Source organism: Apium graveolens, chromosome 2, assembly GCF_009905375.1.
Source record: "Apium graveolens cultivar Ventura chromosome 2, ASM990537v1, whole genome shotgun sequence".
In the NCBI taxonomy this organism is placed as follows: Eukaryota; Viridiplantae; Streptophyta; class Magnoliopsida; order Apiales; family Apiaceae; genus Apium; species Apium graveolens.
In genome coordinates, this window is record NC_133648.1 from 305091686 (window position 1) to 305163774 (window position 72089).

Consider the following 72089-nt stretch of genomic DNA (forward strand, 5'->3'; position numbering starts at 1 on the left):
AATATTTTAAAAGTAAAGAGAGGATCCCAAAACCCGTTTTTAAATTTAAATCTTTCTTCAAGAAGGAGATTTAAATATTCGCTCAAAAGATAGGGGATCTTACTCAACGATGTGTTTTATATTCGCAACGAAGTTGCTGAAAAGATATAGAAAGAAAGTTTTGACTACTTACCCAACATTCGAAAAGTAACTCATGGAACAAGTTAATCCATTAACAAGCATCGCTTGGGAAATATTGGTGAGTTTCCCCTTTCCAACTAGATACGATCTCTTTGTGGACTCCTATTAACAAGTTTCTACTTGGGAAAGGGAGACGAACTTTATGTTTCAGGGTCATGGATTTGAATCTAACTAGGAGTTGCGTAAGAGGCCGAGTGGCGCCGGTCCAACATTATTTATTAGGCCCAAATGGCCAGGAAGTTCCTGGAAGACGGTTGATTCCTTAGGAGTCCAGCGATCGGTGGATAAGTAAATCCGACTGTTGTCCCCTACATGTAGGTATAAAGTGGGGTTGTACGACTGTGACTAATCATCGTAAGTTGCACACCCTGGCGCGGTAATGCTCCGGAAAGTAGTTCACCATCCAGATTTGATATTTTCTGCAACATTATCGAAAGCACCCTAATAGAAAAGCTACGGCTGGGTGACCGATGAGTGTTGGCAGGGTCAAGCGTTCAAAATGATGTTTTGAAAATAAAGTATCTCGTAACTTCATCTTTAAATGATATCCCGAGAATTGATTTTACTTAAGGGGACAAAGCCCTTAAGAGTGTTTACAAAATGATATATATATATATATATATATATATATATACAGAATCACCTTGTAACTTCACCTATATGAATTATATTCGAAACTTTGTTTATACTTTGCACAACAGAGATTTTCAGGGATTTTACAGAAGATATATATATATATACATATATAAATATATATATACACATATATATACATATATATATATATTGAAGTACCTCGTAACTTCATCTTTTAAATATAATGAGACATTGTTTATATTATGCATAATAAAGATTTTCAGAAAAATTATGATAAAGATACTTTGCATTGTTGATCAATTATATATTATCTTGTGGGCTGTATTTTTCACTCTTACTTTATTTATTTATCACACAAAAACAGCTAAGCAAGATGGCCAGACTCAAGTGCACCCCACGCAAGACCGTGTGAAACGCTCCTTAACTACCCCGCTGAGATCATATGTTGAGTAATGAATCACACACAGGGGGTGAATGTGTTTTGGTGTTTTTCTTTTTTCTTGAAGTGTTTATGGTGATGAACAAAGTAAATTAAAACCTTGTAATGAAATGTGTTAATACTTAATTTAAACAAGAAAGAACAGTGAACACAGATCTTTCAAAACTCACTTAATTTTATAATAAAATTAAGAATGTTTTGCTACAAAATTTCTAGGCTCTTTGTGGTTAAAGAGCTTAGATTCTTCCTTGAGAGAATACAAGATTTATGATCTCAAATTGTTACTGCTAACAAAGGACCAGTGTTAACTTTATAGAATAGGTAAACACTGGTTTACACAACATGTAATAAGAAGTGCTAATCATTTGAGCAACCTGTCACTAATCTTTCCATTTCCGGCTTAGCATATCTTTCCATATTGTGTTAACTTTGATCTTCCTTTTTCAGTTAATCTTTACCCTTTATCTTGCACTCTTCAAGCTGCTTTTTGTAGACTTGTCAATCCAGCTGATTGGATCGTTTGTTGATTGATAATCTTGGATATTTAACTTGATTGTATTATGAATTTGAGTTTTATTAGAGGTCTCCAGTTAGTTGTTAGATAACTCACATCTAAATAAGTATAAAGTCTTATCGAGGTCTCACAGTTCTCTAATGATTCTTGACTTATCGAGATCTTTGAGTTCTCGAGTGACTTTGACTTATTTGAGGTCTCTGAGTTCTCGAGTGTAATCTTGACTTATCATGATCTCCATTTCTTTGCATATAGAATCAGCTTATCGATATCTCTGAGTTCTCTAATGGTATTATGACTTGTCGATAACTCAGAGTTCTCTAGTAAAGAAATGACTTGTCGATATCTCCAATCTTCATGTCTTCAAATTGGCTTGTCGATATCTCTGAGACTTCTCTATAAGCTTTCCTTGACTTCTCGATTAGTCATTCTGGAGTTCTCGAATAACATCTCTATAACACTTAATCTGTGTCTTGTAGAATTCTTGACTTAGAATTTTTTTCACAAAACAGATTTATTTAACTCCAAGCTTCTTCACACTTTCTCTGAGGCATGATCTTCATGATCTTCTTCCAGAGCTTATTATTAGGCTTGAGACTGTTTACAGAAAAATACTCCAGTCTAGTCTATTTATATTTTTACAGACTTAAATGTTACAATACAAAATACAAACTTAGATACAATATAACTTACTTAGGGTTGCGAATTTGACTTAGTCTTGTTATAGTACAGGCATGTATTGCACAACAATCTCCCCCAATTTATGAGAAGATTGTTTATCACAAATTCATGTATGTTAACAAGACTAACCCCAAGCTTTAATGGACAGATAGATTCTTTACACAAATTGACACAAATATTACATTTATACATTTGGTGATTTCTTGAGTTTAACAGTTACACATATCAGACAAATATCGTATCTCCTGTTTCTTCTCTAATGAGGTCCTTTAAGTATACAAGAATTTCAAGTTCCTCTATGATAGGTGTCCCTCTTAGAGCTTCCATAAGTTTAAGTTTGTCATGTTTTAAATAACCACTCAACAAATTAATCCTAAATCTTGAGAATTTTCCAGCTTTAACATTTAGAAATCTTCTATCCTTAGTACTCTGCTCATTCCTTTTTCCTTGAGATCCTTAGATCTTTGAATAAACATCTCTATCTCGTCATCATACTTTCTCTTTCTCTCCTCACTTTCAGCCTTGTTTCTTGCTCTTCTTTCTTCCCTTTCTATCACCCATTTAGCTAGAACAGATCTCCATACCTTAGTTGCAGTATCCTTGTCCTTAAGTAAACTTATCACTCTCTTGATTTATGTGGTTGAAAACGGTGTCCATTAAGTTGCTGCCAAGAAAAGTGAAGGACCCATCATGATAGTAAATTTTTACTTCCCTTAGTGTCACAACCCAAACTCTGACCATTTCTTCAGCTAACTGTTGAAAATAGTCTTCATCTGAGATGCACCAGTTTAGAGGAAGAAAATCACTTTGCTTGTAACGATTCCAGATGGCCCTCTCAGTAACTTGCACTTTCTTAGATTTTCTCCCAACAGACTTGTAGTGAACTTTGAGTGATGGCTTGACAGAAGGTAGGTTTGTGATTTTCTTGAGAAATGTTTGGCTTGAGGTGATTGGCATTTTTAGAAAGGTGTTAGCAGTTTGTTTGTATAAGAATTTAGGCTTTGAGGTAGGAGGTGGTTCAGTGTATGAGTTTGTTGTCTTTGAAGGTTGAGCTTGATTGGTTTGGATTTTTAGGGTTTGTTGGTGTGCTCCTGAATTAAGTTCCTTCTTTTTTCTCCTCCTTTCATCTCTCTTCTTGTCATCTCCTTTCTTCTCATCCTGCTTCTTATCCTTGCTACCAGTTGCTCTTAAAGATTGACTTGGATTTGAGCCAGAAGGTTTTTGTTCATCATGCTTCTACTCATCATCATCCTTGTCATCTTTTAGATTAAATTGAGCAGTTGGAAATATGGTGTCTGAATTCATTAGGTAACTGTCTAAGATCTTTATCATCTCCACATCCTCATGCTTCTTGCCCCTTTTGTACTTTAGATCAGACTGCAAAGTCATGATCAACCCCGTATTTGATTTGACACAGTTTTTAGGAACAAGGAGATGTTTGCGTTGTTCAGTTGTTGGACATATATAGACCACCCCTTTGTTTGGATATAGATAGGCTTCAGAAAAAGCTGTTATCTGTGCATTTTTAGCTCTTTAAATAGCTGGGTGTCCTATGGAATAACTGGATTCACTCTTTCAATCATTACATCCAGATCAGATGCTCTTAAGGTTTTAAGATTTGAAAGAGACACCTGAAGACATCTGTCCACACCACCATCATTGATATTCACAACAATTCTCTTCTCCAAGAAATTATCAATTCTCACAACCACTGCCCTAATGAAGTTGATGTTTTTGGCCAATGTTTTCTTATAGGTGATGTAGTTGTTTTGAAGAGACATCCTTAGTACTGCAAGAAGTTCACTGAATTCTTGGTCTTGATTTGGTCCTTCTGCAGCCTTTAGAAGTCTTTCTTTTCCAACATCATGAGAGACTTGAGCATGTGAAGAGCTTTGACCAACCTGAATAGGCTCTTTAGACTTAGATTTAGCATCCCTGGATTGTTGAATCCTAGCCTCAATCTCCCCCTTAGTCTTAGTGACAGGCATGAGTAGGGGAGTTGGTAATTCTGGCCTTATTTCTTCAAGTAGGGAGGGTAGTGGTATGTTGAGCTTCCCCATGATGGCCCCCAAAGCAACAGAATTCTGCATTTGGAGATGCTTGTGAGAGTCCACCGGGGTTTTGATATCTGTCTGTTGACTCTTCACTAGAGAAGTCTGTAAGTCATATGTCATAGGCCTATTTGTATATTCGAGGATTCAACTCAACTCAAATAAGAATATAATAAGTAAATAGTGGATCGACCGTCAGAGAGATCTCGCAAAGTAATATCTGTCAAAGGATTCAGAAACAAGGTTCATCTACAGACTTGAGGAGTTAATTCACTGGAAGAAGTTCAAGAAGTTGATCATGCCTCAGTGATATAAATCAAGATCGTGGATTTAATCAAGTGACAGAGATCTCGTCAGAGTATCATTAATTACAAGGATTTAATCTGAAGAAAATCAAAGTGTCAAAGTCAAGACATGAAGAAACGTCACGGAAGTTAGTCACTCATGAACCAGACAGTACATCGAGTGTCAACATTGAAGTGGTGGAATTGATTCATAATTTTCAGTGATTTTCAGAAGATCTGCAGAAGGATGGGTGCTGTTGAAGACTAGAATTAATTCTCTATTAATTAATTAAGTCATCTAATTTAATTAAGAAAATAAATTATATCTGCGAAGAATAATTTATTTATTAATTGAATTAATTGATTAATTAATTCTGAATTAATTTTAGGAATTTTCAGAATTTAAATTGGATTAAAATCTGCATTAAATCAGCAAGACAATTGAAAATGAACTAGCATGACAATCAGGATTGTCATACCGATTGTCATGCTAGGCCATTTTCAATAGTCTCACCGAAAGTTACACTAGGAGGAGGATTGTCTTGCTAGTTCATTCTGATTGTCATGCTAGTTCATTCAGATTGTCTTGCTAGTTCAATCCATTGTCCTACCGATTGTCTTGCTGAGCTCAGGATTGTCTTGCCAATTCAATTCTATTCTGTTGATTAAAAAGAAGCAGACAAGCAGCAGTTTATTTTTATCAATCCAATACACATCAAACAGAAGTCAACACCCAAGAACAAAAAGAAAAAGAAGCAGAACAATATTTCATTTTCTCTGCAAACTTCAAGATCAAATTTCTAGATTGCAAAGTTAAATCCAATCAACTAGAATTATTTATCTTGTTCTTGTGTAACAATCTAGCGGATTAAAATCCCTAGAACTTAATCTCAAATCGCGTTTAGCATTTGATTCTAATTGTTGCAAAAATAGAAAAAGTTCATGTCGAATTTATTCTAAATTTGTGATAATTAATTTGAGATTAATTCCTTGTAATCGATACAGTTGTTGTAACACCTTTCAAGTTTAATAATATTTTTATTTAACTTGAATTTTGTTTCACATTTTTTATTCCGCATTTAATTCGATTATTCGGTACTGTTTGTATTCAACCCCCCCTTCTACAAACTCATTGGGACCTAACAATTGGTATCAGAGCCTTCTGATTAACGAACAAATCAAGATCCTAGACTTTTGTGATTTTTCAACTCCTTGAATTTTTATTTATTCAAAAATTCATAATGACTTCACATAAAGTTGGAACCGTTAAAATTCCACAATTTGATAAAGAGAATTATATCATGTGGAAGAAGAAGATGCTATTATTTTTACAAGTTGCAAATCCCAAATATTCAAACTTGTTAAAGAAGGGTATAAAAACTCCGATGGTTATTGAACCGGAGGTAATAATAGATGGTGTGGTGACTACTGAAGCTAGAACCTATCCAAAAGAGCCTGAAGATTTTACTCCTGCTGAGAAGGAAGAAGCCTCCTTGGATGCCAGCCTTCAATTAATATTAATTGATTCCCTTGATCCCTTGATGAACAGACATGTGATGAACTGTAAAAATTCCAAAAACATGTGGGAAACTATTGAGGTGATTAATGAAGGCACAGAGGAAGTTAGGGAGAACAAGTTGGAAATCCTAACCTCTGAATATGAACATTTCAAATCAAATCCAGGAGAAGGAATTACTGAAGTGTTTGAGAGGTACAATGCGTTGATCAACAACCTGAACATCAATGGAAAGTATTATTCAATCAGGGAGGTCAACAAAAAGTTCCTTTTAACACTGCCAGCTCATCTTGAACATAGAATCACTGCCATTAGAGAAGCTAGAGATCTGAGTGAGATTTCTTTGGACAGGCTCTATGGAGTGTTAAAAACCTATGAGTTGGAGCAGATTCAACAGAAGGAAGTCTACGGGAAGGATAGAATGGTCAGCACATCTACTGCACTTGTAGCTGAAGGTCAACAACAACAACAATCTCAACAGTTAGAAAGAATGGTACAGTTTTCCAAGGGTGAGGAAAATGAGTTAGTAGCAGAATATGATCCTCCTACTATTTAAACTTTGAACCAATACCTGTTGTCCTTTGCTCAACAAGATATTATCTCTAGGTAAAACTTTCGAGACTATAGACCCAAGAACAGGAGATGTAATTACAAAGGTTGCCCAAGGAATCAAAGAAGATATTGATTTGGCTGTCCAGGCTGCCCGTGATGCATTTGACGATGGACCATGGCCTCGCTTATCAGGAGCTGTAAGCACTCATCCTGTATCTGCCTGTTAGTAGCATTTCAGATTCAACTGAATTAGCATATGGGGAAGTTAGTATAGCTTATAAAATATGTTCAACTTGTCTTAGCCTTTGATGGGATTATTGGTAAGTACGTTTTAGTTTATATGATGGAAATGACAATATGATTGAACAAAAACATTTCATAGTATGCAAAACATCTCCAAGAATCTCTTTTTACACGTTCCCAAGTTAAACTATAAGGACTTTCTGCCAAAATAAGCCTCCATGAGACTTTTAACAAACAAGGGACTGGGAACTGGAGTATGTATCTGAAGTAATAAAATTACTAGTAACGAGGCTATCATTTTTGAATTTTTAGCTCTTGCTATAAAAAAATAGGGCTGATGAATGTAAATGGGTAAGAATGAGCAAGGAAATGTAAACTTTTCCCATATGTAACTTTTCCTAATAAAGATTTCCAAGTTCATATAGTATATTCTCTCTGAAACTCAATTTGCTTGGTTGTGGTGGTTCTCTCTTTAATATCTTTATTTCCTGTGAAGTCTTTTTATAACAAACAATAAGATGAACAATGAGCAATTCCAACTTAGAGTTAAGTGCAGTATTTTGTGTCATGTTTCTTTAAACAATAAGCTCGACTGATACATCTTGTTGTTCTAGAATGTTCAATTGTATAATGTTTATGCTGATGATCAGCAAAGGAGAAGGATTTTGATGAAACTGGCCGACTTGATTGACGCAAACGCAGAAGAGTTGGCTGCTTTGGATGCAATTGACGGAGGAAAACTATTTCATGATGGCAAGAATATTGATATTCCGGGTGCAGCAGAAACCTTCCGCTATTATGCAGGTGTAGCAGATAAAATTCATGGAGAAACATTGAAAATGTCGAGGGAGTTTCAAGCATACACTTTGCGTGAGCCCATTGGTGTTGTTGGGCACATCATTCCTTGGAACTTCCCCACTCAAATGTTTGCAATGAAAGTTGGTCCAGCATTAGCTGCTGGCTGCACCATGATCGTCAAGCCCGCCGAGCAGACACCTCTTTCAGCTTTGTACTGTGCTCATTTGACGAAGCTGGTAAGACATCCACTTAGTATCTTGCAAAAAGTAGTACTCTTTCCACTCCATTCCGAATAAAGTGTCCCATTTGCCAAATGCACAGCTAGTATACATATTTGTTCAACGATTAATTGATTAACACAAGTAAAACTTATTAGTATTGAAATTGATAGCATCATCACAAGATTGTAGATATTGTATCCTGATATAATATAATGAACACCTTTTTAAAGACAACAAAAAAGACTATTTTTGTGGCACGAAGGGATTAATACTTGCAATCTAACACAAATCAACCTAAAAAGATTTCAACTTTAATACAGGCAGGCATTCCAGATGGAGCGGTCAATGTTGTAACAGGTTACGGGCCCGTAGCTGGTGCTGCTATTAGTTCTCATATGGACATTGATAAGGTTGTTGCAAGCTCAACTTAAAAAAAAAATCTTGATTGTTATAAGTATATTCGTCTGCTTCATTAGACTAGAGACGTTGATGGTCAAATTTTGGTACATTCAACAGGTAAGTTTCACAGGATCCACAGAAGTGGGGCGTTTAGTAATGCAGGCTGCAGCAATGAGCAACTTAAAACAAGTCTCACTTGAACTAGGGGGCAAATCTCCCGTCATAATATTCGATGATGCAGAGCTTGATAAAGCGGTGGATCTAGCTCTTTTAGGAAGTCTGTATAATAAGGCAAGTAGATTCCTTTATATTGCCTATCTCAGTTTTATCACTGAAGTTATACAAAAGGACATACATGAACAGATATTTTTCGTGTTATTCCAGGGAGAAATTTGTGTGGCCGGTTCCCGTGTCTTTGTCCAGGAAGGTATTTATGTTGAATTTGTGAAGAAATTGGAAGAGAAAGTCAGATTATGGGTAGTGGGGGATCCATTTGATGTAGATTCTCAGCAAGGACCTCAAGTATGGCCATGGAATTATAAATATATTTGAACTTATATGTATCTAACAACTGCATTGCTTTGGAATATAAAAAGTAGTTGCGCAGTTTATCAGAAACCATGTTTTTATATTACTGTTGGGGCAGGTCGAGAAGAAACAATTTGAGAAAATACTTTCGTACATTGAACATGGCAAGAGGGAAGGTGCCACTTTGTTAGCTGGTGGGAAGCGCTTTGGCCAAAAGGGATTTTATATTCAGCCAACTATATTTACTGATGTTAAGGTACACACTTTTCTTTTGTTGCTTCCAACTCAGATATGATGATAAGAAATCATATTGTCAGGTCATGGTTATGCAAGTTGGGATTTGGTTTTTTTGTTTGCTCAGGATGATATGATAATCGCAAAGGAAGAAATATTCGGTCCTGTCATGTCAGTCCTGAAGTTCAAGTAAGTGTGATTTTTTTTTCTTGTATTGTATAGCTAAGCCTTTAAATGTTCATAGATATTTTGTTTGGTGAAAATACTGCAGGACCACTGGTGAGGTGATTAGAAGAGCTAATGCCACAAAATATGGTTTGGCAGCAGGTGTTATCACCAATAATTTGGACACAGCCAACACTGTATCAAGATCAATTCGAGCAGGCGTTATCTGGATAAATTGTTACTTTGCTTTTGACCGAGATTCTCCTTATGGAGGGTATAAGATGAGTGGATTTGGGAGAGATATGGGGATAGACGGACTTGATAAGTATCTTCATGCTAAAAGTGTTGCCACTCCCATATATAATAGCCCTTGGCTGTGATTCTAAGCACACGCAGCTCGCATTTAATAACTTGCATCCTGGGAAGGTAATAATAAGCACAACTGCAGAAAGCATACTTTAATAGCCAGTTTATACCATTCTCCATTTCTCCCCGTGTACTTTGTCTATGAAGGATTTTATAATATAGTCTGTTACGGAATTTGGTTCTTGCAGTACGTACTCTCATTGTGGCTAATCCGCGTAGTGTAAGACATGAGCTAAGTACCACAACTGGGAAATACATCCGATTAAATTACAAATACAAAAAACTTCTCACATACAAATTGTGCAAATTTTGCTATTTTCTCACTCGTGGCTAACATATTTAAAATTTTCAATATTATTAACCTTTTCTTTTTTCGCTAAGCTAACATAATCAATTTATCAATGATAATTGTTGTGGCAAAATGTGACACGATACTCCTAGAATCCACTTGTCAAGTCTTGCTAATCTCAACCACTGTACCCGAGCTTCCGTGATACACCTGACTGGATGTTTAAATTCGTTCGGACGAAATTTACTGAATGCCGATGAATAACGGTGGTGCAAGTCGTGCACAACCACGAAAATGATCACACGAAAATGTGTTTAATCTCAAGCATGAAGTGGTGAACGTTCCACGATCAATGACCTACATATTTTGTATTTATAGGGAATCAAGTCTGATATAATTCTCTAGAATTTTGACTCATTTCGTTGCACGATTAGCTAGAGCTACAGTCGTTTATCATCATCCTTGTTTGTTATAGGGATTTTTACTCATCCAATCACTTTAAGCGAAATTCTCGAAGAATTCTAGATTAGACATCATGATGTATTTGAATAAATATTTGAATATATATAATCTATATTTGATATATATTCTTGATTTTTACTATTTTGGAAATCAAGTTTGTTGTTCAGGCGGTGGAATTTGAAGAGTGAGATATGAATTTGTAGTGATAATTAGCTCAAAGTAAAAGACAGAAGCAATTATGAAAACTCACTTGATTTATATTAAGTCATATTAATTGTGCTAAAAATCTGTGTTCTTGAATAATAAGAACTCATCTAATTCTCTTAAGAGAATACAGAATTGCCAGATCTGTTTATTACATCTAAACAAAGGATCCGTGACATGTTTTATAGAACAACATGCACAGTTTACACGAACTGCACTAAAATATACTAACTCATTTTCTAAAGCTAATTTGTCTATTTCTATTTTAAGTGCTGCAAATTTACATATAATCTTCTAGGTCTGTGACCCTCCTTTGTCCAGTTCATCTTGACCCTTGATCTTGCACTCCTAAAACTGTATTTGTAGACTTTCCATTTCAGTGATAAAACAGTTTGTTGGCTGATAATCTTGAATCTTCAAGTTGTTTGTATTCTGTAAATTTGAGTTATTATCGAGATCTTCATTACTGTGTAGAGATGTATCATGTCGATATGTAGAATGACTTATCGATATCTCAAGTTCTCTATATGCAGTTTGACTTTTCCACGTCTCCACTTTTCTACATGGGGTTTTGCTTGTCGACATCTCTACTACACTACATGGGGTTTTGCTTGTCGACATCTCTACTACACTACATGCAGTTTTGACTTGTCGATATCTCTACTTATCTACATGCAGTTTTGACTTGTCGATATCTTCACATCTCTACATGTCTTGGACTTCTCTACAAGTTATTCTGACTTCTCGATAAACATCTCTGTACATCTTGGTATGTGACTTGTCGATGTGTGACTTAGAACATTTTTTCAAAAATAACATTATTCAATTTCAAGCTTCTACACTTCTCTTTGAGGCATGATCAGACTTGATATTCTTTCAGAGTTTATTCCTTAGCTTGATGGTTGTTCGTAGAAAAATCTCCCAGTCTAATCTTCATAACATTTTTACAGACTCAAGAAATACAACTACAAAATATAAAATGATTATCATACAACTAAATCTTAGAATTGTCAAAGTGAATTAGTCTTTTTATGTAAAGGCATGTCTTGCACCACAATCTCCCCCAATTTATGAGAAGATTACTTGTCAAAATTTATGCCTGATAACAAGACTAACCCCAAGTAAAAATTTAAAAACGAACAGATTGACAAAGTACAAGTTTTTATACATGAGAGTCATCTTGCAGTTACATTAAAAATTGAATTTACAGAATCAACTAAACTTTTCAAATCATGGTTTCTCTTTAATCAAATCCTTGAGTTTGCCAAAACACTCAAGTTCATCAAACATCTCAGTCCCCCTTAGAGCTTCCACCAGGTTCAGCCATTCATTTATTGAGTAACTGTCAAGATATTTGATTCTGTACCTTGAAAATCTACGAGTCTTGATATTTAGAAATACACCATCTGGAGAAACTCTACTCAATCCTTTAGCTTTTAACTCATTTAATCTTTTATCAAACATCTCTATCTCCTTAGCCTTTTTGATAGTATTTGCTTCCTTCTCAGCCTTCTTCCTTGCATACCTTTTGTTAGGGATTCTAGCAATAAAACGCAACAGAAAAATAAAAAAATTTGAATTCCTACCGCAGGATCTATGTATAAATACTGGATAATTATAGAGAATAGGATCATATACCTTAATAAAGCTTTCCTTATGAATGTAATGGAAGTTCTGACCTTGATGAATGTTAGGTAATGAATTACACACAGGAGGTGAATGTGTTTTAGTATTTTTAAGTTTTTCTTGAATCTTTTATGGTTATGAACAAAGTAAATCAAATCTTGTACTAAGATGTGTTAAGACTGAAATTAAACATGCAATAATGAATAACACAAATCTTTCAAAACTTACTTAATTTTATATTAAAATTAAGAATATTTTGCTACAAAATTCCTAGGCTCTTTGATGATATAGAGCTTAGCTTCAATCTTAAGAGAGTACAAGAATTCCTGATCTAATTGTTCCAACTAACAAAGGAATAATGTTAACTTTATATGATAGTTAACTACTGGTTTACACATTGTATAATAAGAGATGTTATTCATTTTAGTAAACTGTCACTTATCATTCCATTTTAGGAAAAGTATATCTTCTATTTCTGGCTTAGCATATCTTTGCATACTGTGTTAACTTTGATCTTCCTTTGTCAGTTATTCTTCACCCTTGATCTTGCACACTGTTCAAGCTGCTTTTTGTAAATTTGTCAATCCAACTGGTTGTATTGTTTGTTGATTGTTAATCTTGGATATTGAACTGGTCTGTAATTTGTACTTTGACATTTTACCTCGAGATCTCCAGTTAGGAATATAGAGAACTTGACATCTAGATAAGTATATTGGCTTATCGAGATCTCTCATTGCTCTATAGTTGATTTGACTTGTAGAGGTCTCTGAGTTCTCTATAAGAGAATTTTTCTTGTCGAGATCTCTCATCTTCATATCTTCACCTTGGCTTATCGATATCTCTGAGTTCTCTAGTGACTTGTTGACTTGTCGATAACTCAGAGTTCTCTAGTCAAATTTGACTTGTCGATAACTCAGAGTTCTCTAGTGAATTTTGGCTTGTCGATATCTCTGAGTTCTCTAGTGAAATTTGACTTATCGATAACTCATAATTCTCTAGTGAATTTTGACTTGTAGATAACTCTGAATTCTCTAGTGAAGAAATGACTTGTCGATATCTCCAATCTTTATGTCTTCAATTTAGCTTCTCGATATCTCTGAGTTCTCTAGTAGCTTTCCCAAGTTCTCTATAAGTCATTCTGGAGTTCTTGAATGACTTCTCTATAACACTAAATCTGTGACTTGTAGATATCTTGACTTAAAACATTTTTCTCAAAATAGATTTATTCAACTCCAAGCTTCTTCATAATTCTTCTGAGGCATGATCTTCTTGATCTTCTTTCAGATAGAATTCTTAGACTTGATACTGTTTACAGAAAAATACTCCAGTCTGCTCTTGATCATTTCTACAGACTTTAAATGTTACAATACAAAATGCAAACTAATATTACAATACAACTTACTTAGGGTTGTCAATTTGACTTAGTCTTGTTAAGGTGCATTCATGTCTTACACAACAATCTCCCCCAATTTGTGAGAAGATTTCTTAACACAAATTCATGTTAACAAGACTAACCCCAAATTATAATGAAATTTAAGATTAATACATAAAAATTGACACAATTACAACTTGTATACATCAGAAGATTTACAGAGTCTAAATGGTTAGAAGCATCAGGTAAAAACTATTTTTGCTTCTTCTTCTTCTCTAATGAGATCCTTTAAGTAAACAAGAATTTCAAGTTCTTCTATAATAGGTGTCCCACTTAGAGCTTCTACAAGTTCAATTATGTCTGCCTTTGGATAACCACTGTCTATTAAATCAATCCTAAATCTAGAGAATTTGCCAGCTTTGATGTTTAGAAACTTTCCATCTTTAGAGATTCTGCTCATTCCTTTTGCCTTGAGTTCTTCTGATCTTTTCATGTACATTTCAATCTCCTCATCATACCTCCTTTTTCTCTCTTCATATTCAGTCTCATTTCCTTTTCTTCTTTCCTCCCTAATAATCAACCACTCAGCCAAAACTGATCTCCATGCTCTTGTAGCAGTATCCTTATCTTTCAGCAAACTTATCTCACTCTCTTGATTTCTGTGGGAGAGAGAGAATTGTTATTCCCTAACAATACAACAAGAATTACAGAAGGGGGGTTGAATGTAATTCTGGCTTCTTTTTCAAGATTTTAAAATAGTTCTTACTTGATAATATATATGTGTTTGATTTGCAGAGTGCAGAATAAATGATTTATATGAATCAAAACACAAAGTAATAAAAACACAAGCTTTTAAAACTTTCTGGTGGATTTGAAAGTATCCACTATATATATACATATATGGTGAGAACCCTGTGAAGCTTGAATAGCTCACAGCTGCTTACAAGTAGAACAACTAAACTTTCGGAGAAATGCTACAGGATACAGTTTGAAAATGTTTCTCTGAAAATGTGTGTGCTTAGTTAGTTTCTTGCTTGTTGCTCTACTGGCTACACTTGGTTTATATATCACCAAGTTAACATGACAAAAAGACAAGATAATAAAAAGAAAACATATCTAGTCTAACTCCATGCTACTTTACTACTCTATTCCAGCATCTTTGAATATCTTCATAATGGCATGAAAATGGTAATGCTTCTTTTTTCTCAAATCCCTGCTAAACATGATGCCACATTCCATTTTCAAACACTCGACGCATGTGACTGTGTTGTCACTGTCAACAGATATTTGAATTTGATCATTCGTTGGGTATATGCTTGTCATCCATCGGGTGGCTTTGTTGATCATCCATCGGGGAGCTTTGTTGATCATCTGTCGGGTAGCTTTGTTGATCATCCGTCGGGTAGCTATTTGTCACTTGACTCCATTTCACTTATGTAGAATTACAAGACATCTCATATTTACAATTAATCAACCTATTCTGCATATCTACTAGTAGTCAACATGACTCATATGCTCCTACAGTATCTACACAAAGTTGTTTGCTGAAATGGTTTATCATCTAAGAGGTAACTTAGATTGTGCACGTCGTGATAATGAACTGTTAAGTTTACAGATCACAGACCTTGAGAAAGAGGTCAATGAATTAAGACTTGTGCACATTAATCAAGACAAATTAAAAGAACAGGTATCTTTTCTAGAGAATAGAGTTGACTGTTATAGAAAACTCGAAACTATTCTCAAAGACAAGATCACCGGTCTTGAGACTAAGGTTAGAGCCTACTTCAATTCTTGTTCGAAGGCTAAAGAGTTCTACAGTAAGCAAGCTGTTAATCAAACATCTGGAATAGGTTATGATTACAATGCTGCTATTGGAGAATTAGGCATAAACTCCCCTCCTCATGTCTGTGCTAAAGGGAGGGAAGTACCACATGTGCTTAAGGGTGTTGATGAACCCCTCTATAAAGCATCAATTGCTGAACCATTTGATGCGACCTCTTCTGTTATTCATGAAGAAATACGTGCTGAAGATCATGCTAATGAGAAGATTGTTTCCAAGTCAAGTGAGTCGAAAGTTCCAGTCAAAGTTGTGAAAGCAACTGAGACTAACTCAGACACACATGAGTTGGATAACAATAATTCCATGTCTACCATGCATAAATTGCCTGCTGTTAATCACTCTCATAAAGCATGTAGTGTTGCTAATTGTATGTCTTGTGCTTTTAATATGATGTATGCTTATTTTAATGGTAAGCATGTGTCTAATGATAAGAGTACTACTCGTCAGCATGTGAATAACAAGAAGCATGATAGGTCTAAGACTGCTAGTCCTTCTAAGGCTAGAAAGGAGACATTTGTGCCTAAGCTTAAACAGAAATTTGTTAAGGCTGTTTACAAGGTCAAATGTTCAGTCATTGAGAAAGTTGAGACAATTAAGATTAAAAATGTTGTTTTGCCTGACAAAGGACAGTTCTACAAGTATGCCGGGCCCAACCAAGTTTGGGTTCCGAAGAAGGGTTAATCCATTTGTGTTGCAGGGCATTAAACAAGTATAACCGGTAGTGTGGATTCTTGACAGTGGATCATCAAGAATTATGACCGGAGATAGAGCCCTGCTATCAAATGTGGTTGAGAAAGCTGGCCTCCTGATTACCTTTGGAGATAACAGCAAAGGTTTATCTGAGGGATATGGCTGTTTGCAAGCTGGGAATGTTATCATTGTAATTTTGTATATTGTGCTAGGTTATTATCAGGAAGCAGTATCTAACATATAGCACCAGTGACGAGACTTGAGAATATTATGACATATCAGACACCTGCTGCACATTACACTTGGAATTGTACTCTAGTAAGATGTGTACAAGTGTACTCCTGGTTGGTAAGTCAAAAGAGGAAGTCAATGCACCACAGTTCATGGACTTTGTAGCTGCAGATCTATTGGACTATGCAATTTCTTCTTCACAATCTCACTTCAGGTTGGTATGAACTAGTATACTGCTCAAACAATCGTCAAGGACATGGTATGGCACTCTAACAGAAGTTATAATTTTATATGAATAAGTAGAGTCGTCATATTAATAACTATCTTATCACTAAGCTCAATCATATTGTTTTATATGTGCAGTGGTATATTGATTATGCAACATAACAATTAGTATCTAAAGTACTTGACAAGTATCGGTCAATGATATGTTGTTAACATTATGTTGCAGATATTTGTAAGCTTTTGATATGAATGAGAATTACTTAGACTTTACCCTAAGTGATCAATGTTTTATCAAAAACTCATTCATATTGAAAAACAAAATCAAACTTCTTTCTACATTAGTGATTTCTTATTTCATGTAAAATCTTTTGAAATCACTATTGTAAATCATTTTCTCTCTATTACCATATGTTCTGTGTTACAGGTTCAGTCTCCAATGACTTTCTTTCATTGACAGTCATGAGGTTGAAAACCCACAACATCTATCCCAGACTGTAAAGACAAACACAAAAATAGAACCAACCAACACTCTCTTACCACTAAATGTAGTATGAATGAGCGTGAGGGAGATAGTGCCTAGTGCACCACATAAGGAAGGTTCTGTAGTCAACCCAGTAGCTCTGTCTCCTACATAGATGAGTAGTATTTAAACCGAGACAACTGCTAGCCCCCATACATCTTCTCAAAAAGATGTAATGGCTGAAAAGGCACAAAAACAGTTACTAGATTCATTCTCTCAACAGGGTGAGTCTATTGAATTTTGCCTGTCGGCCAAGGTATCCGATGTAGTGTCACCACTTCAAACATAAACAATTCTTGATGCACAAGGAGAGGTTACACACACAAAGGATGAGTTGACGGAAACAAGAGTTTCGACCATTTTAAGGTCAGATTCGATTGTTTAAGGTTCGTTAATGGACCAATTGCCTTTATAGGTGTTAGGAGAGGATACTGATCCAAAAGTCATATGTCAGTGGTCAGTGTCTACCTCCCCAGGCTTAAATCCCCTGGATGCATCTGCGGATAGTGGATCTGACATAGGTGCAGATCGGCAACTTGTTGACAATGATTCAGATATTACCTGATAAGTCACAAGGAAGTGTCTTCACAGACATTAGAAGGGAACTTTGATCTTTATGCTAAAATCATTGGATCATTGTTTACCTTCCCAGAATTCAAATCTGGAACCCTAAAAGGGAAACTAGCAACTTGTAGATTATGACTCAGATTTATCTGACGAGTTTAACAAGGATGGGGATTTGTGAACTCCCATTGCACCACCTGTGACCTCCTTTAAGGATGGCTAAGGTGATTTTCCTTGCAGGTACAGCTGGATTATGGAGCTATGAGAGAAGAGTGATACACTTGTGAGAATGAGTGTAAACACGAGTGGAGAGAAGAGTGAAACACATGTGAGGTACACTAAACAGAATCACACACTCACAGTGAGGTAGAAAGAGAAACTACTTGTTATTTCTTTTCCAACTAAGTGAAATATGAGAACTCCTTCAGACGACGGCATACATTCCTTCTTTAAGGGGGAGATAAAAGCTTAAGAAATAGTTTGGAGGATTCCTCAACTAAGGGGGAGAAATAGCAGGGAGGAAGAAAAAGATCCTAAAAATGTACACTACACCACACCATTGTTGTTTCTAACTACGGATCCTATTGTACGGGAGACGTGGTAAACACAAGGTGATTTCCTAGTAAGGGAAGAAGCTGTTAAGGGAGTACCATTGGTTTTTATCTGCGGATCCTATTGTACGGGAGAGGTGGTAAAACGAAGGTGATCTTCTTAATCAGTTGATTCTCATAGGGGGAGAAGCAAGAGAGATATGGGCTTTTCAACAGGAAATGTGGTTGTACAAATGAAGATGGAACTACTTGAAGATATGTTCAGTCTAGAGGAACATCTACTTGGAATCTGGAAAATGTTAAATCTCATCCAGAACTTTTCTGCTATTTACTTTGCATGTATGTTTATATCTTTTTCTTATTTGTTAGTTGAGTTATCCTCTAGATATTTGTGTGTTATTGTCTAACAAACAAATAGGGGGAGATTGTAAGTCATATGTCATAGGCCTATTTGTATATTCGAGGATTCAACTCAACTCAAATAAGAATATAATAAGTAAATAGTGGATCGACCGTCAGAGAGATCTCGCAAAGTAATATCTGTCAAAGGATTCAGAAACAAGGTTCATCTACAGACTTGAGGAGTTAATTCACTGGAAGAAGTTCAAGAAGTTGATCATGCCTCAGTGATATAAATCAAGATCGTGGATTTAATCAAGTGACAGAGATCTCGTCAGAGTATCATTAATTACAAGGATTTAATCTGAAGAAAATCAAAGTGTCAAAGTCAAGACATGAAGAAACGTCACAGAAGTTAGTCACTCATGAACCAGACAGTACATCGAGTGTCAACATTGAAGTGGTGGAATTGATTCATAATTTTCAGTGATTTTCAGAAGATCTGCAGAAGGATGGGTGCTGTTGAAGACTAGAATTAATTCTCTATTAATTAATTAAGTCATCTAATTTAATTAAGAAAATAAATTATATCTGCGAAGAATAATTTATTTATTAATTGAATTAATTGATTAATTAATTCTGAATTAATTTTAGGAATTTTCAGAATTTAAATTGGATTAAAATCTGCATTAAATCAGCAAGACAATTGAAAATGAACTAGCATGACAATCAGGATTGTCATACCGATTGTCATGCTAGGCCATTTTCAATAGTCTCACCGAAAGTTACACTAGGAGGAGGATTGTCTTGCTAGTTCATTCTGATTGTCATGCTAGTTCATTCAGATTGTCTTGCTAGTTCAATCCATTGTCCTACCGATTGTCTTGCTGAGCTCAGGATTGTCTTGCCAATTCAATTCTATTCTGTTGATTAAAAAGAAGCAGACAAGCAGCAGTTTATTTTTATCAATCCAATACACATCAAACAGAAGTCAACACCCAAGAACAAAAAGAAAAAGAAGCAGAACAATATTTCATTTTCTCTGCAGACTTCAAGATCAAATTTCTAGATTGCAAAGTTAAATCCAATCAACTAGAATTATTAATCTTGTTCTTGTGTAACAATCTAGCGGATTAAAATCCCTAGAACTTAATCTCAAATTGCGTTTAGCATTTGATTCTAATTGTTGCAAAAATAGAAAAAGTTCATGTCGAATTTATTCTAAATTTGTGATAATTAATTTGAGATTAATTCCTTGTAATCGATACAGTTGTTGTAACACCTTTCAAGTTTAATAATATTTTTATTTAACTTGAATTTTGTTTCACATTTTTTATTCCGCATTTAATTCGATTATTCGGTATTGTTTGTATTCAACCCCCCCCCCCCTTTTACAAACTCATTGGGACCTAACAAAGTCCAAGCCTGGACTTGTGCATTTAGGGAGGCATTTGAGGTCTCTAGAGAAGCAACATGTGCCTTGAGATCTTGAATATCTTGAGTAGAGGAACCTGAAGTAGAGGTAGAAGTAGATGGTCCAAATGAAGCTTTCACATGCTTCTGTATTTCATCAATGACCAAAGGGGAATGAGTGTATCTTGCAGTGTGCATTTGATCCAACTTCCACCTTGTGTCATTAGAATTTGTTATGTGATCTTGAACTACCTTATGTTGAGCTACAAAGGACTTCTTTAGCTGTGTCATACTCTTGTCCACCCCGCTTAGATCATATATTGACATTTTTTCTGAAAAGATTTTGAATTGGTTCTTGATCTCTACCTGTGAGGGGATTATCCCATCAATCTTTCTCCTCACCATTCCCATTATTTTGTCTTGATGGCCAGTTAATGTGACAGTGAGGGCCTTCCCAAAATTGTGAAAGGCCTTGATTTGAGCTTTAGTCACTTCATTTACTGCATCATAGACTTCTCGTGGAGACAAGCATATGGCATTGCTTCCTAGAATGGTGCGATACTCTTATCTAAACTGTGCCAGGAGTGTGTCCATTTCTATCTTGAATTCCTTATCCAACCAGGCATCACAGTTTACATCTCTGCTAGCTTCATCTACTATTTTGTCATGTTGGTCCTCCACATCTGTTTGATAGGATAACATGATTGCTTGATAGTCCTGATTGGACATATCTGATATGAGGAGTTGTTGAGAGATCTGTGCAAGTCCTTCTAGCTAATCAACCCTGAAATCTTCAAGAATAGGTTGAGTTGCAGCTTCTTGTAGCTAGTCAGAGACTAGATGAATTTGTTCAGAGGTTGAGGGTTCAGTTATTTGGATTGGAGAGGAGCCAGGAACACCTGTGACATGAGTCACAGTTGAACTCACAGTTTGCACTGTGGTTATGACAGGGTGTTGTTCCTCACTAGTTGTGGGAACCTCCATTTGAATTGGAGGGGTTTTGACTGTGCTACTGTCATTTGCAACAGCCTTAAACCCTTGTGTGTCTTGCACCACACTGTCACTTAAATGTGCTATACTTGCCTCTCCCATAATAGGGTCATTGGAAATTGTACTCCCAGTTTCAATTGTCAGAGCAATTTCAGCCAAGATTTTGAGGGGAGTTGTTTGTAGAACATGAACTTCCAATTGAATTGGAGAGGATTTAGATAGCTCTCCCTCAGGAGTACTACCCTCAGACCTTGCAGTCGATGAAGACCGATTTGCACATAAAGGTGCATTTGTGACCTCCATGAGGTCTTCAGTAAAAACTGTTGAATCCCCCATGGTTTTGATGGTGTCATTAAGGTCTACCCCAGCTAGTAGCCTCTAACCATCTAAATGAGGTGTCTGGGTGGTGAGCAAGGTTTCTTGAACCAAGTCACTTGAATGGGGTTGCACTTGAGAATTAGATTGAAGTTCACTATGAAAAGAAAAAATTTGAGAGATAAGTAGAGTTTGATCATGAGTATATGCAGCTCCCCCTGAGTGAATGAGGAAGCTTTAATAGATGTGCTTTCATTGTGTGTATCATCCTTATTTCTTCTTTCGTACACTAGAACTTGATCTAGTGCGGGTGCAGACTCTTTACAAGGTGCATCAGAGAGAATGCTCTTTTCAATAGAAACACCCTATTGAAAGGATGTCTCTAGAATCTGTTTTGACCCCATTTTTACAACTGCATCCTTTTGAGAGGATGCAGAGGTGTCTAGAGTGGTCAACTCAGTGTGCTTAACCTTCTTTGGTTTTCTGACCAAGGGTGACTCAGTTGGTGTTTGTTCCTCACCACTCTCATTCGGTATAGTAAGGGTTATTTTATTTCTCTTCTTTTTACTCACTTCACCCTTTTGAGAGGATGAAGTGGTTGGTTTCCTAGCTAATATTGGTTTTGAAGAAATGGTCTCAGCTTGGGAAGGCCCCTGTTGGTTTTCCCGTATTTGTACTTCTAAATATTCAGGGATCATAGTTGTACTAGATTGTGCATTTGATCTCATGTCAGGCATAGGGTAAGGTAAGTTTTAAACCTCTCCATCATGAATGGAGTGATTTTAAGAGTCACATTTACCTTATTCTTTGTAGTAAGTGAACCAAATATAATTTTGGACACTTGCTTATAATTGCCTATTTTTGTATTGTCAATACCATTCAGCAAATGTATGTTTGATACTTTATGATTTAAAGTAAATATAATAAATCTAAGAAAAAACTTTCCTTACCTCTTGCAGATTGGGGCATAGTTAGCCTGGTGGCAAGTTCTTCCAGGATCAATAGACCGACATTCAAGTGTCCGTTGTGGGCTATTGAGAACACCAGCTTCTGCACCACACTTGAGATGTTGTCATATCCTGTCTTCATGCATGTGAAGGCCCTTACTATAGAATTAAACACAAAGGACCATTCTTTCCTTAGGTTTATTCTGTTCAGAGTTGCAAGGTTGATTCTTTCACCATAGTTGATGAAATCCATGAACTCAGCTAGCTCATCCTGTCTTGGCACCTCCACTATATTTACAATTGGAAGACCCAAAACTGCATTCACATCTTGCTCATTGAACTCTATCTGTTGGCCTCCAATTGAGCAAGTTACCACTAAGGACAGAGATTTGTCATTCATAACAGTTCTCACCACAGCTGTTGTCCAGAATTCATGTAGAGCATCCAAGTATAGGATTGGGTTAGCAGTTAAGGCACCTACAAGATAAGATTCAGACAAAAAATTCTCAAACTCCTTGAAACTTTCAGGGGCTTGGTTAGCATCAGTGAAAGAGAGATAGTTGGTTCCTTGTTTAGGGATTTTAGCTCTAACAATATTGAGTGCCATTATTGTTGAGTAAGAGTGAATGGGTAAGAAAATTAGTGAGAAAGGATTTGAAATGAGAGAGAAATCGGTTTTGAATTGAAAAAGCTAGGTCACTTAGAGTTCTCGAAGGCGCAAGTATATGTGTATCGAGATGTCTGGGTATTTATAGTAAAAGTAAATGACTTGTCGAGAACTCATAAATAGACGTTTGGAGTTTGTCTATCGAAAAGTCATTTTAATAAGTGAAAAACATATCGATAAGTCATTTTGTTTTATTCTTGTAGAGAACTAAAAATAAGATTATCGAGATGTCAAATAAATACCCAGTCTGTCCAAAGTGGACTGAATTGTTTCCAATTTTTATTTGAATAAATCAAAATAAGATCAGAATAATTTTGCCAAAAGTATTTACCAAAATACTTTATTGGATTAAATTATTTCAGTTTTGAGTTATTTATAAGTCTAAAATTATGCTTGTAGAGATCTCTATGAATTAATACTTAGAGAACTCTACAATGACTTATCGATAAGTCATAATAAAGCTTATTGCAACAGGGTTTTTTTCAGTGTTGGTAGCTGATAACTTTTATTCAGTGCACTCAAAACTCTTCTATTTACACAATACAGTTTGAACAAAGTTCACTCTTCGAACAATTTCTAGTTTCTTTATATAAGAAGCATTCTGATCTCAATCTATGCATAAAACTGGTTTTTAGATCCTTCACAACCTTAATATTCAATGATCCAATGATATACGATTTAAGATTTTCTTTTGGACTTAAATTTCTTCAACTATGCTGCATGTCATTTTTACAGATTCAATACCATATATTAGTATAGTACTCAGTTTTCAGGTTACTGTTTAAGAATTTTAGTTAATTTTTCTTCATTTTCCATGGTGTATCCTTTAAAAGAGAATGTGGTGCCTCAGGACTGATATTTTTTCCTTTTGTACTTTATTCTATAAATTAGATGAACTTTGTAATTTGCAACTTGTTCTGTTTTTTTAAAACCTTTAGTTTAGATTTATGAGATTGATTTATATAGACATCTGAGATCTTTTGGGTCATTAGTTTTTTTTTTGACTGTCTGACTAGAATGTAGAGTACTTAGTGCTCAATCGTATTTGTATGATGTCCGCACTCGTGGATGGTGACAGAGTACTTGTAGACCATTTTGCCATCGTTATGCTTCATAATGGACTTATCTTTTTATGTGTATCCTATGATCCCTATCTTCATTTTCTTAGCAGTTCCATATTTGTTCTGAATGGTGCTTAACTATGTGCAGTACGCTCAATAATAATTTTCCAAATGATCGCCAAAAAAGGGAATTACATCATCAGGTATATGCAGTTGCCTTGCTTGTAGTCTATTGCACTGAACACATTCACAAGTAAGACAATTAGTTCGATTGGCATGTTGGCCTCTGCATCGCAGCGATTATTGTTGTCAATTTGAGTATTATTGATGGATGCTAAATCTTTCCAGGACGGTATGGTTTAGGGCTTTAACAACCGGTCTACGCACACTTCCTTTTATTCTGAAGTAGATTGGTGGCAGAATATAAGTACTACATGTTTGCTTCTCAATATGAGCAACTACCTATCCGTACCATAAGGCAAAACTGCAAAAGAGAAATTTAGACAAGAAATCCAATCTTTTGGACGAAAACCACATTGGTACATTGAAATAGAATATGAAAATCAATAACAGAGTGAAGTGATTGGATACAAATCTTTTCACCTCCCTGCAAATTTGATGTACCGAGCAAAGGAGTTGGACTATTTGCTTTGTGGTCGGAGAGAATTATGGGAGGTAATTACTTTTGTTATTATTCGGTAACTATGTACGTAAGCCTGTATTTACAGTATGACACATACTTAAATTTGAAGTTTCTTCTGTGCAGATGGAGACCTTGGCAGATCACATAAAATTTCACCATGGTGATACTGTAAAAAGTCCTCCGATTATCAATGTATGTGTCCTTTAAATAACCCCAAACCGTATCCTTATGTTAGCACAATGGAAACTGTAATATGTTTTCTTGTGATTTTTATTAGTTACTTGAGGTTATGGGGGAATTCACCCCAGAGCAGCAACGAGCTTTCTATCAATTTGTGACTGGTGCACAAATTGTTTTCACCCTGATGAGATCAAGACTGGAACTTACCGCCCACTCTTTCACCCTGAATAGTTGATCAATGGCAAAGAGGATGCTGCTAACAACTTTGCTCGTGGGCATTACACAAGTAATTTTTGTTACTTTGATCCCTGTTTGGACCATATCAGAAAACTTGCTGACAAAGTCACTAGGTTGGAAGGGTTTCTTGTTTTCAATGCTGTTGGAGGTGGCACTGGATCCGGGCTTGGATCCCTGCTTTTGAAGCGTCTATCTGTTGCAATTTAATACAATGCTACAGCTGATGACAATAAAATTACTAATGATTAATATTGACCTTATATGCATCAAGGTCAATAGCTGTTAGTTTGGTTTTGAATGATTCTGTAATAAAACTAGATACTTGATATTTATGTTGCTGAATATAAGTGTTTAGTTAGTTCATTGCTTAAATAGATTTATTGAATAAATATTGATGTCAAAAAAATAATTGTACATCACTTTTAATGAATAAATATTGATGTCAAAAAAATAATTGTACATCACTTTAATATATAAATACCGATGTCTCAAATGCAATTGTACATCACTTTTAGTGAAAAAAAACTGATATAAAAAGTTGATGTTAATCGCTTTTGCCTAAAAAACTGATGTCAAAGACTGACATGTTCAAGTCTAAAAGGAATATATACATCACTTTGTTTGGGATAAAACTGATGTCTAAGTGTCAACATAGACATCACCTTTTACTAAATAAATCGATGTTAAATATCTGATTTTACATCACTTAAAAGAAAATATATGATGTCTATGTGGAAAAAAATATAGCTCATTATATATTTAATATGTTGTAATAGGTGTAATCTATTTATTTAATTATTTATTTTTAACATTTTTTGTAAAAAAACAATGTATGGACATCATCTAGTTTGCCAGAAACGACTAAAGTGTGTTACATAGCTTCAAAATCCACTCGGCCTTCTGTAATGAAACGTCCAGCGATACATAATCTGGCGTCAAATCCTTGGTTTTGCAGATTGTCTACTCTCATCACCTCTTCTCTTATTTTGGCACCTCCTTCTTCATCATCCAGAAAGATGTTATTCATGGCTGCTACTGTGTTAATAGATTGATTCATATAACTAAATGATTGAACATGCTCACCTTTTAAGGAAATGACAATGACTTAACCTGATGACAAGACTCGACCGATCAAAACTAACTTAACATATTCATATTTAATAGTAAATTTAATTTAGTAAAAAGAAGATCCAACTTTTTTTTAATCAAAAGTGAATAGTCATTTTGAAATAAAGAGGATAGTAATTTAAAGTAAAAAATAGTTAAAAGCCAGAAGTCTATTTTAATTATAATAATCGTATTATTATTTTAAAGTTAATATTTTCTTGTGTATGTACAATCCATATAAATTATTTTTATTTTTATCTTTATGTTTATTATTTTGTGACGAAGAAGAGCATCTTCATAAAATGCATAGTTTTCACACAATTTTTTTGCCGTGAGTCTAAAATGGGAGTCAACATTCCCACTCCACCTAAATATTATTCCTTTAAATAACCTTTCAGAAGTGCAAGGTAGACGAGATCAACCTCATCAGAAGCCTACATATTTAATGGCACAATGTCATTATTGTCTATGTCGATGGGATCAACTAAATTGTATTTGTATTCGCACAATGTCATTGTTATTCTGTATAATCATAGCCAAGTTACTTCTTTTTTTTAATTTCCTTGATTACAGAAAAAAAGAGTGAGGAGAAGATGCATTAATCACCTCCCTCAAATTGAAAATTTCCATGTCGAAGGAAAGCTCCTTTCCAAAATCAACATCAATAAAGTGCTAGTAAAAAAACCGTATATAATACTACTATTACACGAATATACTAATATTAAATTAATTCAAAATATTATATACAAAATTAAAAATTACTTACAAAAAGCGCTTGTTAACCAAATAAATTTAAAAATTTGATTATGAAATGTTGCAAGAAAAAATAGCAAAAAAAAAAAAATATTGGAAGAAGTCCGCACCTGATAAAAATAATAAATACCCCATGACTAGGGGTGTTCATGTGTTCACCAACCAGACCAAACCGAAAGGCCGATTAATCGATAAATAAAGCCCGATATATGATTGTGTTAAAAATATTTCAAACCGAATTAAATGGATTAGATTCGGGTTTTACATTTTTTCGACCAACCCAACACAACTCGATTTAAACTATAAATTTTGTTTAATAGTTTAAAATATCTGTATATATATACATATATATATATATATATATTCTATGCAATTGTATATTATAAGTACTAACTTATAACCCTTGCGATGCACGGATCACACAGTTTTTTTTAATATTATATATATTTTTTAAAACATTTAAATAATTTTTAATTTTGTTCATTTAAAACTTTAAAATATATGACTTCATAATAATTTTATTAGTATACGTATATGTTCATAACTTTTTAGAACATTTAAATTCATTTAAAGTGATAGCATTGGTAATGAGAGAAATGTTATTATAACGAAATTATTATTTTATTGATGTTAAAAATATAATGTCTTAATTATATTGGGACCTTAAAAAATATTATTTAGCATGTTGACTACTTAATTGATTAACAGAAATTCTATAAAAGATATTTACAAAAGACAATATTACTATCGAACAATATAGCTTTATTGATAATTTTATGTGTATTTTTAAAAAAATAATATTTATGTTTTAATTAAAATTTCATTTTTAGTTCACATCAATAAGATACGAATTATACTTAATCTAATATTAATTTGATTTATCTTGGATCAGTGATTTATATTATTTTCTTTTATCTTGATGCCCAATACACCGACCAAATCAAGCTAATTATTTTTAGTTTAATTTTATTTTTTAAGTGTGGATCAATAAAATAATTTTGTTTTAGACTAAATAATTAGTATATATTATTTTGTTTTTGTTGATCGAATTGAATTTTTATTTTAGTTTTGTGTTAGTTTGAATCAATTGTATAATGTGTTTTTTTATCTTGAATAAATAAAATATATTATTTTGTTTATCCAAATTCATTTTTATAATTTTTTTAGGAGAACTGATAGTATTATTATTTTATTTTAACCCGATTCACATGACATATCAACTAAATCTTAATAATTATATTTAGTTTGCTTATTAATTTAGCCCGAAATAACAAATTAGAATAATATAAAACTCGATATGAATTAAAATATAAATTGGTAGAAGAAGTTGAATTTAATATAAATTATAATGATATAGAAATCGATATAAAATAGAATTGAAATTGGTAAAATAATAAAATAATTTAACTTTAATATCAATTATAATTAGAATTGATCGACCCAATAATTAGAATTGAAATAATTAAGTAAGGGTTGTTAAGTAATTTCAGTAAGTATCGACCGACTACCAAACTTTTAATGTTTTTTCTATTATAATATAGTATAGATAGATAGTATAGATATCATACTTTTATCGATAAATCAATGTTTATATGCATTTATTCATTTGAATTACGAAACCATCTACATTACTAAATTTGTAATTACTTATTTTAGTTTTTCTTAAATTTCCATAATGAGCAATGTTATCGTGGTCAAACTTTTCTTTATAAAATTATTTAACCTCATGAAACTGACCCAAACCAACCAAAACAGGGTAGAATTGAGTTAAAAACTTATTTTTCGCAGAATGGGTTAAAAAATTTCAAACCCACCCATGAACACCGCTGCCCACAGCCCATTATCATCTTTTAATAAGCTGTGGACCCGTGGATTGTGTGCCTGCCTAACAAGGCTTAAAGAGCATGGGTCAGGTGGTGCCGGTTTGTAGTGCATATATAGTATATACGTACGAGTGTGTGTGTTGTTATTGCAGCGAAAACCAAACACAAGTAAACTAATCTTCCCTCAGACAAACAAAAATTGCAGCTGAGATAGAAAAAATGAGTGGGGAAAGCAATGGAAAGCTAACAGAAGCTGCTACAGTGAAGAAGATGGAGTTGATTCCTGAAATCAAGTTCACCAAGCTGTTTATCAATGGACAATTTGTTGATTCCGTCTCTGGTTTGTACTCATCAAACTCTCTACTATATATTTCTTCCTTGGCTACTTCCAAATTTTTATTTCCTAGTTCCATCCCGGCTCGTTACTCTCTGGTCACTTCCTTTCATCATACTATGTAGTACATGTTTAAAGGCTCAAAACACTATTTTTAACGTTCATTTACGTTACCGTAGATCATAATCAACATTTTGCATGCGGAAGTGTGTGTATATAAATCATGTGTATAATAAATTTATGTGTTTTTCTAAGGTGTGCCTCAGGGCACATGATTACAAATTTTTATAAGTTTGGCTTGTTTTAGCCAAATTTATAAATTTTAGCGCCTAGTATATGTCGACTATACAAACTCTAAATTTATTAGTGGAAAACGCAAAAATTTGTAACTTTTAAATTATTTATAGATATTTTGTGGAGGCATAGTACCACGTTTTCTTTTCTGCCGATATCTTAACATTATATGGATGAATGAACACTCGATCCAGGTATCAATAATAGTTCTGTCACTCTGTGCCAAAACACTCCATGTTAGTGTTAAAGTCGAATTTATTGTTACTATTAATTTGTTTGTTAATAATTTCATGCAGCTTATTGTTAGTTAACATATTATTACCGACCCTCAGTCCGATCCCCCAACAAAAATGAACAATTAGATTTTGTAATTGCTCAGCAATAATTTGGTATTTTCTACAAGTCCCACAACAAGGCACAATTTATTATTATGACAGTAATAGCAGTCAGCAGACATGAAATACACATGATCTGACAAGTAACGAAATGTAATAATACAATTAATGATTCAATGTATTGCTTCAGAACTCTCAGTCTCTCACCATCCCAGATGGAGATAATTGTCATAAACTTTGAACCAATACCTGTTGTCCTTTGCTCAACAAGATATTATCTCTAGGTAAAACTTTCGAGACTATAGACCCAAGAACAGGAGATGTAATTACAAAGGTTGCCCAAGGAATCAAAGAAGATATTGATTTGGCTGTCCAGGCTGCCCGTGATGCATTTGACGATGGACCATGGCCTCGCTTATCAGGAGCTGTAAGCACTCATCCTGTATCTGCCTGTTAGTAGCATTTCAGATTCAACTGAATTAGCATATGGGGAAGTTAGTATAGCTTATAAAATATGTTCAACTTGTCTTAGCCTTTGATGGGATTATTGGTAAGTACGTTTTAGTTTATATGATGGAAATGACAATATGATTGAACAAAAACATTTCATAGTATGCAAAACATCTCCAAGAATCTCTTTTTACACGTTCCCAAGTTAAACTATAAGGACTTTCTGCCAAAATAAGCCTCCATGAGACTTTTAACAAACAAGGGACTGGGAACTGGAGTATGTATCTGAAGTAATAAAATTACTAGTAACGAGGCTATCATTTTTGAATTTTTAGCTCTTGCTATAAAAAAATAGGGCTGATGAATGTAAATGGGTAAGAATGAGCAAGGAAATGTAAACTTTTCCCATATGTAACTTTTCCTAATAAAGATTTCCAAGTTCATATAGTATATTCTCTCTGAAACTCAATTTGCTTGGTTGTGGTGGTTCTCTCTTTAATATCTTTATTTCCTGTGAAGTCTTTTTATAACAAACAATAAGATGAACAATGAGCAATTCCAACTTAGAGTTAAGTGCAGTATTTTGTGTCATGTTTCTTTAAACAATAAGCTCGACTGATACATCTTGTTGTTCTAGAATGTTCAATTGTATAATGTTTATGCTGATGATCAGCAAAGGAGAAGGATTTTGATGAAACTGGCCGACTTGATTGACGCAAACGCAGAAGAGTTGGCTGCTTTGGATGCAATTGACGGAGGAAAACTATTTCATGATGGCAAGAATATTGATATTCCGGGTGCAGCAGAAACCTTCCGCTATTATGCAGGTGTAGCAGATAAAATTCATGGAGAAACATTGAAAATGTCGAGGGAGTTTCAAGCATACACTTTGCGTGAGCCCATTGGTGTTGTTGGGCACATCATTCCTTGGAACTTCCCCACTCAAATGTTTGCAATGAAAGTTGGTCCAGCATTAGCTGCTGGCTGCACCATGATCGTCAAGCCCGCCGAGCAGACACCTCTTTCAGCTTTGTACTGTGCTCATTTGACGAAGCTGGTAAGACATCCACTTAGTATCTTGCAAAAAGTAGTACTCTTTCCACTCCATTCCGAATAAAGTGTCCCATTTGCCAAATGCACAGCTAGTATACATATTTGTTCAACGATTAATTGATTAACACAAGTAAAACTTATTAGTATTGAAATTGATAGCATCATCACAAGATTGTAGATATTGTATCCTGATATAATATAATGAACACCTTTTTAAAGACAACAAAAAAGACTATTTTTGTGGCACGAAGGGATTAATACTTGCAATCTAACACAAATCAACCTAAAAAGATTTCAACTTTAATACAGGCAGGCATTCCAGATGGAGCGGTCAATGTTGTAACAGGTTACGGGCCCGTAGCTGGTGCTGCTATTAGTTCTCATATGGACATTGATAAGGTTGTTGCAAGCTCAACTTAAAAAAAAATCTTGATTGTTATAAGTATATTCGTCTGCTTCATTAGACTAGAGACGTTGATGGTCAAATTTTGGTACATTCAACAGGTAAGTTTCACAGGATCCACAGAAGTGGGGCGTTTAGTAATGCAGGCTGCAGCAATGAGCAACTTAAAACAAGTCTCACTTGAACTAGGGGGCAAATCTCCCGTCATAATATTCGATGATGCAGAGCTTGATAAAGCGGTGGATCTAGCTCTTTTAGGAAGTCTGTATAATAAGGCAAGTAGATTCCTTTATATTGCCTATCTCAGTTTTATCACTGAAGTTATACAAAAGGACATACATGAACAGATATTTTTCGTGTTATTCCAGGGAGAAATTTGTGTGGCCGGTTCCCGTGTCTTTGTCCAGGAAGGTATTTATGTTGAATTTGTGAAGAAATTGGAAGAGAAAGTCAGATTATGGGTAGTGGGGGATCCATTTGATGTAGATTCTCAGCAAGGACCTCAAGTATGGCCATGGAATTATAAATATATTTGAACTTATATGTATCTAACAACTGCATTGCTTTGGAATATAAAAAGTAGTTGCGCAGTTTATCAGAAACCATGTTTTTATATTACTGTTGGGGCAGGTCGAGAAGAAACAATTTGAGAAAATACTTTCGTACATTGAACATGGCAAGAGGGAAGGTGCCACTTTGTTAGCTGGTGGGAAGCGCTTTGGCCAAAAGGGATTTTATATTCAGCCAACTATATTTACTGATGTTAAGGTACACACTTTTCTTTTGTTGCTTCCAACTCAGATATGATGATAAGAAATCATATTGTCAGGTCATGGTTATGCAAGTTGGGATTTGGTTTTTTTGTTTGCTCAGGATGATATGATAATCGCAAAGGAAGAAATATTCGGTCCTGTCATGTCAGTCCTGAAGTTCAAGTAAGTGTGATTTTTTTTTCTTGTATTGTATAGCTAAGCCTTTAAATGTTCATAGATATTTTGTTTGGTGAAAATACTGCAGGACCACTGGTGAGGTGATTAGAAGAGCTAATGCCACAAAATATGGTTTGGCAGCAGGTGTTATCACCAATAATTTGGACACAGCCAACACTGTATCAAGATCAATTCGAGCAGGCGTTATCTGGATAAATTGTTACTTTGCTTTTGACCGAGATTCTCCTTATGGAGGGTATAAGATGAGTGGATTTGGGAGAGATATGGGGATAGACGGACTTGATAAGTATCTTCATGCTAAAAGTGTTGCCACTCCCATATATAATAGCCCTTGGCTGTGATTCTAAGCACACGCAGCTCGCATTTAATAACTTGCATCCTGGGAAGGTAATAATAAGCACAACTGCAGAAAGCATACTTTAATAGCCAGTTTATACCATTCTCCATTTCTCCCCGTGTACTTTGTCTATGAAGGATTTTATAATATAGTCTGTTACGGAATTTGGTTCTTGCAGTACGTACTCTCATTGTGGCTAATCCGCGTAGTGTAAGACATGAGCTAAGTACCACAACTGGGAAATACATCCGATTAAATTACAAATACAAAAAACTTCTCACATACAAATTGTGCAAATTTTGCTATTTTCTCACTCGTGGCTAACATATTTAAAATTTTCAATATTATTAACCTTTTCTTTTTTCGCTAAGCTAACATAATCAATTTATCAATGATAATTGTTGTGGCAAAATGTGACACGATACTCCTAGAATCCACTTGTCAAGTCTTGCTAATCTCAACCACTGTACCCGAGCTTCCGTGATACACCTGACTGGATGTTTAAATTCGTTCGGACGAAATTTACTGAATGCCGATGAATAACGGTGGTGCAAGTCGTGCACAACCACGAAAATGATCACACGAAAATGTGTTTAATCTCAAGCATGAAGTGGTGAACGTTCCACGATCAATGACCTACATATTTTGTATTTATAGGGAATCAAGTCTGATATAATTCTCTAGAATTTTGACTCATTTCGTTGCACGATTAGCTAGAGCTACAGTCGTTTATCATCATCCTTGTTTGTTATAGGGATTTTTACTCATCCAATCACTTTAAGCGAAATTCTCGAAGAATTCTAGATTAGACATCATGATGTATTTGAATAAATATTTGAATATATATAATCTATATTTGATATATATTCTTGATTTTTACTATTTTGGAAATCAAGTTTGTTGTTCAGGCGGTGGAATTTGAAGAGTGAGATATGAATTTGTAGTGATAATTAGCTCAAAGTAAAAGACAGAAGCAATTATGAAAACTCACTTGATTTATATTAAGTCATATTAATTGTGCTAAAAATCTGTGTTCTTGAATAATAAGAACTCATCTAATTCTCTTAAGAGAATACAGAATTGCCAGATCTGTTTATTACATCTAAACAAAGGATCCGTGACATGTTTTATAGAACAACATGCACAGTTTACACGAACTGCACTAAAATATACTAACTCATTTTCTAAAGCTAATTTGTCTATTTCTATTTTAAGTGCTGCAAATTTACATATAATCTTCTAGGTCTGTGACCCTCCTTTGTCCAGTTCATCTTGACCCTTGATCTTGCACTCCTAAAACTGTATTTGTAGACTTTCCATTTCAGTGATAAAACAGTTTGTTGGCTGATAATCTTGAATCTTCAAGTTGTTTGTATTCTGTAAATTTGAGTTATTATCGAGATCTTCATTACTGTGTAGAGATGTATCATGTCGATATGTAGAATGACTTATCGATATCTCAAGTTCTCTATATGCAGTTTGACTTTTCCACGTCTCCACTTTTCTACATGGGGTTTTGCTTGTCGACATCTCTACTACACTACATGGGGTTTTGCTTGTCGACATCTCTACTACACTACATGCAGTTTTGACTTGTCGATATCTCTACTTATCTACATGCAGTTTTGACTTGTCGATATCTTCACATCTCTACATGTCTTGGACTTCTCTACAAGTTATTCTGACTTCTCGATAAACATCTCTGTACATCTTGGTATGTGACTTGTCGATGTGTGACTTAGAACATTTTTTCAAAAATAACATTATTCAATTTCAAGCTTCTACACTTCTCTTTGAGGCATGATCAGACTTGATATTCTTTCAGAGTTTATTCCTTAGCTTGATGGTTGTTCGTAGAAAAATCTCCCAGTCTAATCTTCATAACATTTTTACAGACTCAAGAAATACAACTACAAAATATAAAATGATTATCATACAACTAAATCTTAGAATTGTCAAAGTGAATTAGTCTTTTTATGTAAAGGCATGTCTTGCACCACAATCTCCCCCAATTTATGAGAAGATTACTTGTCAAAATTTATGCCTGATAACAAGACTAACCCCAAGTAAAAATTTAAAAACGAACAGATTGACAAAGTACAAGTTTTTATACATGAGAGTCATCTTGCAGTTACATTAAAAATTGAATTTACAGAATCAACTAAACTTTTCAAATCATGGTTTCTCTTTAATCAAATCCTTGAGTTTGCCAAAACACTCAAGTTCATCAAACATCTCAGTCCCCCTTAGAGCTTCCACCAGGTTCAGCCATTCATTTATTGAGTAACTGTCAAGATATTTGATTCTGTACCTTGAAAATCTACGAGTCTTGATATTTAGAAATACACCATCTGGAGAAACTCTACTCAATCCTTTAGCTTTTAACTCATTTAATCTTTTATCAAACATCTCTATCTCCTTAGCCTTTTTGATAGTATTTGCTTCCTTCTCAGCCTTCTTCCTTGCATACCTTTTGTTAGGGATTCTAGCAATAAAACGCAACAGAAAAATAAAAAAATTTGAATTCCTACCGCAGGATCTATGTATAAATACTGGATAATTATAGAGAATAGGATCATATACCTTAATAAAGCTTTCCTTATGAATGTAATGGAAGTTCTGACCTTGATGAATGTTAGGTAATGAATTACACACAGGAGGTGAATGTGTTTTAGTATTTTTAAGTTTTTCTTGAATCTTTTATGGTTATGAACAAAGTAAATCAAATCTTGTACTAAGATGTGTTAAGACTGAAATTAAACATGCAATAATGAATAACACAAATCTTTCAAAACTTACTTAATTTTATATTAAAATTAAGAATATTTTGCTACAAAATTCCTAGGCTCTTTGATGATATAGAGCTTAGCTTCAATCTTAAGAGAGTACAAGAATTCCTGATCTAATTGTTCCAACTAACAAAGGAATAATGTTAACTTTATATGATAGTTAACTACTGGTTTACACATTGTATAATAAGAGATGTTATTCATTTTAGTAAACTGTCACTTATCATTCCATTTTAGGAAAAGTATATCTTCTATTTCTGGCTTAGCATATCTTTGCATACTGTGTTAACTTTGATCTTCCTTTGTCAGTTATTCTTCACCCTTGATCTTGCACACTGTTCAAGCTGCTTTTTGTAAATTTGTCAATCCAACTGGTTGTATTGTTTGTTGATTGTTAATCTTGGATATTGAACTGGTCTGTAATTTGTACTTTGACATTTTACCTCGAGATCTCCAGTTAGGAATATAGAGAACTTGACATCTAGATAAGTATATTGGCTTATCGAGATCTCTCATTGCTCTATAGTTGATTTGACTTGTAGAGGTCTCTGAGTTCTCTATAAGAGAATTTTTCTTGTCGAGATCTCTCATCTTCATATCTTCACCTTGGCTTATCGATATCTCTGAGTTCTCTAGTGACTTGTTGACTTGTCGATAACTCAGAGTTCTCTAGTCAAATTTGACTTGTCGATAACTCAGAGTTCTCTAGTGAATTTTGGCTTGTCGATATCTCTGAGTTCTCTAGTGAAATTTGACTTATCGATAACTCATAATTCTCTAGTGAATTTTGACTTGTAGATAACTCTGAATTCTCTAGTGAAGAAATGACTTGTCGATATCTCCAATCTTTATGTCTTCAATTTAGCTTCTCGATATCTCTGAGTTCTCTAGTAGCTTTCCCAAGTTCTCTATAAGTCATTCTGGAGTTCTTGAATGACTTCTCTATAACACTAAATCTGTGACTTGTAGATATCTTGACTTAAAACATTTTTCTCAAAATAGATTTATTCAACTCCAAGCTTCTTCATAATTCTTCTGAGGCATGATCTTCTTGATCTTCTTTCAGATAGAATTCTTAGACTTGATACTGTTTACAGAAAAATACTCCAGTCTGCTCTTGATCATTTCTACAGACTTTAAATGTTACAATACAAAATGCAAACTAATATTACAATACAACTTACTTAGGGTTGTCAATTTGACTTAGTCTTGTTAAGGTGCATTCATGTCTTACACAACAATCTCCCCCAATTTGTGAGAAGATTTCTTAACACAAATTCATGTTAACAAGACTAACCCCAAATTATAATGAAATTTAAGATTAATACATAAAAATTGACACAATTACAACTTGTATACATCAGAAGATTTACAGAGTCTAAATGGTTAGAAGCATCAGGTAAAAACTATTTTTGCTTCTTCTTCTTCTCTAATGAGATCCTTTAAGTAAACAAGAATTTCAAGTTCTTCTATAATAGGTGTCCCACTTAGAGCTTCTACAAGTTCAATTATGTCTGCCTTTGGATAACCACTGTCTATTAAATCAATCCTAAATCTAGAGAATTTGCCAGCTTTGATGTTTAGAAACTTTCCATCTTTAGAGATTCTGCTCATTCCTTTTGCCTTGAGTTCTTCTGATCTTTTCATGTACATTTCAATCTCCTCATCATACCTCCTTTTTCTCTCTTCATATTCAGTCTCATTTCCTTTTCTTCTTTCCTCCCTAATAATCAACCACTCAGCCAAAACTGATCTCCATGCTCTTGTAGCAGTATCCTTATCTTTCAGCAAACTTATCTCACTCTCTTGATTTCTGTGGGAGAGAGAGAATTGTTATTCCCTAACAATACAACAAGAATTACAGAAGGGGGGTTGAATGTAATTCTGGCTTCTTTTTCAAGATTTTAAAATAGTTCTTACTTGATAATATATATGTGTTTGATTTGCAGAGTGCAGAATAAATGATTTATATGAATCAAAACACAAAGTAATAAAAACACAAGCTTTTAAAACTTTAAGGTGGATTTGAAAGTATCCACTATATATATACATATATGGTGAGAACCCTGTGAAGCTTGAATAGCTCACAGCTGCTTACAAGTAGAACAACTAAACTTTCGGAGAAATGCTACAGGATACAGTTTGAAAATGTTTCTCTGAAAATGTGTGTGCTTAGTTAGTTTCTTGCTTGTTGCTCTACTGGCTACACTTGGTTTATATATCACCAAGTTAACATGACAAAAAGACAAGATAATAAAAAGAAAACATATCTAGTCTAACTCCATGCTACTTTACTACTCTATTCCAGCATCTTTGAATATCTTCATAATGGCATGAAAATGGTAATGCTTCTTTTTTCTCAAATCCCTGCTAAACATGATGCCACATTCCATTTTCAAACACTCGACGCATGTGACTGTGTTGTCACTGTCAACAGATATTTGAATTTGATCATTCGTTGGGTATATGCTTGTCATCCATCGGGTGGCTTTGTTGATCATCCATCGGGGAGCTTTGTTGATCATCTGTCGGGTAGCTTTGTTGATCATCCGTCGGGTAGCTATTTGTCACTTGACTCCATTTCACTTATGTAGAATTACAAGACATCTCATATTTACAATTAATCAACCTATTCTGCATATCTACTAGTAGTCAACATGACTCATATGCTCCTACAGTATCTACACAAAGTTGTTTGCTCACAATCATTATCAAGATGCTCCTCTAGTCTGAGCAGATAAGTCTATTTTCTTGATTGTCTCTATTTCTTCCCAAGCCTCCTGTTGTTCTCTTCTATCTGATTTTGGAGTTGTCTGTGGAACTCAAGTTCATCAGCTTCTGAGAGATCTAGCATTTCTTGCATTTCTAATAGAGTCTCATTGCTAGAGATACTCAACGGATCCTCCAATCTGAAGAATCTTCTTACTCCCTTTTCATCCCTGAATTCCATCAGCCAATAAGGCCTCAGATGCACTCTCTTTCCTGTGAAAGGAATTGACAGAGTTTTTGGTAGTGCATCTTTGGCTCTATTACTCCCCAGCACCTCAATCTTCTTTAGAACTAATCTCCTTGCAGTCACATTGTATCCAAAGTTCTTTTTGAAAGATGAGTAGATCTTTATTAGAACAACTTGGCTTTCTAGAAGAATCCTGTGAAGTGGCTATATTATCTCTTTTCCTCCCTTATATTCGAACACCATCCTTTCAAGAAGATGTCTGTGAGCATCAATTCCTCTTACTTCTTCCAATTCATCTAAGTAGAGGTTTATGTCAGAGAACTCCTTGATGTCACAGATGTATAACAAATCTCCCTTGTTGACTATAGATTGAGTTTTGGTTAGGGTCTTGGATCTGAGAGTCACAGGCTTCACTTTCTTGCTTGCTCTAGTCTTTGTCTTCTTTGGCTTGTTGAAGATAGGAAAATTTAGCTCAGGAATTGGCAAACTATCCCAGTCTACTGGCTCATCCTTAGGAATAATGGGCTCACCATGAATGTTCCTAGTTGGATCCACCACCTTGAATTCTTCAAATACCACTGAAGGTTTTGATGTCTGAGTTGAAGTTGTAGGCTTTTTGGGAATATAGTCTTCCATTTCCTCATCACTAAAGTCCAATTTTATTTTGGAGTGGAGCTTGTATCTGAATCTTCTTTTCTGTTGTGGTTCATCTTGCACTTTTTGATCTTGAGGTTCAGCAATTACAGATGGTTGTGTAGAAATCTTAGTTATTGTCTTCACAACTTGAAGTTTGGCTAATATAGCAGCTTGCTTCTTCTTTTGTTTGAGCTTCTAAGCATCCAGAGCAGCTTACTTCTTTTCTTGCCTTATTCTTTCCTTCTCTTCCTTTTTAGCTTCCACAAACATAGGGTGTCCAGCCACCACACAAATTTCCTTACCATTTCTATAAATCTTGCCTAATCTTCTTTTGAGTGCTGAATTTACTGGATCTTTGTAAAATGCAATTGACCTAGCCAACAGCTTCTTCTCAGCTGGCCTAGGTGTCTCACACACAATATCTATAGGATCTTTGTCTAAGAACTTTGAGTAGTTCTTTTTAGGCTTCATAATTAGATCTTCTTTTGGAGATTTGATGCAAGATGTTTGGCCTTTTTCCAGATAATTCATACTCATTTCATTCACAGAAATATTCTTGACTTGAGAGTGATGAATGAATGTTTTGTCTGGCTTCTGAATTGGCCCAAACTTATGTTGAATTTCTGCATCTATCTTTCTCCATTTATCATCTAGTTCCTTCTCCACAGCTGCAACATCAAGCATCTTAGGAATTGACTTTGACTCAAGCTTAGCAGCTGCTATGTGAATCAGATCAATGTTGTCTAATACTAGTGGCTTTGGCAGAGTAATTTATGGAACAATTACTTGGCTGATTTGTACATTTATCACTTTATCCCCCTCACTAGATGGCTCTTTTTGAATGACTTGAGATAATGATTTCTCCCCCTTTTTGTTATCATCAAGTAGAGTAGAGGAAGAGGTTTGTGCTGCCACTAGCTTTTGAAGCAAGTATGTTTGTTGTGCTTGATGTAGATGAATAACTGTTAGAGAAGCTTCCATAGCAGTCATCCTTTTGTCCAAGAACTCCACCTTTGTGGCAAGATCAGAGTTCTTCCTTAGCTATCTCTTAATATCAATCATTGTTGCTTCTGGAAGTTTAGCACCCAATCTTTCAGAAATGTCCTTCTTCATTTGATCAACCTCATTTTTGATAGAAGTGACATTTTGACTGTGTTGAAAGCCTTGGATTTGTTATAACTGAAGAGAAGCAAGGTGTGCTTGTAGGAGCTTCTTGGTGCTGGCATTTGTTGTTGATTGAAGAGCAGATTGTGTCTGACTGATGAGTTGAATGAGGGTGGTCTTGAAATAATGTTCATCACATTGCTTTGAAAATGCCCAAGTTGGCATACCAGATCTGGAACTAGGGCCTACTTCTCCCCTTATGTCCAGTGATCCCTCTTCACTATCATCACCAAAGAATTCTTCTGACCCACCAGCCTCATAATCTATGTCATCACCAGCTTTAAAAGGCATAGCTGTGATGGCATCCTTTGCTCTTTGCATGGATTGAGTGGTGTGCACCAAATTCAGCATCCTTTCTGCATTTTCATTGCCCTGTCCAGCCAAAAGTTGATATGCTGGAATAGGATGAGTAAATGTCTCAGCATCCAAAGAGGTGGAATCTATAACAGCTTGACTATGCTGAGATAGTTCCTCTATGTTTGCTTCATTGACATTCATTGACTCACTAACAATGATGTCCTCCCTTATTTCTCCTGTACCTGCATTTCTCTCATGATCTCTCTGTTCTTGCATCAATGGGCTCCCCTTGGTTACCCACCTTCACACCCTCACATTCACCATCTAAGGTGGGACTCCTCTCACTCACTTTTTCCAGTCCTGAAGAAATGAACTGCATTTGTTCACTCATTTTCTCTCCTTTTTTGTGGGAGCAACCCAGACTCTCACTCAATTCACTCCCTTGCCTCAGTCCTAAGAGTGATTGCACTACCACTAAGTCTTCTGCACTTGTAAGAATTAAAGAAATTTGAAGTTGTGCAGAGACACCCGACGGATGATGAATATCCATCGGGACAGTAGTATGGCTATCTGACGGATGACTACTGCTGTTAGGCTTATCCGTCGGGATACAATCACTACTAGATGAATGATGAATATCCATCGGGATAGAAGAAATGAATGAGTTTGGAGTGGAGACTATTGTAGACTCTGTGCAGATTGATGAAAATTTAGGCACAGATATCTCAACAGACTCAGAAAGAAATAGCAAGTGAGCCAACAAATCATCTAAAAGATGATGCTCACTTGCTTGGATTTTTGGATTCTCCACAAGAGTTAAAGATGGAGAATTTGGAAGTGATGTATTGATCATGTCAACATCCAGTGAGTGTGTGGGTGAATTTGGTGTTTCAGGTGCTTCAATTGTTAAAGATTTTGGCTGTGACTCCACATTTATTGGAGCTACATCAATCTGACTTTGAGAAGGTGCAGTGACTGGGTCTTTAGCTCCAGTTTGCACTGTGTGTTCCCTGTGTATCCCCGGTTGGTTTAGATTTCTTCTTTCTGGCATACGTTTGGGGGTGAGTTAGTGTCCCTTACCCTCTTGGCCTGTGCTCTTGGCTGAGAGCTTTGTTCAATAGCACATCCTTTTAGGAGGATGCAACTAGTAATGAGATTAAGTCCTTTTTAAGCACTGTAGTTTATTGAGAAGCTGTAGTGTAGCTAGGCTGGGAAACACTTACCTCTCCAACCTTATTCTCAGGGCTTCTTTGATTTTCACCCTATCCCTCACCTTGCTTACCCTCCTTCACACTCCCCTATTTGGTTTTAGTGGATTTTGCAACTGGTTTCTTTTGAAAGAAACCAGAGGTGGCTTTCTTAGACTTGGATTTTGAAATTTGTGGTTTAGTAGCTTGGGTAGGCATCTGTTGGGTCATTGACACAGATGTCATTGCTACACGTGAAGGCAAAGAAATGTTTGAGGTTGGAAGAGTGGAGACAGTAGAACTTACCTCACTTACCTGAGGTCCCTCCATAATTGGAAAATAAAGGAGAGGCACCTCTTTGTGGTGATTTATCCTGTTGAGATCTGCAATAATCCTCCTTTCTTGAACCCAACAATTTAGCTTGTTGGTTGGGTTCTCAATTACAATGTTCTCAATGAGATGGTTAGCAAGCATCATAAAGAATCTAGTATAGTAGACACTTTTACCTCTCTTATTCAGTTCTCCTAACTTAATACCTAACTCAAACAAGACCAAGTAACTGAAATTAAAGTATTTATCAGTAACTAGCATGTAAAGCATATTAAGCATGGAAATGTTAACAGAATCAAAGTTACTAATCTTACCAGAAAATACCTTAGTTACCACATCACACAAAAAGCTCTATTCCTTTCTAAGACCTAACCTCATAATTTCACTTAACTTAGAGGTGGAAAGTGCATAGCCCATGGAATTTAGCATGTTAACTATATCTGTGTCTGTGTGTGGAACAGTAGTAGTATTATCAGGAATTCTAAAGCATGCTTTGACAATGTCACTATTAATGCAAAACTGTTTACCTTTGAGAGTGAAAGTGATGGACTTGTCAGTAGAGTTGTACACTGCAGTTGTCCATATCTCCTCTACAACCTCACAGTAGATTGTGGGAGATTCCAGCATCGCATAGTTGAGTTTGCAGCTTTTCACAAAATCCATCATTTTGTGAAACTCTCCAGAATGTTGAATCTTCTTGTTTACAAGAGCTGTGAAGTTGTTCTTTTCGTAGATATATCCAGTTTGAGACATGATTTTGACGACTGGTGCCATTGTTAGAGACTGAGTAATTTGTAGAGAAAATATTTGCTTTGAAGAAGAAAGAGAGTTAGAGCAATTGAATTGAGAATGATAAAAGAGTAGAATAAAAAAGAATTCTGCTTTTATACTATCCCAGAATTAAACTGTAAAAAATAATAAAGTGAAATAAAGTGACCAATCAAAATAGCCCAAAATAGCCGTTTAAAAATAGATAAACTGTAAAAATTTTGTCACTTATCCGTCGTGTCATGCTTACAAGCTGTAAGTATACTCGATGGATAATGTTCAGAGTTTTAACGGCTAAGATTGAGACAATTCGACGGATGAGGATAAGTCAGTTATTCGTCGAGTTATAAAATACTCCAGAAAAATAATTGATTTTTATTAACAAATAGTATTCCGACGGATGATCAAACTTGATGGATAATTTGCATCCGTCGGGATGTAAATTTTGACTTAGCCAAAATTTCATCTAAAACAGAAAAATCAATTAAGTTTCTGGCTGCACAACAACTTGTAAAAATAACTGAAATTATTCAGGAATAATTAAGCATACCTAACTCACTTACCAACCTTGAAAAGGTGGATTCATCCAGTGGCTTGGTAAATATATATGCAAGCTGGTTTTCACTTGGAACAAAATGAAGTTCCACAGTTCCATTCATTACATGTTCCCTTATGAAATGGTACTTGATGTCTATGTGCTTTGTTCTTGACTGTTACACTGGATTTTCAGTAATGGCAATTGCACTTGTGTTATCACAGAATATGGGAATTTTATCCACTTGTAGACCATAGTCTAATAATTGGTTTTTCATCCACAAGATCTGTGCACAGCAACTACCAGCAGCAATATATTCAGCTTCAGCTGTAGAAGTAGAAACTGAATTTTGCTTTTTACTGAACCAGGACACAAGCTTGTTCCCTAGAAATTGACAGGTTCTTGTTGTACTTTTTCTGTCTATTTTACAACCTGCATAATCTGCATCTGAATAACCAGTTAGATCGAAACCAAAATCTCTAGGGTACCAAATGCCAAGTTTTGGTGTTCCCTTGAGATATCTGAAAATTCTCTTAATAGCTACTAAGTGAGATTATCTAGGATCAGCCTGAAATCTAGCACAAAGACAAGTAGCAAACATTATATCTGGCCTACTAGCTGTTAAGTACAGAAGTGAGCCAACCATGCCCCTATAGCTTGAAATATCCACAGACTTTTCAGTAGTGTTTAATTCAAGCTTACTTGCAGTGGCCATGGGAGTTTTTGCAGATGTGCAATCTATTAGTTCAAACTTCTTTAAAAGATCATGAATGTATTTAGTTTGACTAATGAATATTCCATCACTAACTTGCTTAACTTGTAAACCAATAAAGTAAGTTAGTTCTCCAATCATGCTCATTTCATACTTACTTTGCATCAATTTGGCAAACTTTTTGCAAACTTTTTCATCTGTAGAGCCAAATATAATATCATCCACATAGATTTGAATAAGTATACTAGAGCCATTAACATTTCTAAAGAATAAAGTTTTATCAAAAGTACCTCTTGTGAAGTGATTTTCCAAAAGAAACTTTAATAAAGTGTCATACTAGGCTCTAGGTGCTTGCTTCAGTCCATAAAGTGCTTTCAAAAGATAGTAAACATATTCTGAAAAATTTGGGTCTTCAAAACTAGGAGGCTGACTAACATAGACTTCCTCCTCCAAATCTCCATTCAGAAAAGCACCGTTGACATCCATTTGATAGACCTTGAAATTGGCATGAGCTGCATAGGCTAAGAAGATTCTGATGGCTTCAAGTCTTGCAACAGGAGCAAAGGTTTCATCAAAATATATTCCTTCTTGTTGAAAGTAGCCCTTAGCAACCAATCTAGCTTTGTTCATGATTACTATGCCATTTTCATCCATCTTGTTTCTGAATACCCACTTGGTGTCAATTGGATTCTTTCCTTTAGGTTTGGGTACCAGCTTCCATACCTTGTTCCTCTCAAATTGGTTTAGCTCCTCCTGCATAGCTAAAATCCAATCAGGATCCAAGAAAGCTTCTTCTACCTTCTTTGGTTCTTCCTTAGATTGGAAGCTACCGTATAGACATTCTTCTTGAGTTGCTCTCCCTGTTTGAACTCTAAAAGATGCATCACCAATGATGAGCTCAAAAGGGTGATCTTTAGTCCATTTTCTTTGTTGAGGTAGATTAGCTCTAGATGAAGAGGCCTCATTATTGTCTTGATGTGTGACTGAGTTTTGATTATTAGAAACTCCCCCTGAGTTTGTGAATCTTTGATTTGAGAAAGGGGAACTTTCTGTAAGTGATGTATTCTGACTTTCAGCTTCTCTTAATGATCCGGCGGATGATGCACTTTCTGTCCCGACTGATGAAGCTGATTGTCTCCCGACGGATAGGGCAGATTGTCTCCCGACGGATGAAGCATTTTGCAACTCGACAGATATTGAAATATGTCCTTCATTAGTTGTAGATTTTTCTGCATTATCCTTATTCACTATTTCTTGATCACTTTCATCATCACTGTCATCACTAACCATCTCCACATTATCAAACTTGAGGCTTTCATGGAAATCTGCATCTTGCATTCCTTCAATCTTTTTGTCATCAAACACAACATGTATTGATTCCATAACAATGTTGGTTCTTAGATTGTAGACCCTAAATGCCTTTCCCATAACATATCCAACAAAAATTCCTTCATCTGCTTTAGCATCAAACTTCCCATGTTGATCAGTTTGATTCCTCTAGATAAAATATTTACAGCCAAAGACATGAAGAAAATTTAGAGTTGGCTTCCTGTTCTTGAACAATTGGTAGGGTGTGATACACTTTACTTGATTAATCAAAGAAATATTCTGAGTGTAGCATGCAGTATTCACAGCTTCAGTCCAAAAATATGTTGGTAACTTTGATTCTTCAAGCATTGTCCTTGCAGCTTCAATAAGAGATCTATTCTTTCTTTGCACTACTCCATTTTGTTGTGGAGTTCTTGCTGCAGAAAACTCATGCATAATCCCATTCTCTTCACAAAATGATCCCATCATAGAATTCTTGAACTCAGTTCCATTGTCACTCCTGATTCTTCTTACTTTAAAATCAGGATGATTATTGACTTGCCTTATGTGATTGATAATGATTTCACTAGCTTCATCTTTAGACTTTAGGAAATATGTCCAAGAGGACTTTGAGATATAATCCACAATTACTAGGCAAAATCTTTTCCTTGAGATGGATAACACATTGATTGGTCCAAATAAATCCATGTGTAGCAATTGCAAAGGTTCTTCAATTGTTGAATCAAGCTTCTTTCTGAATGATGCTTTAATCTGCTTTCCTTTCTGGTAGACATCACACAATTCATCCTTAGTAAAGTCCACCAGAGGAATACCTCTAACTAGTTCTTTCTTGACAAGCTCATTCATGGTCTTGAAGTTTAGATGGGACAACTTCTTGTGCCATAGCCAACTTTCATCTTGACTTGCTTTACTGAGAAGACAAGTGACAGATTTTACATTAGATGAGTTGAAGTCAGCTAGATACACATTTCCTTTTCTCACTCCAGTGAGAACCACTTTGTTGCTTCTTTTATTTATCACAACACAGGCTTCAGAATTGAAGGTTACTGAATTGCCCTTATCACAAAGCTGGCTGATACTCAACAAATTGTACTTGAGACCATCCACTAGGGCAACCTCTTCAATGATGACATTGTCTTTTGAAATCAAGCCATATCCCACAATATAACCCTTGTTGTCATCTACAAAAGTAATACTTGGGCCAGCTCTTTCCTTGAACTCTGTGAGCAGGGTAGAATCTCAAGTCATGTGGCTTGAACAACCACTATCCAGGTACCAAAGATTCTTTCTGTTTCCCTGCACACATCAAAACCAAATCAAGTTGATTTTGGTACCCAAGTTTCCTTGGGTCCTGCCTTGTTAGCTTTCTTCTTTGGTTTATTAGGTTTGATCTCATTTGACTTGGCATCACACATAGCATTCATAGGCATGGTAGGCATATCAGTCATGTTAGGAAAAGAGGGAGGCATAGACACAGGAGTAGGCATGACAAGTTTGCAATTAACAGACAGGTGATTAACACTACCACACTTAACAAAGATTTTTCTTGGTGCATATTTGTATTGTTTTTCTTTTTAGCTTCTGCTTTAACCTCAATCTTTTCTAATTTGTCATTCAATTGCTTGATGGATAGATGACCAACATTAACTTTCTTATCCTTCTTCACTTGACTTGATTCTCCTAGAACAAAATTTTTGAAAACTGATCCATATTTCTCATTCAGCTTGGCAAGCTTAGCTTTGCTCACAGGTTTACTCAGAGCCGACGGATGTGGCTCTTTGTCATTCGACAGATAATCCTTTTGATTATCCGACGGATGATTCTCATCATCCGTCGAGTCCACATCTGTCAACAATCCTTCAACCAAGTTAGATTCCAGGTTCTCCTCACTCTTTTTCCAGGATGCATCACAAAAGGACTGAATACCTTGAACTTTAGTGATTTGAGCATGGACATCTCTGGATGATTTCCATGCTTTAATCACTTCCTATTCTCGTTCAAGCTGCTTCTTTAAAATCTCTTCTTTCTTCATGGACTCAGTTAATTCATCCTTAGCAATCTTACACTCAATTCTCAATTTTTCAAATTCAATGAACTGAGACTCTAGCACATTGTTCCTCTCACTTAAAAACAAATTGTTTTCTTTAATTTTAGCATTTTCCTTAGTGGGGGACTTAAGTGTAACACGCAAGTGATATAATTTTATGGACATGTCATTGATTGTATCATTACACTCAGTTTTAGATAAATATGCTAGGTTAGTAGTGGTTACCTGATTACTTGAAGAACTTGTTTCTATTTCATCAGATTTGGCCATCAGGGCTAGGTTGACATAGCTTGTTTCTTCATCTTCATCCAATCCATCAGCTGCCCAGTCATTTTTTTGTGTAATAAAAGCCCTTTCCTTTTGCTTGAGCAACTCAAAGTATTTCTATTTATAATCAACAGGCTCAAATTTCTTCTTGCTAGAATCTGACTTTCTACACTCACTGGAAAAATGTCCAGCCAAGCCACATTTGAAACATTTGAATTTGGATTTATCCACCATGTTTCTACTTGGCTTGGCTGCTCCAAAGTTCTTTTTGAACTTGAGCTTGGAAAATCTTTTGGAAAGGAATGCTAAATATTCTTCAATATCATCCATATCGTCTTGGCTCAAATGATCTTCATTTTCAGCTACCAGCCCTTTGCCCTTGCTTTCACAGACCTTTGATGTAGATTCAATAGCTTCTACCTTCATCTTTTTCTCCTTCTCTAACTCAGCAACCAGTGCTATGGACCCTCCTTTCTTCCTTCCTTTCTCCATCCTTTCATCTTGCTCTATTTCAAGCTCATAAGTTTTTAGGATGCCATATAGTCTCTCCAAGGTGAACTCCTTGTAATTCTGAGAATTTCTCAATGAGACTGTCATTGGTTTCCACTCCTTTGGAAGATATCTAAGGAACTTGAGGTTAGAGTCTTTTATTTGATAGACTCTTCCATGCAACTTCAGAGCATTTAGTAGTTTTTGAAATCCGTTAAAAATATTAGTGAGAGATTCACTGTCTTCACAATGGAAGTGCTCATATTGCTGAATTAGCAGATGCATCGTATTTTCCCTTGCTTGCTTAGTACCATCACAAATAATCTCGATAGTGTCCCAAACCTCTTTGGTTGTTTTGCAGTTAATGATGTTATCAAACATATCACCATCAACTCCATTGAACAATATATTCATTGCATGTTGCTAACAGATGGTTCATTTCCTGTTGCAGCTCTTATTGGTACATGAGGACCTCTCTCTATGCAATCTACATAGGCCTCATCTTGGGAAAGAAGATGTAGGTGCATTTTCACCTTCCAGTGGTGATAATTGTCTTTGTCCAGAAAAGGAATTTTAACTCCAACATCCTTCTTGTTCATCTTGCTGTTTGTTGTGATCTTTACACTCTTTGTACTTCAAGAGCTTGCTCTGATACCAATTGTTATTCCCTAACAACAAACAAGAATTACATAAGGGGGGTTGAATATAATTATGGCTTCTTTTTCAAGATTTTAAAATAGTTCTTACTTGATAATATATATGTGTTTGATTTGCAGAGTGCGGAATGAATGATTTATATGAATCAGAACATAAAGCAATAAAAACACAAGATTTTAAAACTTTCTGGTGGATTTGAAAGTATCTACCAGATATATATATATATATATATATATATATATATATATATATATATCGAGTGAGAACCCTGTGAAGCTTGAATAGCTCACAGCTGCTTACAAGTAGAACAATTAAACTTACAGAGAAATGCTACAGGATACAGCTTGAAAATGTTTCTCTGAAAATGTATGTGCTTAGTTAGTTTCTTGCTTGTTGCTCTACTGGCTACACTTGGTTTATATATCACCAAGTTTACATGACAAAAAGACAAGATAATAAAATAAAACATATATAGTCTAACTCCATGCTACTTCACTACTCTATTCCAACATCTTTGAATATCTTCATAATAACATGGAAATGGTAATGCTTCTTTGTTCTCAAATCCCTGCTAAATAGGCTGCCACATTTCTTTTTCAAACACTTGACGCATGTGACTGTGTTGTCACTGTCAACAGATATTTGAATTTGATCATTTGTCGGGTATATGCTTGTCATCCGTCAGGTGGCTTTGTTGATCATTCGTCGGGTAGCTTTGTTGATCATCCGTCGGGTAGCTATTTGTCACTTGACTCCATTTCACTTATTCAGAATTACAAGACATCTCATATTTACAATTAATCAACCTATTCTGCATATCTACCAGTAGTCAATATGACTCATATACTCCTACAATATCTACACAAAGTTGTTTGCAGAAATGTGCTACAATACTTATTATTACATAAGCTACTCACTCGATGGATGTCAAATCATCATCCGTCGGGACTATATTGAATCATCCGTCGGGACTATATTTGATCATCCGTCGAGTGCTACAAAATTCACTAAGTTAAATCTACTAAGGTGTTTTGTTTAATTTATCATCAAGTTCACAACATATTCCTAACAAGATCCATTAAGCTGCAGCCTAGAAATGTGAAGGACCCATCTTCATAGTAAATTCTAACTTCCCTTAGAGATACAACCCAGACTCTAACTATTTCCTTAGCCAGTAGTTGAAAATAGTCTTCAACTGAACTACACTAGTTTAAGGGTAGGAAATTATTCTTCTTGAAACAATTCCAGATGGCCCTTTCAGTAACTTCAACTTTTTTAGTAGGCTTAGCCTTCTTAGGTTTTCTCCCAATAGACTTAAAATGAGTTTTGTGTGATGGCTTGACAGAAGGTAGGTCTGTGATTTTCTTGAGAAATGTTTGGCTTGTGGTGATTGGAATTTTTAGAAAAGAGTTAGCAGTTTGTCTGTATAGAAATTTGGGCTTAGAGGTTTGAGATGGTTTGATGATTGAGGTTGTTGTCTTTGAAGGTTGAGCTAGAGTTGTTTGGATTTTTAGGGTTGGTTGACGTGGTTCTGAGCCATCATGTTTCTTCTTGCTTCTCCTATCACTTCCTCTTTTCTTCTCATCATACTTCTTCTTTTCACCCTTGCTTCTAGCTGCTTTAGTGGATTGACTTGGATTTGAGCCCGAACGTTTTTGATCATCTTTCTTCTGCTCATCATCATCCAAACTATCCTTGTTAATTTGAGTTTTGGGCAAGCTGGCTTCAGCATTCCTTAGATATCTCCCCAACAGCTTAATCATCTCTTCATCTTCAATAGTCTTATTCTTCTTTACTTTTAACTCAGTTTCCAGAGTCATGATAAGCTTCTTGTTGGCCATGACATATTGTTTAGGGATTTGGAAGTGTTTGAAGTGTTTGGTGGTAGGACAGATGTATGCCACTCCCTTACTTGGCTGTAGGTATGCTTCAGGAAAAGCAACCACTTGAGCATTTTTCAGTTTAGCTAGCAATAGAGTGTCTTCATGGATCACCACTCTAACTTTGTTTATCATAATATCCAACTCATATGCCCTCCTGGAGATAAGATAATTGAGGGACACCTGCATACACCTGTTTACCCCAGAGTCATTTATATTGACCACTATCCTCTTCTCCTGAAAATTATCTTTAGTCACCAAGATCACCCTTAAGTAATTTATTGTCCTGTCCAAGGCCTTTTTGTAGGTGAAGAAGTTATTGTTGAGAGAAGCCCTTAGAGCCTGGAGAAATTCATCAAATTCCTTGCTCAGACTTGGTCCTTCAGCAACCCTAATGAGCCTCTCTATACTAATATCTACTTCTTGAACTAAGCTCTTTTCAGCACCTTGGACATTTTGAGTAGATAATCTTGATCTTAATAGCCTAGCCTCTATCTCCCCCTTAGTCTTGTTGGTAGGCATGAGAAGGGGAGTAGGAATTTCAGGCCTTACCGCTTCAGGAAGTGCAAGAAATGGAATATTAAGTTTACCCATGATGGCTCCCAAAGCAACTGAATTTTGCATTTGTAGGTGCTTGTGGGAGTCCACCAAGGCTTGGATGTCTGCCTGTTGACTCTTCACTAGTGTAGTGAGAGCATGCACTTGAGCTGTGAGTTGGTCATTTGAAGCTTGCAAAGTGGAGACTTGACCTTGAAGAGACTGAATTTGAAGATTTGTAGAGGTTGAGCCAGGCTGATGAGAGCTTGTAGATGACGAGGAGCCAAAAGTTACTTCCACAGCCTGTTTGATGTCATCCATAAGTAAGGAAGAAGGTTCAAATCTGCTCTGGTGAAGTTGTTCCAGTTTGACCTTTGAGTCATTTGTATTGGTGATTTGCTTCTGGACTACCTCATGAAGAGCAATGAATGATTGTTTTAGATTTTGACCTCTTTTTCAATGGCAGTCAAATCCATCATTGACATTTGATCAGCAAAATGCTAGAACTTGGAGGTAATCTGTACTTGAGATGGTATAATCTCATCCATTTTCTCCTTCACTAGCTTCCTTATCTTGTCTTCATGACCAGTCAGCTTGAGTTCTAGAGCTTTACCAAATAGGTGAAAAGTTTGTAGACCTCAGTGACTGCATCATAGACATCCTGTGGAGTCAAGACCTTGGCATTGCTTCCAATAATAGTGACATATTCATCCCTAAACCTAGCCAAGACTTGATCCATCTCCAATACAAAGTCCTGAGATAGCCATGCATCTACATTTCCATCTTGTTCTGTATCATTCACAATCTTCTCCTTCTGTATTTCAACATCTTCATTGTATGTGAGCATAATCCCTTGATAGTTTTGATTGCTCATGTCTGAATTGAGTAGATGCTGTGAGATGGTTGCTAATCCAGAAATCTGCTCAACAAGGAGATCGTCCACATATGTAGGCTGAGAGTCAGATGCTTGTAGCCATTGAGAGAGAAGATGTGGTTGTTGAGGTTGTGAGGTTGAAGGTAGGTGTGAGGAATCAGAACCACCTGTGACTGAAGTCACAGTTTTACTCACAGATTGCTCTGTGTTTATGACCAGTTGTTCCACACTTGTAGTGGGAACCTCCAATTGAATTGGAGGGGATTTGACTGGGTTACTGTCATGTGCACCAGTCTCAAACCCTTATGCTTCTTGCAAAGCGCTGTCACATGAATGTGATAAATTTGCCTCTCCCATAGCAGGGTCATTGGCAATTGTACTCCTAGCATCAACTGCTAATGCAATTTCTGCTAGGGTTTTCAGGGGAGTTGTTCCTACATAAGAAACCTTCAATTGAATTGGAGAGGACTTAGATAGCCCCCCTCAGGAGTACTACCCTCAAACCTAACAGTCTATGAAGACTGATTTGCCCATGAAGGTGCATTTGTGACATCCATAGAGTCTTCAGTAAAAACTGATGAATCCCCCATAGTTTTGATGGTGTCATCAAGGTCTACCCCAGCTAGTAGCCTCTCACCATATGATTGTAGTGTCTGGGTGGTGAGCAAGGTTTCTTGAACCAAGTCACTTGATTTAGCTTGCACTTGAGAAATAGATTCAAGTGCTGTATGGGAAGAAGAAATTTGAGAGATTAGAAGTTGTTGTTCAGAAGTGAGTGTTGGCAGCTCCCCCTAAATGGATGAGGGATCTTCAATAGATGTGCTCTCACTGTGTGTATCATCCTAATTTCTCCTACCATACACTTGAATTTCTTCAGGTGCAGGCTGTGCAGACTCTATAGAGGATGCATTAGGGTGAATGCTCTTTTCAATAGACATATCCTGTTGAGAGAATGTATCTAAAGTCTGTTTAGTCCCCATTGTTAAAACTGCATCCTTTTGGGAGGATACAGAGGAGGCTTGAGTGGTCAGCTCAGATTTCTTACTCTTCTTTATTCTCTTGACCAATGGTCACTCAGCTTCTGTTTGTTCCTCACCACTCTCATTCATAACTGTTAAAGTTATCTTCTTTCTCTTCTTTTTACTCACCTTATCCTTTTGAGAAGATGAGGTGGTTGGTTTCCTAGCTGCTAGTTGGTTTGAAGAAGTGGTTTCAGCTTGGGAAGGTCCCTGTGAGTGTTCCTGTGTTTGTACTTCCACAGGTTTAGGGACCATAGTTGTGCTAGACTGTGCATTTGATCTCATGTCAGGCATTGGGTAGGGGTAAGTCCTAAACCTCTCCGGCATGAATGGAGTGATTTCTAGACTTACATTTACCTTGTTCTTTGTAGTAATTGAACCAAATATTATTTTGGACACTTGTTTACAATTGCCTATTTTAGTGTAATCTATACCATTAAACAAATATAGACATAATGAATCTAGGAAAGAAGATTTCCTTACCTCTAGCAGACAGGGGCATGGTCATCCTGGTTGCAAGTTCTTCCAGGATCAATAGACCAACATTCAAGTGTCTGTTGTGGGCTATCGAGTACACCAGCTTCTGCACCACACTTGAAATGTTGTCATACCCTGTCTTCCTGCATGTGAAGGCCCTCACTACAGAACAAACACAAAGGACCATTCTTTCCTTATGTTTGTACTATTTTAGCTTGACAAATTGATTCTTCCACCATAGTTGATGAAGTCCATAAACTCAGTCAGTTCATCCTGGGTTGGTACCTCCACCAAGTTTGCAGTTGGAAGACCCAAAGCTATATTGACATCTTGCTCATTAAACTCTATCTGTTGGCCTCCAACTGAGCAAGTTATCACCAGAGATACAATATTGTCATTCATGATAGTCCTTACCACAACTGATGTCCACAACTCATGCAGAACATCCAAGTACAAGACTGGGTTAGCAGTTAAAGCTCCTACAAGGTAGGATTCAGACAAAAATTTTACAAACCCCTTGAAACTATCAGGGGCTTGGTTAGCATCAGTAAAATCAGGTAGTTTGTTCCTTTCTCTGGGATAGTATCTCTAACAGTATCGAGTGCCATTGATGTTTAGTGAGAGTGAATGGGTAAGAAAAATTAGTGAGAAAAGAGTGAAAACGAGAGAGAAATCGGTTTTGGATTGAAAAGCTAGGTCACTTGAGATCTCAAATATGTAAGTATGTATATGTATCGAGATGTCTGGGTATTTATAGTAAAAGAAAATGACTTGTCGAGAAGTCAAAAATAGACGTTTGGGTTATACTTATCGAGAAGTCAATTTGAAAAAGAATTACATTCGGAAATTATTTTAAATTACTCTTTTAGAGAACTAAAAATTAACTTATCGAGATGTCAAATAAATACCCAGTTTGTCCAGAATTGGACTGAATTTGATTCCAATTTTTAATTGAATGAATTCAAAATAAAATCAGAATAATTTTCCCAAAAGTATTTTACCTAAATAATTTATTGAATTAAATTATTTTAGTTCCGAGCTATATATAAGTCTAAAAGAATACTTGTACAGAACTCTGTAAGTTTACACTTATAGAGAACTCTATAATGACTTATCGATAAGTCATAATAATGCTTATCGAGAAGTTAGTAAATTGACTTATCAAGAACTCACTCGAGAAGTCTTAAAATGACTTATCGATAAGTTAGTTAGACTTATCGAGAACTCAGTTCTCTATATACTTTTGAACACTTTAATTATGCCTTGTGTTAATTTTACATATTAAAGATGTAAATTAACAACTAAGCAGTTTACTTAGAATTTGAAAAATTCCAAACTGAAATTTTTGTTTTTGAAAAATAAATATGCAGAGATTTCTGAAATATTTATAATTCATATTTCAGTAAATTTCCAATAAAATCAAATTAATTTTGATTTACTAGAAATTAATCTGCTATAAAATATTAGCTGAGTTCTTGCCTTAGGATGAAGAATTAAGCATTCCAATTTCACCTACAAGTCTAGTGAATGTTGCTTTATCCAAAGGTTTAGTAAAAATGTCAGCTAATTGTTTTTCTGTTGGAACAAATATGAGCTCAATGGTACCATTTGTAGCATGTTCTCTAATAAAATGGTACCTTACATCAATGTGCTTTATTCTAGAGTGATTAACTAGATTAGCCACTATAGATATAGCACTAGTATTATCACACATGATTGGAATCTTGTGTAACACTAGGCCATAGTCTATTAGATGATTTCTAATCGAAAGCACTTGAGCATAACAACTTCCCGCAGCTATATATTCAGCCTCTGCTGTAGAAGTTAACATAGAGTGTTGTTTCTTACTATACCATGATACAAGTCTTTGTCCAAGAAACTGACAGCTTCCACTAGTGTTCTTTCTGTCAACCCTGCATCTAGCAAAATCTGTATTTGTGTAGCCAACAACTTCAAAACCAGTTCTCTTAGGATACCATAATCCCAAGTTTGGAGTCCCCTTCAAGTATCTGAAAATCCTCTTTACAGCCATCAAATGTGATTCTTTTGGATTGGCTTGAAATCTTACACACAGACATGTAGCAAACATGATGTCTGGTCTACTTGCAGTTGAGTAAAGCAATGATCCAATCATCCCTCTATAGCTTGAAATATCTACACTTTTACCCTTTTTATCTTCATCCAACTTTGTTGCTGTAGACATAGGTATAGATGCAGGTGAACAATAAACCATACCAAACTTTTTCAATAAATCCTTGACATACTTAGTTTGACTGATGAAGATTCCATCACTTCTTTGACTGACTTGTAGTCCATGAAAGTAACTTAATTCCCCCATCATACTCATTTCATATTCACTCCGCATAAGCCTGGAGAATCTTTGGCAAAGCTTTTCATTTGTAGAACCAAAGATGATATCATCCACATAAATTTGAACTAGGATCATATCATCACCATGTTTCTTGTAAAAGAGAGTTTTTTCTATAGTCCCTCTAATAAAACCATGCTTAAGTAGGAATTCTGACAAAGTATCATACCAAGCTCTAGGTGCCTGTTTTTGTCTATATAGAGCCTTAAGTACCTTGTACACAAAATCTGGAAATTCTGGATCTTCAAAGCCAGGTGGCTGTTGAACATAAACCTCTTCTTCTAACTCACCATTTAGGAAGGAACTCTTGACATCCATTTGATACACTTTAAAATTTGAGTGTGCCGCAAATGCTAGAAAAATCCTTATTGCTTCAAGTCTTGCAACTGGAGCAAAAGTTTCATCATAATTAATTTCTTCTTCCTGTGAGTAGCCTTTAGCAACCAACCTTGCCTTATTTTTGGTAACTATACCATTTTCATCCATCTTATTCCTGAACACCCATTTTGTTCCAATTATACTTCTGTTCTTTGGTGCAGGAACTAATTCCCAAACTTTGTTCCTTTCAAACTGATTCAACTCTTCCTGCATGGAAGATATCCAATCAGGATCCATTAGAGCTTCTTCAATTTTCTTAGGCTCTACTTGAGACAGAAAGCATGCATGTAGGCACTCATTAGCAGTTGCACTTCTAGTTTCCACACCAGCAGTAGGATCACCAATAATTACTTATTTAGTGTGACTTCTATCCCACTTCCTTGTGTGAGTTTGTTGACTTGTGCCTTCATCATTTTCTTCATCATTGGTATGACTTGTAGATCTTTCTTCTCTTTCTCCCCCTGAGTTTGTGCTGTCAAATTCAGGTGTTTGAGATGGGTTTCCATTTCCATGATTTTCCTATTCAGTAGTCTCTTCATTCATCATCCGTTGTGCATTAACTTCATCTTCTCCATCAGAATCACTATCAATGTTGAGGTTTTCAAATGCAAGGGCTTCAACTTCATGATCATCAAGGCATTCCAAATATGGACACTTGTCATCATCAAAAGTCACATTTGTGCTTTCCATAATCTCTTTTTGATCAATCACATAGACCTTGTAGGTAGTTATCTCCAATGAATATCCCATAAAAATTGCTTCAAAAACTTTTGAGTCAAATTTTCCCACATATTCAGAGTTGTCTTTTAATATGTAACACTTGCTTCCAAACACATGAAGATGCTTTACAATAGGCTTTCTCTTAGACATGATTGAGTAAGGTGATTTGCCATGGTTCTTGTTAATAAGACATCTGTTTTTAGTATAGCATGCAATGTTAACAGCTTCCTCCCAGAAACTTGTTGACAACTTGGTATGTTGCAGCAGTGTTCTAGCAGCTTCAACTAATGTTCTGTTATTTCTTTCAATTACTCCATTTTGTTGAGGTGTTCTAGCAGCTGAGAATTCTTGAACAATGCCTTTGTTTTTGTAGAATTCACTCAATGTTGCATTCCTGAATTATGTTCTATTATCACTTCCCAATCTTTTTACACAATTATGACCTTCAGCCTGTTTTTCTATCTTCTTGATGTCACTACTAGAAAAATTTCCTTAGACATCGGTTATAAACCGATGTTTTTTTTTCAAACTGATGTCTTCGGATGTGTAGAGAAAGGTAGGGGTCTTTAACATCGGTTTTTAGCCGATGTTAAAGATTAACATAGACATCGGTTTTCTGAGCAACTGATGTGTAAATAGCCCTTTTTTTAATAACATGTTAAAACTAGATTGTGAAAAATGGTATTTAGAAGGTTAAAAAGCACTATAAACATATAACAGGGAAGAACTTTTAACTGATAGACATCAGATTCTTAAAAAAATGATGTCTTAAATTCTATAAGACATCGGTTGGTCTCTGAAAGCAATGTTAAAGAGGACCTTAGACATCAGTTCTCTTCCAAGATACGATGTTATATGTTTTATATCACATCGGTTTTTTTGATGTAGCGATGTCAAAGTTCTTATTTAACATCATTTTTCAATGGAACCGTTGTGCATTATAGTTAAAGACATCGGTTTATTTCAATTATTTTAATATAAACTTTTACTTTTGACATCAATTTCACTTGCACAAGTCGATGTGTTTTAACATTTTAGACATCATTTTCATTCCATAGATTCATGAGTGGAAAGTGATATAAACCATAGACAAAAGAAGCATTTAAAAAAAATAAAAAAAAATGATACTATCATTAATAATGCTAGTAATATAATTACTGTTATCAAAAAAACATATACATACATACGAAAATTAATTCTAATATCACAGAAATCGCATCTGCTTCAACTACTATAAGACTATGGTTTGGGATGCTAAAAAAGAGTTCATCATTGAGTGCAACATTGATAAATCGGAGGAGATATGTTTTTTTTAGCTTCACCTTTAACTTGAATGTGTCTGCAGATGAAGCTAAATAGGAATTAGAACACATGATTTTTTTTTTGAGAATTTTTGTTAGGTTTCTATATCATATGCATATACTGCTGACCAGCAGAGGAACACCAGATATAGCCCCATGAGTCCAAGAGTCAAAAAACCAGCACTAACCTATTATCTCCAGCAAAACCATAACGAATGTTAGAAAAAAAATACATAAGAACTAAGTGATCTTGAAAAAACAAACTAAAAGAATACACCATAAGACGACTATAGTTTACTTTTGGGTGGAGAGATACATGAGTTGGAGGAATACTAGTGTCCATATTATAAAGAAAATATTAAGTACACAAGATGGTTGTGGCATACCATATATACATTAATATGACCCCAATTATGCAAACAACATAAGTACTAGTAAAGAGTAACATCCATAAATGTGGCTGCATTTCTACACTTCCAACAGGTTAGGGCTGCTGGCCTGAGGGGTAATTAACTCAAAAAATAGTTTTGCAACAAAAGTCTCACCATCCGTCTTCATTTTGGTCTGAGTGCACACAATCATTTAGCCAATTGATGAAACTGACAATGCTTACAAGATGAATCAGTAGAAACACACTGAAAAAACAAATAAAAATCATCATAAAAAAATCTAAGAACTCTAAGAACTGTTTCAGTAGACTATTTTTGAACTGTATAAAGCACCAGACCATTGCTTGTATCGATTAAGAAAATATAGGAAATTAGACTTTATCATCTGCCAGAATATTCTACTTGATGATATTTAGCATTTTTCAGTATAAGTTTTTTAATGATCAAACTGTTTAGAAGGTATAGATGAGTACTAAATTATAAGATGTAAAGCAGAAATAGATATCAAAGTTCAAAAATGCAATTAGCCATCTTTATCACTTTCTATAAAACTGTCCAAGTTGATGATTTTCTTTAAAATGATATCTAAATATTGCATAGTTGCACATTTTGAATAAGGTTCACATGCATTTACCTTCATGTAGATGTCAACATCAGGATCTGGTTTGACATTTGCATCTTTCTCTCTTCTTGCCAGGTCTGCCAACAACTCTGGGAAAGAAAGAAAAGTGCATTATGACAAGCACTTCACGTAGAATCAAACATATCACCACGGAGCGACATAAAAAGAAAGAAGCACTAAATACTAACCAAGTTATGATCCGACCCCCTAGACCCTTGCAGAATAAGCTAATGTTTCTCTGATTGTCATTTCTCCTATATGAAGATCGTGTTGTCTAATGTAAGCAGCTAAACTTTGGGGAACAAACTCTTTCATAGTATGGCCGTTGTAAGTCACACTTCCGGAAGTCTAGCATTGCATGACATTTTTAAATTTTCTTTATCATTTTCTAAATTTAAAAGGAATAGTTAAATGCTTCGGCTAAGACTAACGTATATTTATGAAATTTACCTTAAGGGTCGGATCTAGCTTTCCATCCAAAGCAAGCATCAGTGTGGTCTTCCCTGAACTAGGAGGACCTAAAACCAGGGTCATCCTAAAATACGTTCCAGGAACAATTAGTGTTGGGAGTAAAACTTTTCTGAATATACAGCTCATGAGCACAGAATAAATTATCTGAATTTTCTAAATCAAAGCCCACCTGCAAGGCTTGAGGATGCCGCTAACTTCTTCAAGGATGGTAAGTTTTTTCTTGTTCTTTGGAAATAAATGGAAAATGTTTAACAATCCCTATGTGATGCCAAAGGAGAGAACCCATACATAACTATAAGTATAACTATGTTACAAGATCATGGAAAGACAAATACAACTATATTTATAATTGTGTTGTTACCTCCACTAAACTACGATTGAAGTTGACAAAAGAAGGCAAAGCTCTACTCCCTGAAAAAGCTTTTGCTTCAACATTCAAATTCTCAAATCTGACTTCAATAGTGGGCATCTCAACTCCAACTCTAACAGAATCAATCCAATCACAGAAAAGCAAAACCCTGGAGTTCATTTGTCAGAAATAAAAACCAGTGACAAATGTCCAAAAAAAGAAAATCATAATCATACTATTAACAATACCTATTGATATGATCCCTGAGCTTCAACAAGAACTTCTCATTATCTTCATTCGCAATCCTTACAAGCCTCTCAAGTAATTTTTTCCTCTGGTTCACTCCAATACAATCAATATAAACTTCATTTGCACCATCTAATTATAAACAACAACTGTTTTCATGGCAATGAAGGGGATACAAAGCATCCCAAGGACACTCTAAGAACTCCCTCTGCGCCTAAACAGTCAGTGCCTCATTCACGTCCTTTTATTCCTACATCATTTTACCATATAAAGTTACCATGGGCCCATATAACTGTAACAACTACATTTGTTGTAAGATGTGATAAATTTCAAGTGCTACTCAGTAAAATTGTGGAATTTAAAAAAGCCTGACTCTTTATTTGGGTAAAGGTGCTTCTTCCATAATCATGAACAACCCAAACAAGTAAATTAGAAGCAAGAAATATGAAGCTGTATACATATCTAGCCATCCAAGGGTTCGAACTGTGTCCAAACTGAGACAACCATGATCCCTTCACCAACTTAGCATAGCTTTCATATATGCTATTATGTCTTGTGCCTTCCATTTATATGCTTCCTTTTAGAGTTTAAAAATGGAACTATTTATAACTTTTGGCTACCAGTAAGGGAAAAGAAGTTGGGGATTTTGTAATTTCACAAACACTTATTCACCTGCTAGTATAAAAAAAGTTTCAACTGCATTAATTTGATTATATGATGTCTATTACATATATACAGGCACAAACTAATATATTTTGGCACAACATGCTCGACTATGAAATGAGAACTGAATGTTTATAGAGAATAGTTCAACTCAACTCAACTAAACGAATCTAATCTGTTCTAGTAATCCATTAACCAAAGATTGCCCTTAAAACGGTCATACCATTTAATGCAATTTTTTATATATGACAAAGTTACTTTTTATGTGCACAAAGAATCAGAATAAAGGCCAAATGCTCCTTAAGACAAGCAAGTACTCAAATAAAGACCACACTTTCCTCTATTTTAATACTCCTTCACCTTTTATTCATTTCTCATTTTTCATTCAAGTTGTCGTATCTTATATTATTAGGAGATTCAGAGAATCAAGTCTATGTAGCTCCAATCACCTTGTCCATAGATAGAGAGTCTTACCAGTAAAAAGCATTGTTATAATTCTTCTCATCACATTATTGAAGCATTAGAAACACAATTTCTTTATTCAAGTGATCAGACATATTTGCGTCTATTCAAAAACTGAAACCTGCATTCCCACTCCAAGAACTAAAACTTAATTAGGCTGACAAATACCCAATGTAACAAACACACACACACACAACTAAATCTTGAATTAGCACTGCACGTAATACATATACATCATCAAGAAGAAACACAGGCACATATGCGTAATCTTTATCTCCACATAGTATAATTCAAACAAACATCACTTGGATAACACAACCACATAATTCATTAAAATTACATACATAGTTCATTGTCAGTGCTGGTAAAAATTAGCCCAGACACAAACACAGAATAAAAAAAGTAGTAATGAAAGAGAGAAAACCTTTGAGAAGTAGCAGAAACAGGGATATGTGACTTGACATCCTTGGACTTGGTTGCTATACAAATACATCGGATTAGCAATCACATAATTACATATAAAAAGTTGTAAGCACGCATAATTTGAGGGAAAAGGTCAGTTACCAGGATTAATATAAAACGAATGAAGCGGAGTTCAACAAATCGAAGAGTCAGAATCAAAGCATAATTGAAAAAATTGGATTTCAAGATCTGTTAAGAAAGATGAAATAAATGAAAATTAGTACACATACTAGGTTTAGCACATATATTAATACATAGTTATTGAGAAGATCCGGGCTTAGCAAAAATCGGAACAATTACAAGCTCGATTTAAAAAATTAGGGATTAAAGTTTGGGATGGGTTCAAGAAATTAGGATTTGTAATAGTTTTAGAGACGCGAGGTGAGTGAGAGATGAGGAGAGAGAGAGATGAGGAGAGAGAGAGAGATGAGAAGAGAGAGATAAATAGAGTGATGGAGATAAAGAGAATGAAAAATGAGAGAGTAGAGGGAGAGAGAGTAGTCGATGAAAAAGGTAGAGGGAAAAGGGGTATTTGTTTGCTTAAGGAAGGGGGAAACAAAATTTTTGGTTAAGGGGGGAATTGTTTTGGTCTATTAATGGGGGAAAGAACGAAGCGGGTGTTTTTTATTTTTTTTAAAAATGATTATATACATCGTTTGGTTAAGATACTGATGTTTTACAACACCTTTAACATCAGTTTTGATGCAACCGATATTAAAACAGCTTTTAACATCAGTGACATTTCTAACCGATGTCTAAGGGGTGATGTCGTAGGAACTATTTCTAGTAGTGTATGCTCAATTATGATGTGTGGAGTCTCATCTTTAGAGTGCATGAACTCTACCCAATTGTATCTTGATAAATCATCCACCATCACAAGTGCATATTTGTTCCTTGAAATTTATAAGACATTTACCGGCCCAAACAAGTCTACGCCAATAATGGCTTTCTGCAACATTCCAAATAAGTTTCCAGAGGCCCAATAAATGTTACAAAAGATTAAAAAAAATTAACGGCAACACTTTTCTGATGTTAGTATTTTCCATGTTGCCTTAGGGTTTAAAGGCAACATTTTCTCATTTAGGGCAACACCAACAATTATGTTGCTAAAAAATGTGATTTTGCAAAAAAAATGGGCCCACATGACATGTGGATTGTCACGTGGGCAACCACGTAGCTGGACACGTGGCTTGACACGTGGAGAGGTGGGTCCTGCTGACGAGGGGCCGCATGACCGCATGGACTGCCACGTTAGCTTGTGGGACCCACATAGCCACGTCATCATGTGAGTGGGTGTTACAAAAGGCAAAAGATATAATTAGATATAGATATCTCAATCAATGCTACAAAATCAGTAACAACATTTCATAGATGGATTCTTCAGTGCACGATAGAACTTTTCTTTACCAAATAATATATTCATTCACACAATACAAGAAATTTGTAGTACAGAAAATGTGCACCATTTTTCACAAGAACTGTGCAGACATGATTATATAGTTTTCACAACAATTATATAAACAAAATTATGCACAAAGAACCCGAGCTTGAAATTTGAAACACCTACAACGTACAACTTTTAAATTATCGAAATCATATTTCTTAACAACCAACTGTTAATTCAGCATGCGGCATCATCTCTGGATTGGAGGAGTTCATACATGAGTCATTGTCTTGAACAAGATTCTCTTCAGTTCCAACATCTGAACAATCCTTTTCTCCGGAGGGGTTGGAGGGCTGTTTATTGCTTTCTTCGATAAGTAATGCTCGATCTTTCTCATTTGTAGGCTTCTGTGTTCATCTGGGTTCCTTGGGTTTTCTAGTTAATCCAAAAGCAGCAGCCTACGGATATTGGGACTCAATTAGAAACCACAAGCAAGAAAAAAGAACGCTCGATGATCAAGATAATCATGCTCGCTTTCCATCTAAAACAGATTACATGGGTAAAAAATTAAAACTAAAAATTTAAATTGTGACTCTGTGAGTTTATAGACACATTGAAACTCAAATCCAATATCAACAGCATTGAAACATATATATACTGTACAGATCATCTACATACTATAATTGTCGAAAAATACGAATTTAATTCAATAAGCACATAAACAAATACAAGCTGAAATGATCCAAACGTGCAGGGAAAGTCCAGATGACTAAGAAGAGACATCTTTGTAACACTGTATAAGCACTTAGAATTTGTCCAGTTCTCAACAAGTAGGGAGTATATTTACAGTAGAAACAGAAGGGCTCAATTTAGGTAACTAGGGAGTATAATCTAAAAGTCTAAGCAAGTCTAACATACATTTTGTCATCAAAGTTGCAGTAAAGTTGCAGAGCAAGAAAATTTCTGATATTACCAGAAAGCATACAATAATTCTAGCTGCCTGAGCCTCATATATACTAGCTAGTATTACCAGTTCTGATTTCAAGTGATGTTTAAAAGAAAGCATCAAGCTAATTAGGTTACAAACTGCCCCAAATATAGTTTTGAAATCTCAATTAACATAATTCAGCTATTATTTATGTAAACAAGAAAGAAAAATAAGACGATAGATACCATGGCTAGTAAAAAGATTTGGTGCTGCTTTCCCTCGATTCCATGGCCAGTAAAAAGATTTCTGATATCACCGAGCGCACGTCGATTCCTCCCTTCAACAGCCTCCATGTTCTTCTACCTTATGGCTGCTCCTTCTCCTAATGCATCTGCTGCAACACATTACAAATCAGCACCAGATAATAAAACCCCCAAAAAAGCAAAACCAAAAACTAAAGTGTAATGCACACAGAAGTCCTAAAAAATCAAATAAAGATTTAATCTTTAATACAACCAATAACTCAAATTTGTAGCTAAGATTTAATTAAACTTTTTGTACAGACTAAGTAATATTATTGAGCGCAGCAGGCAATAAAGTCATACTGAACAGAGATTTTAACTTTTAAAGCATACACAACAGAGCAAGGATGGTGTGATCTACTTGTTATGCAGTTAGTAAGTTATCAACGCCATCACAAGCCAATTGACAGCAGCAATGATGATAATACAAATCCATTTCCTACCTTTAAAATCCTAAAACTGATATCAACTTATACACAAGATATACATAAATTATATCAAAATTGACCATGCCTACTGTTACTAATGAATTCAGAATAACAAATTATACACAAGATATCAAATTCCAAAGCAACACACATTTTCTACACAATATATATTACACAATTACCTATTTTTACGGGACAAAGTACTAAAGCAAACCAAACATCCCAATTCCCCACATAAGATTGTTTCTTTAACCACCAACATTGCAATAAAAATAACAAAAAAATAAGCACAAGAACACAACATAAAAGGGTGTAAACAAGAAACATATACCAACAAAGTACGACCAACTAACAGGAGGATCAGGAGCTTCCTGGTTCAAATATCGAAACCTCTTAGGCATAGTATCATTCCCCTAGCTTCAATTTCACCTTCATCACCACTCTTTGTTCTACATCATATACAATCAGCAGCATTTTAATCAACCAGAAAAAATACACCAATGTTCTGTCGTTTAATTAACGGGAATATACTATGACGCTTAACATCAAATATACAGGGGAATAATGCTAAATGTATAAAAAACGGAGAGACTGCGAATATACATAATTACAACTTAAAATATCATGTACAAAGGGTTATATCAACAACAATAAGTATTGAACACTAATTAATGATATAGCTTCGGGCAAAATTTCTCAGAGTAATTGTATCAAACACATAGACCCATCCACATTAATCGAAAACCTTGCTTTCGCAATTCGATGTTCGAAAGAGAAAAACCTCAAATTGGACAGCATCATCGATATAGAAGAAGTGTATGGATGTTACCTGAGTCCTGAGAAAGAAAATGAGTTAGCGAGATCCTCTGTACTTGGGGTTAAACACAACCGAGCAGAAGAGTTTTCTGTTGAACACAGTGGTATGCATCTCCTTCCCTCTAATCTAACTGAATTAGCTCTTTACAATCCAATGATCATTAGAAAGAATATTGTTCCCAGTTGTACCGTTATAATTAGGAATAAACAAAAACCGAATCATAAAATTGCACCAAAGAAATCTCGATTTTAGTAAAAAGATAAGGGAAGATTCATAGGAAAAGGGGAAGAACTGATACGAGACGAGAGACAGTAACAGATGAGCGGAGAAAAAAAAGGTAAAGGACATGAGTTTATATAAATCAACGGTCAGGATTTACCAAAATTGTTTTTTTTAAACCGATTAAACGGTCTAGATTAAAATTGAAAGTGGTGATCCACGTGATGCATTCTCCGGCCAATACTTTTCTGCCACATAGCAATCAAGTGGATGATTTTCTATTTTTTATTTACTGAATTAAATACTAATTAAAAATCAATATAAAATAACTAAAAAACTTTAAAAATTCCACAAAAATTACTATACACTCAAACAATTGTCACCCAACTTATTATTGTGTGTTTAGAAACTTATCACTCAACTATAATTTTTTTTTGTTTTACTCACTAATGTTAGGTTCGGATTTTTTTTAGTCACTAACGTTAGGTTCGGATTTGATTATTAGTATTTTGTTAATTTTCTATAGCATTATTAAAATATAGTGATAATCAGTACAAAAAGTGTCATATGTGTCTTATAAGAAAACTTATATGTGTCTGAATTTGCTAGATGCATATGGAGGAGTCGTATAATGTATGAATTATATACGTATGTTATAGGAAGAACACATATTGTTTTAAAAATCTGATCAGAACAGATGTATATACATTGTAAACAGACGCATAAAATCAGTTCATATACGTCTTTTACTTTTTAGGTGGAGTACTAACTTCAATACCAAAATTATTAGGAAGAGGCATCCCAATCCGTACTAAAATTATTGGGAAATAAAAATAAATAAAAAATTCAATATAATCAAATTAGCAAACTGATCATAAAGTACTAAAAACATTAAAAAATTAAATATCAATATTTTAGAAAACGACACTTTCAAAAATCAAATGAAATCACTAATCACAACCCCTTCATGCAACTTTTACCGACCAAAAATTAAAACTATAAACCCATCTACTCTCTGTGAAACAGGTATATATAAACACAAAAATAAAATAATGTTGTAATGATATGAATTTGGTATTAAATCAAACAACTCTCACAAGATATTTTTCTTACAAACATAGTTTTATAACTTATTTTTAAGTTTTTTTGTATATAAAAATTTAAATATTAAATTATCATTCAGAAGAAAAAAATCAATATATATCTAATTCCTCAAGTAACCCATGTTCACAATTACTAACTATACCCCTTGATTAAGCCATGATTAAGATATCCACAATTATGAAATGGGTCATTTTAGTCTTTTCAAAACTAATTTTTCCATCCTGCCAGCTAAGCTGATGTTAAGTAAGTGTCATGAAATGCATGATTTAAAAAAAATCAATTTTAAGTTTAAAAAATTAGTGGCAGTTTATTAAGGGAGCAAAAGCAAAGTAAACTTTTATATACAAGTAAAAAAAAATGCCTTAACTACAATTTTATTTAAAAATTGATTAAGCCCATTTATGATATTCACAAAAATGAAGTTAACGTTAATAAAGAAATTTATTCACCGGATAAATTTATATTTTTCATATATAAGAATAATAATAATAAAGGTCTTAAGTTTGTACACAAAATATACGAATAATCATATATTGATTTAATTTATATGCACGCAATATCAAAATTTAAATGTGACCGAGTTATAACTTCGTCGTACAAATTAATAATAATATTTATTTTAAAAACTTTTTTTAATGGTTATTAAATATTTAGGCAATTTATAAAAAATCGATTTTAAGTTTAAAAAATTAATGACAATTTATCCCGAGAGAGCAAAAGCAAAAGTGAACTTTTATATTTAGCTAAAAAATATGGCGTAACTACAATTTTTATCCAGAATTTATTAAAAAAATTGAATAGGCCTAATTATGATATTCACAAAAATGAAGTTAACGATGACAAATAAATTTATTAACCGGATACATATTTTAATATGCATAATTATGAATAATGTGTGTATGTGTTACGCATACCATTAAAAAAGCATGGTCTCCGAACCTTTTTTCTATTACAATTATATATGTAGATGTAAATACAAATATATATAGAATTAGAGCTAAAAAGTAAATATAAAATATAAACTGATATGTGTAAATGTAAATATAGAATATAAAATATAGAGTAATTGCTGTGCAACTAAAAGTTGTGTAGGCCACATATTGATATATCAAAGAAATACCCTTGATACTGCCATATTTCTCATGTCCATATAACAATGGAAATGTTTAAATTCCCTTACGTATCTCATACTTTTTTAAACTTAGGTTCAACCCTGAATCAAAATATTGAATATCTTAAAGGTGGTGGCAAAATGAGAGCTCCCTTACATTTTAACTTAGAGTAGACATATCCGGCTGCCTTGATATCAAATGGTTAAGCACTTTTCATGTTGAGGCATAATTTTCAAAGATCTTATGTGTTTACAAGTATAACTATCAAGTAAATTTATAATATTTGATGTTGCTAGGAAAGTACAGATAGGGTTGTTACTCATGTCTGTTTTGTCTAGAAAAAGTTACTCACTTATAACACTAAATTTTATTTACTCATAATTTTAAATTTTGACAGTTATCTTGAAATTGCTAATAAAATGTCCTTTTTTAAAAAATGTTACCTTATCCTACAAGTAGAAATTTACGTTTTTAAATTAAAAAAAAACAAATTTAGTCAATATTTAAATATAGAAAAAAGAACATAAATGTAGCCCGGTTTCATGCAAAACTTTAATTTTTCTAAAAAATCTGGATTTCATGTTAAAAAGTTTCAAATAAATAATTTATTCAGCTTCTACTTTTATTATAAATAATTCAATAACAAATCTTTTTTATTTTAAAGGTGCTCAAAATAACTTAAATAAGTTTCCATAAAAAATTAGAACTCTTATTTTATCTCACTACATGCATCTCACACTAAATTCCATTTTATGTAAAAATAGATAAACATAAAAACTTACATTTTAAGAATATATATTACTAAATTCTACTTTTTTTGATATTATATCTCTTGATAAAATATTACTAATAAAATATGTCATCTGCACGTGTACAGTATTTTTGTTTTCCAAAAAAAATGTGTACTCTACAACATGTAAATAAATTAAATTAGCATAGATAAGGTAAGTAACGGAAGAGAAATACGGAAGAGAAATACTTAGTATATAATAATGATTAACTATATTTTATATATTGTTTCATCGTCCAAAACGTTTCATGTTTTCGACCATGTTCTCGAGCCTCTAACCATGTTCAGGGAAGATTAAAACTATCCTCGGGAATGTGAAACTTTTATGGGAAGTATATATTTTATTGAAAAATAAATCATATATAGATATATGTACCTGACAACCTACAATAGGCAGGAGAACATTCATGTTGTAGGTCTAGAACAACTTTTATGGGTACGTCTTGAAAAATCAAGAGAAAACTTCAAATATTTTGAATATCACTTTTTTCTAAGAAAAGTTTTACATTCCTAGAATAATCTAGAATGTTTAAGGTCATGTGTATATATAACTGGAGTTGGATGACTACACTTAACTTAATTAAAACTCTACTGCAAACATATCAACCTTTCTAATGATGTATGATCGTCTTGCTACCTTAAATAAATCAAAAATAACATGGCGGATCAAAATTAGAGTGATGCAAATGTGGCCTACTCAAAGTAATCTTAACAAAAATTTAAGTGGATTTAATCTTATACTCTGCAATGAGGATGTAAGTCTTTTCTCTTTTATTTTTTAAGTTGCAGTATGTGAGGCATATAAATTGAAAAAGAAAATAATACTATTATCTATGATGTGAACACCTGTTTTTTCCTTTTTTTCAGGAGCATCTTATCCATGCCTTTATTTTTCGTGATCAATGGAAAAAAATTGAAGAAACTGTAACAATGAAGGAGGGAAGTATATATGTTATTTCACAGTTTAGTGTGAAGGAGGCCTATGGTAAACTAAAACCTGTGTTCTCTAAATATAGTATAAGTTTTTTGGATACAACAACTATTGCCTAGGTAAAAGAAGATGATTACATGATTCCAATGTACAAAATCCAATTTGTTGTTCTTGAGGACCTCCATCAATATGTGAAAGAAACATCCAAAAATGAGAAAGAAGAATTGCCTGAATTTGCTATAGGTATGACTCTTATTTAGACAAAATTTTCATCCTTTTCATCTTTTACCCCTGACTTTATTCATGTTAGCTCATTATATTATTGCATGTGTTTCTTAAAAATATTTTAATTCAGATATAATAGGAGCAGTTGAAGAAATGGAACCAGTGAAAAAAACATCAACAAAAATTGGATTAAGAGACGTATTTAGATTCAAAGTTACAGATGGAAGGTAAATTACAAAAAATATATTTGTATATTGCATTTTTTATTTAGAAAAAGTAATATGTTCATCTCTTTTCTTTTAGAATTTCACATAGGGTAACGGTGTGGGGTGATGATGTTATTTATCTATGTAAGAAACTTGAAAAAGAAGAGGCTAAGACTACTGTAATTATTTTGACAAACACAAAGTTGTTCAAATCAAATGGTAAGTTTGATTGAAACTACTTTCTCCAATCCAGATTGGGTTTGATTTAAGATTATGTTAACTTCTTTATGTTGTTTGTATAATTATATTCATATAGTATGACTTACGTATTTATAGTGCAATATTATACAAAAATTAATTGATAAGTGTGAGGACCAAGGGCATTATGGTTAATTTAATTTCGAGATATAAGTAGTGCCGGTGAACCCATGCAACAGAGGGTATTCCATATTAGCATCATTATGCAAGGGGCTGCTAAAGAATTGATATTAATATTTTGAATAAAAATTAGTTGCATCAGTCCTAACTCCACCACAATGATTGGTATAAAAATTTTAAATTTTAGATGTTGATTATATTGAATTAGTAATATTCATTTTAGAAGTGAAAATTTAAATAGCATAAAAATGTGTAATTTACAATAATTTTTTAAATCAAAAGTGCGTGTAACACGGGCAATAATGCTTGTTTAAAATAATTCACGAAACTACATCTTTTAGGAGTCTTAAAATGCTGGTCAAACTCTCATTACCAAGGTAAAAGTGGAAAAATGACAAAAATAGCCGATTTTTGAAAAAATTTAACAAAAATAGCCATTCTGAAAAAAGTGGCCAATTTTGGCCGATTGAATACTCCACTGTCAATTGGGTATCCCAATTTGTATAAGATACTCCACTGGTAGTTTAGTATTTCATATATGGGATACTCCAATTCCAGTTGGGTATCTTATATAAAGTGGATACTCCATTGACAGTTGGGTATCCCATCGGCCAAAATTGGTTAACTTTTAAGAAATTGGTTATTTTTGTCAATTTTGTGTAAAAATAGGCTAAATTTGTCCTTCACCCGGTAAAAGTCTTGGGGACATACGAAGTACTATATATAAAGATATAGACATATATCAAATTATTAAAATATTACAAATGACAACTATATTTTAATAATGCTACAAAACATTGACATAATGCTAATAATCAAATACGAACCTAACGTTAGTGACTAAAAACAAATATAAACATAACATTAGTGAGCAAAAGAAAAAAAATAATAGTTGAATGGTAAGTTCCTAA

The 72089-nt window shown here is 34.6% G+C and overlaps 3 protein-coding genes and 1 long non-coding RNA gene across 6 annotated transcripts; 2 read left to right on the forward strand and 2 right to left on the reverse strand.

The window, feature by feature from the left end:
* The first annotated feature begins 3699 nt into the window (after nucleotides 1-3699).
* Nucleotides 3700-9942, forward strand: LOC141702703 (aldehyde dehydrogenase 1-like). The gene is made up of 10 exons (XM_074506330.1): nucleotides 3700-3719; nucleotides 3953-4019; nucleotides 6856-7011; nucleotides 7672-8091; nucleotides 8397-8486; nucleotides 8593-8770; nucleotides 8864-8997; nucleotides 9122-9259; nucleotides 9365-9426; nucleotides 9509-9942. The coding sequence occupies exons 1-10, from the start codon at nucleotides 3700-3702 to the stop codon at nucleotides 9780-9782; spliced, it is 1539 nt and encodes a 512-aa protein (XP_074362431.1). The 3' UTR covers nucleotides 9783-9942.
* Nucleotides 9943-28902: 18960 nt separating this feature from the next.
* LOC141708656 (aldehyde dehydrogenase 1-like) lies at nucleotides 28903-33137 on the forward strand. Of its 2 annotated transcripts, none has more exons than XM_074512396.1 (9): nucleotides 28903-29157; nucleotides 30065-30207; nucleotides 30868-31287; nucleotides 31593-31682; nucleotides 31788-31965; nucleotides 32059-32192; nucleotides 32317-32454; nucleotides 32560-32621; nucleotides 32704-33137. In XM_074512396.1, exons 1-9 carry the CDS (start codon nucleotides 29037-29039, stop codon nucleotides 32975-32977), a joined length of 1560 nt encoding a protein of 519 aa, XP_074368497.1. In that variant the 5' UTR covers nucleotides 28903-29036; the 3' UTR covers nucleotides 32978-33137. The 2 variants fall into 2 exon arrangements, with proteins under 2 accessions (XP_074368497.1, XP_074368498.1); XM_074512397.1 differs by having other exon boundaries at nucleotides 28907-29157; nucleotides 30904-31287.
* Nucleotides 33138-59000: 25863 nt separating this feature from the next.
* On the reverse strand, nucleotides 59001-62820 carry LOC141706360 (pleiotropic drug resistance protein 1-like). The gene is made up of 9 exons (XM_074509139.1): nucleotides 62457-62820; nucleotides 62317-62371; nucleotides 60770-61017; nucleotides 60534-60690; nucleotides 60342-60430; nucleotides 60152-60236; nucleotides 59890-60049; nucleotides 59714-59790; nucleotides 59001-59325 (listed from the first exon to the last, which is right to left on the reverse strand). Exons 4-7 carry the CDS (start codon nucleotides 60639-60641, stop codon nucleotides 59909-59911), a joined length of 423 nt encoding a protein of 140 aa, XP_074365240.1. The 5' UTR covers nucleotides 60642-60690; nucleotides 60770-61017; nucleotides 62317-62371; nucleotides 62457-62820; the 3' UTR covers nucleotides 59001-59325; nucleotides 59714-59790; nucleotides 59890-59908.
* Nucleotides 62821-63705: 885 nt separating this feature from the next.
* LOC141708657 (uncharacterized) lies at nucleotides 63706-66525 on the reverse strand. Of its 2 annotated transcripts, none has more exons than XR_012569572.1 (4): nucleotides 66226-66525; nucleotides 65728-65845; nucleotides 64912-65057; nucleotides 63706-64196 (listed from the first exon to the last, which is right to left on the reverse strand). It is a non-coding gene; the product is annotated as an uncharacterized LOC141708657 (long non-coding RNA). The 2 variants fall into 2 exon arrangements; XR_012569571.1 differs by having other exon boundaries at nucleotides 64912-65060.
* Between the last annotated feature and the right edge of the window lie 5564 nt (nucleotides 66526-72089).

What these genes read in the sequence shown, in the direction of transcription:
- LOC141702703 (XM_074506330.1), top strand. Translation starts at nt 3,700, where the DNA reads ATGGTGTCTGAATTCATTAG. An exon ending in GGCCTCGCTTATCAGGAGCT is followed by an intron (nt 7,012 to 7,671) that starts GTAAGCACTCAT and finishes TTGTTGTTCTAG; the next exon opens with AATGTTCAATTGTATAATGT. An exon ending in CTCATATGGACATTGATAAG is followed by an intron (nt 8,487 to 8,592) that starts GTTGTTGCAAGC and finishes TACATTCAACAG; the next exon opens with GTAAGTTTCACAGGATCCAC.
- LOC141708656 (XM_074512396.1), top strand. Translation starts at nt 29,037, where the DNA reads ATGAGTGGGGAAAGCAATGGAAAGCTAACAGAAGCTGCTACAGTGAAG. An exon ending in GTGCTCATTTGACGAAGCTG is followed by an intron (nt 31,288 to 31,592) that starts GTAAGACATCCA and finishes ACTTTAATACAG; the next exon opens with GCAGGCATTCCAGATGGAGC. An exon ending in ATGTCAGTCCTGAAGTTCAA is followed by an intron (nt 32,622 to 32,703) that starts GTAAGTGTGATT and finishes AAAATACTGCAG; the next exon opens with GACCACTGGTGAGGTGATTA.
- LOC141706360 (XM_074509139.1), bottom strand. Translation starts at nt 60,641, where the DNA reads ATGCCCACTATTGAAGTCAGATTTGAGAATTTGAATGTTGAAGCAAAA. An exon ending in TCAATCGTAGTTTAGTGGAG is followed by an intron (nt 60,431 to 60,533) that starts GTAACAACACAA and finishes GGCATCACATAG; the next exon opens with GGATTGTTAAACATTTTCCA. An exon ending in GGCATCCTCAAGCCTTGCAG is followed by an intron (nt 60,237 to 60,341) that starts GTGGGCTTTGAT and finishes AACGTATTTTAG; the next exon opens with GATGACCCTGGTTTTAGGTC.